This window comes from Ipomoea nil, unplaced genomic scaffold (genome assembly GCF_001879475.1).
Source record: "Ipomoea nil cultivar Tokyo-kokei standard unplaced genomic scaffold, Asagao_1.1 scaffold0642, whole genome shotgun sequence".
Lineage (NCBI taxonomy): Eukaryota > Viridiplantae > Streptophyta > Magnoliopsida > Solanales > Convolvulaceae > Ipomoea > Ipomoea nil.
Window position 1 is genome coordinate 6,146,986 of NW_017617070.1, and position 60,948 is coordinate 6,207,933.

Here is a 60,948-nt window from a genome sequence, read left to right on the forward strand (position 1 = left end):
GACAAAAGAGTTGTTTATATCCAGAGATGTGGTTTTTCATGAGAATGTCTTCCCATTCCAGAAAATTGATAGTCCAAATGATAAAACTCCACAAATTATACTTCCTACAATGGAGAATGTCCCCATGGAAATTCCAGACAGCAATAGCTATGAACATACATGCTCTCATTCCACAAGTGAGATTCCCCAGCAATAGCATATAATTCCATAGCCAGCAACAACAAATAACCAGAACAAGGATAGCAGATATGATGAGCAAACTGGTTTTTATTCTCATAATGGACAGGCCCCCAGAAAACCAAGTCACCAGAAGGTCAAATAGACAGAAGCACCTTCCAAATTACTTACAAGACTATGTTTGCCAAAATGCAGCTGTGAAGACATCTCCTCATGCCTTATGCAAAGTCATGAGCTATAACAAACTTGCACCCTCTTTTAAGTCCTTTGCTATGAATATCATTTGTCATTCTGAGCCAAGAAATTACCAAGAAGCTGTTCAGCATGACAATTGGAGGAAAGCCATGCAAGAAGAAATCAATGCCTTGGAAAAGAACAATACCTGGGAATTGGTAGAGTTGCCACCTTCTAAAAAGCCAATTCGCCATAAGTGGGTGTTCAAAATCAAACACAAAGCTGATGGAACCATAGAAAGGTACAAGGCAGGGCTTGTTGCAAAGGGATACAATTAGACTCTTGGCATCGATTATCTAGACACCTTCAGTCCAGTGGCCAAAATGACCACCATTAGAACCTGATGAACAATATTTTTAGTGTTAATTTAGTTTATTGTTTCTAATTAGTAAGTAATTTTTAATTAGTTATTATACATATTTTTATATTTCATTATGTTTTTTAGTTTTTCTTAAAATAATTAAATAATAGGTTGTTTTATTATTACTTTTAGTATTATGTTTTTCTAAACCCAATTAGTATGATTATTTAGTTGAGCCCAATATTTGTAGTCCATTTGATAAAGTCCTTTATCATTGTGCAAAGAATTGACGCAGCAAAACAAAAGGATATGACGCATCAGTTTGGCCGATTCAAGCGCGATCCAAAAGGATTTTCTCCCAGCGCTGCCTAGTCCTTTGGAAGATCCGATTGAGATGTTGAGCTATAGAATCTCCGGTTGATCAGCGGGATCTCAGTGAAGCGGTTGAACTAAGCACTATAAAAAGAGGCCAGTGTTCATCGATTTTTTTCATGACCAATCTCACAAATTCAGCCTTCAATTCTCATACCCAAAGTATTTGCCGGGAAAATCAGAGAAGGCAAATCATCAGTTAACTCCGGAGGCGGTGGACGTTCTTGGTGTTCGGCGTTAGCGGCAGAATTCCTTGGAACAATAATCTGATTGGGTCCAATTCCGGAAGAGATCGACGGCGTGCGAAGTCTGACTGGCGAGCAATTCCATTTTGGCACAAATTCTTTTCTTGGTGGCAGCAGCAACAATTAGTTTTGGCACTTTGCACTTTCCAGGTTTTAGAATTTAATTGCATGTTGGCAGTGGTTTTTATTAGTTATAAAATCAAAATGTTGAGTGGCTAATTCTTTAATCTGGGATCATGATACAATAACTATGAAAATTCTGCACTAATATGAGTTTTAATGCTTTCAATTAAATTATGTTTAATCTTACGCTTTCATGTGATGATTAATTGTGTTGAATCTGGCCAATTCTAACGTTAATTAGTCGTTTGATGGAATTAATTGAGTACATACCATACCTGTTAATTCTAAGCTCTGTAGGATAAAAGGATAAATAATTTGGCTGTCTTGTTGGCTTATTTATTTGGTTCATAACCCGGGTATTCCGTAGTTCTTTTAGGACTTAATGGGTTTTAACTGTTTGAATAAGTGTCTTAAGTACATGAATGGTTAAAACACATGATTACTTTGGACGTCATACGAAGTTATCATATTTTAGAAAAGAACGAACTCGTAATTGGTTGGCAACATTAGACTTAAAATGCAGAATTAGTAATAGTAATTGATTCATGTTCCCAGGTTTTTTTTTTTTTTTTTTCTAATCTGAAGTTTAAGTTGATAATCTGTTTTTTTTTTTGGTAATTTATTCGTTTACTTAATTTAAGCTAGTCTTAATTTTTGGTTCTTGTTTCTAGAACTTTAATTTGTTTATTTGATTGTTTTCAATCTGTAAGTTGCATTGTTTTAATTCCCTGTGGGATCGACCCTTGCTAAAGCACACTATTACTAATAATTGACTCGTGCACTTGCGAGGACATTGAAAAATTGTCCATCAATTTTGGCGCCGTTGCCGGGGAATTGTTTACTGTGCAATTTGCTTTAAATTGTTTTTGGTTTACTTTTTCCTATTTCCCTTTTATCTTATTTATTTTACTTTCAATTGCTTGTTTGTTTTTTTCCTTCTTTTCTTCCTTTTTTTTCTTTATTTATTTTTGTTATTTTATTTATTTATGTTATGCCGGGTCGTCGTTCTTTAAACCCTAAATTGTTACCTTTAGACGACCGTATTGACAGGAGAAAGAAAAAAATATTAGTTTTTGAAAATCCCATTTTTGAACCACAAGAAACGACCACCACCATGGCTGCACTTCCTCCACCCAATCCCAATCCTAACCCCAACCCCAGGCCTAATCCTAGGCTAATGAAAGACTTTGGTAGGCCCCAAGTAGGAACTTCACCATCTTGTATAGTGCTTACCAATGCAGGGCGAAATTATGAGTTAAAGACGGTTCATTACAATCAATTGCCGTCTTTTCATGGTTCAGGAACCGAGGATGCCCTCACCTTCATTAGGGATTTTTACGGGGTAGTCCAAAACTTTCCGTTGAATGACGATGAATTGAGAATGAGGTGTTTCCCTTACACCTTGAAAGATGCAGCAAAGACATGGTTCATGTCTCTCACACCAGGGTCCCTTCGGACATGGCCGGAGGTGTACAACAAATTCATAGGTAAATTCTATTCACATGCCAAGACTTCCGAATTAAGAAGAAAAATTGCGACTTTTTCGCAAGCTGAAGGCGAACCATTTCATGAGGCATGGGAAAGGTTTAAAATGTTGCTCATTAAATGCCCCCACCATGGCTACCCGTTGGAGCTGCAAAATCAAACATTCTATGATGGTTTGACCCAAACCAACCAATCAATAGTTGATAATGCGGCTGGAGGTGCCATGGCAGAAAAAACAGCGGAGGAGACCTTAGCGTTGTATGAAATGCTAGGAGCAAACTCCCAACAAAAGAGCATAAGGGGACGGACACCAGGAATGTATGAAGTTAGCTCAAATTCTAATTTGACGGCGTATATGTCTGAGTTAACAAAACAAATGACAAGCATGTGTTCTATGATGAGTATGAACCTAAAGAATGCATGTATGATTGAAGAAACTGACAATGTTGAGCAGGTCAATGCAATGAACAATTTTAATCAAAGGCCAAGAAATGACCCGTATTCCAATTCTTATAATCCGGGGTGGAAGAATCACCCTAATTTTTCATGGGGTAGTAATCAAAATTATCAATCAACTGATCCACCTCAACCAAAAAGACCATCTTTGGAGGATTCATTGAATACTTTGGTACAAGCTTGCAATAGACAGCAGGAAATAACGGAGCAGCAATTCAAGATGCAACAAGAAGCAAGTGAACGACGATTTCAACAAAATGAAGCTTCAATGAAAAAATTGGAAGCACAAATAGGGCAAATCGCCGAAGCTCTACAAGGCCATGTGCCAGGTAAGTTGCCCAGCCAACCTGAACAAGCTAAGGTTTTGACCGTTTTAAGAAGTGGTAAAGTTATTGAAAATAATGTGAAAGCAAGTACCACTTCTAAACAAACTGAAATAGTTGAAAACTTGAATGTTGATGATGATATTAATAATGATAAACCCAAGTTGCATAAATCTGATGATCCTTATGTGCCCCCTAAGCCTTATGTTCCCCCGGTTCCATTCCCCGGTAGATTAAGGAATTCAAAATTTGATAAATCATTTTCTGACATTTATGATTTGTTGTCAAAAGTGAATGTGAATTTACCATTGTTAGACATGATTAAAAATATGCCTGCTTATGCTAAGTTTTTAAAAGAATTGAACACTAGAAAGCGTAGATATGAACATAATGAAAAAGTTTTCATGTCTAAAACTGTAAGTGCTGTTTTGCAAATTAACTTGCCTCCAAAATTAGAAGACCCTGGTAGTTTCATAATAAATATTACAGTGGGGAATTCTAAGCAAGAAAAGGCTATGCTTGATTTAGGGGCAAGCATTAACTTGATGCCATATTTTGTCTACTTGCAGTTAGGTCTGGATAAATTGAAACCTACTACAATGTCCTTAGAGCTTGCTGATCGTTCTGTCAGATATCCTAGAGGCATTGTAGAAGATGTTTTAGTCCAAGTTGACAAATTAATAATTCCTGCTGACTTTGTCCTATTAGACATAAATAAAAAGTATAATTATGAGCAGGACATGCCTATCTTGCTTGGCCGACCTTTCATGGCCACAACAAAAACAATGATTGATGTTCAAAATGGAAAATTAACCATGACTGTGCTTGATGAAACTATTGAATTCTCCATTCTTAAATCAATGAAACTGCCTGAAAACAATAATAATCATTGTTTTGCTGTAGATGTTTTAGATTCAATAATTTCTGCTAAGTTTTTAGATCAATATCCGTTGAAGGTCGAGGTTGATGACGTGGAACACGACGAAAGCCCAATAAAAGAGGGGAGTGTTGAAGGAGGTTCAGTTACATGTCTGGAGCAAATCAAGGGAAAACACCATCCTTCAATCGAAGCTGAAATTCCACCCACGCTGGAGCTAAAACCTCTTCCTAGTTCTTTAAAATATGCTTTCTTAGGTCCAAATAATACTTATCCTGTAATAATTGCCTCTGACATTTCACTTGAACAAGAACAAAGTCTGCTAGACGTATTACAAAAGTATAAAAGTGCAATTGGTTGGACAGTAGGAGATATTAAAGGAATAAGTCCAACGGTTTGTATGCACCGTATCCTTCTTGAAGAAGGGTCAACTCCTGTCTGTCAACCTCAGCGCAGGTTAAATCCAAATATGAAGGAGGTTGTACGGGCAGAAGTCCTAAAGTTGCTGGACTCAGGTATTATTTACCCAATTTCAGACAGTAAATGGGTAAGTCCAGTTCATGTAGTGCCAAAAAAGTCTGGGATTACTGTGGTCAATAATGACAAAAATGAATTAATCCCAACTAGGACAGTAACTGGGTGGCGCATGTGCATAGATTACAGAAAATTAAATGCCGCCACAAAAAAAGATCATTTTCCTTTGCCCTTTATTGACCAAATGTTAGAAAGATTAGCTGGGCATGCTTATTATTGTTTTCTTGATGGCTTTCAAGGTTATTTTCAGATTCCTATTGCACCTGAGGATCAAGAAAAAACGACATTTACATGCCCTTTTGGCACTTTTGCTTACCGCAGGATGTCATTTGGGTTATGTAATGCACCTGCGACTTTTCAAAGGTGTATGATGTCGATCTTTTCTGATATGATTGAAAAATATGTTGAAGTGTTTATGGATGATTTTTCTCTATTTGGTGACTCTTTTGATGATTGCCTTGCTCATTTATCGTCTGTGCTTGAAAGGTGTGTTAAAATGAACTTAACCTTGAGTTGGGAAAAAAGTAATTTCATGGTTAAAGAGGGCATCGTTTTGGGGCATATAATTTCTGACAGGGGAATCGAGGTTGATAAGGCTAAAATTGATGTTATTTCGAAATTACCTCCCCCTACTTCTGTAAAAGAAGTGCGAAGTTTTCTTGGTCATGCAGGTTTTTACAGGCGCTTCATAAAAGATTTTTCAAAAATTTGTAAGCCTTTATGTAACCTGCTTGCAAAAGATGTTGTTTTCAAATTTGATGATGACTGCTTATCTGCTTTCAAGTTTTTGAAAGAAAAATTAACTTCGGCTCCCGTTCTTGCTGCACCTAATTGGGAGTTTCCTTTTGAAATAATGTGTGATGCATCTGATTATGCCATAGGCGCTGTTTTAGGACAAAGAATAAATAAAAATGCCTTATGTGATTCATTATGCGAGCAGAACTTTGGATAGTGCTCAGGCTAATTATACAACTACTAAAAAGGAGTTGTTGGCTATAGTCTTTGCATTAGAAAAATTCCGTTCTTACTTGATTGGTTCTAAGGTGATTGTTTATTCTGATCATTCTGCTCTAAAATTTTTGTTGGCTAAAAAAGATGCTAAACCTAGACTAATAAGATGGATTCTATTGCTGCAAGAGTTTGATTTGACTATCAGGGACAAGAAAGGTTGCGAGAATGTGGTAGCCGATCATTTGTCCCGTCTACCCGAAGCAGCTAATAACTGTCCTAATTATGATATTCCTATTAATGACAGGTTTCCAGGTGAACAATTGCTTTCTTTTCAGAACATAGAACCTTGGTATGCTGACATTGTGAATTATTTAGTCTCGGGTCAATTTCACCCAGACTTAAATTCACAAGGAAAAAAACATTTTCTTTCCAAAGTAAAACATTTTTTTTGGGATGAGCCTTATTTGTTTAAAATTTGTCCTGATCAAATAATTAGAAGGTGTACTCCTGAGCTTGAACAACAGAATATTTTGAATCACAGTCACACTTTAAATTGCGGAGGACATTTTAGTGGGAAGAGAACTGCATTGAAAGTTTTGCAGTCTGGTTTTTATTGGCCCACTTTGTTCAAGGATGCGTTTGAATTTTGTGCTAAGTGTGATAGATGCCAGAGAACTGGTAATATAAGTAAGCGTCATGAAATGCCCCTCTCAAATATTTTGGTCATTGATCTCTTTGATGTTTGGGGAATTGATTTTATGGGGCCTTTTCCTACTTCTTTTGGTTATAATTATATTCCTGTGGCTGTTGATTATGTATCAAAATGGGTTGAAGTTGTAGCTACTCGGACAAATGATAGTAAAGTTGTTATACAGTTTTTGAAAGATATTTTTACCAGGTTTGGGGTACCAAGAGCTATTATTAGCGATGAAGGTACCCACTTCTGTAATAAACTTTTTGCAGGTCTTCTGAAAAAATATGGCATTACTCATAGAGTGGCTACTCCATATCATCCACAAACCTCTGGCCAAGTAGAGGTGAGTAACATGCAGATCAAAGGGATATTGGAAAAGGCAGTGAATCCTTCTAGGAAGGATTGGGCCATCAAACTTAATGATGCACTGTGGGCTTACAGGACAGCCTACAAGACCCCGATTGGTATGAGCCCGTACAGGTTGGTATTTGGCAAGGCTTGTCATTTGCCAGTAGAGTTAGAACATAAAGCTTATTGACCTATTAAATTTCTAAATTTTGATTTGCAGAAGGCTGGTAGAATTAGAAAATTAAATTTGAATGAATTAGATGAAATAAGAAATGACTCCTATGAAAACTCAAAAATCTATAAAGAGAAGACTAAAGCTTATCATGATAAGTTTATTTTGAGGAAAAAATTTGAACCTGGGATGAAAGTTTTGTTATTTAACTCTCGTTTGAGATTGTTTCCAGGTAAGTTAAAATCTAGATGGACAGGACCTTTTGTGGTTCGTGAGGTATTTCCTCACGGTGCCTGTGAAATTGAAAATCCAAGAACAGGTGAAAAGTTTAAGGTAAATGGGCAAAGACTTAAGCAGTACCTCGAGGGTGAATCTTCAGCCCAGATTGTTGAACGGATAGAGTTGCAGCACGCTGAATGCCCATAGTTGTCTAGCTACAGATAATAATTGAAGCGCTATTGGGAGGCAACCCAATTCTCTTTCCCTTTTCCTTTATTTTTCATTTGACTTGCTTATTCTATTTTAATAATTTGATGAGCTCTGACTGTTTTTTGTGTGTCTCTTTTAATTGTTGTTCTCTACATTGAGGACAATGTTTGAAATAAGTGTGGGGAAGGTATTTATATTCTAAATAATTGTCATTCTCTTCCTCTTATGTGCTTTCATTGCAAAAATAAATAAATAAATAAATAAAAATAAAAAAAAATAATAATAATGTTTTACTTTTAAAAGCAATTAAGTACGAACTTGAGTTTTACCTAGTAAGTCTTTTGATTAGCCTATGATGAAAATAATGCAGGTTTTTGTCAGCTCTTAGTGTGTATATTGCTTTTGACTAGTTGTTAATTTCTTTAATTTTATATCTTTGTCAAATAAAAAAAAAAAAAACCAAAAAAGTCAAAAAAAAAAAAAAAAAAATAGAATATGAAAATCACAAATACCCTTATATGTTTTATGCGTTTTCTTTAATAGTTTATATGTTGATTTCAACTTATATTACCCTCATCAAATTCTTAAACAATTCTTGAGTGCTATAAATTGTGGTGTAGTATGTTGGTTTCAAGGATCATCTTTATGGCATAAGCGAGGTGAAAAAAAGGATTAAATAATATTTAAAAAAATGAGAGTGTTTTATTTATTTATTTATTTTATTTGCAATAAATTCAGAGATTCTACTCCGCTGAATCAGCCACCTATACACATGTACCATAAATAAATAAATAAGTGTCGTGGTCTGGTTTATGAGTACACACAAAATTGAAAACCCAAACAAGTCTGGCGTAAAATGGCGAGATTTTTGGGGAAGTTCTCTTTGGAAAAAGTCAAAGTAGAAAAATAATGAGTGAACTTTGGAAGAGACATGCAATTGCTTTTCAATTTTAATAAGTGCCTTGATCCTGATTTCCTTCATGTTTTGCACCTGCACTGTGATTGAATATTTCTGAATATGGTTTAGGTTGAATTTGGTGAAATTTTCATATTTTTCTATTGAGTTTTTGTATAATTCATATAAGGGGTGTCAGCACACGAGCACACGTTTTATAATTATTTTAGTTGTTAAAGTTTTTAATTTCTAGTCAAATGTTTTATACAATCTTTGAGTGTGGCACTAACTTTGCATTTATGAGGCAATAAATTTGAAAGGCTATTTGGGTAAAGCTCGATCTTATGCTTGATTTTATTTTAATTTCTTTTCTTTTTAATAATGTCTTTGCTTGAGGACAAGCAAATAAATAAGTGTGGGGAAATTTGATGAACAATATTTTTAGTGTTAATTTAGTTTATTGTTTCTAATTAATAAGTAATTTTTAATTAGTTATTATACATATTTTTATATTTCATTATGTTTTTTAGTTTTTCTTAAAATAATTAAATAATAGGTTGTTTTATTATTACTTTTAGTATTATGTTTTTCTAAACCCAATTAGTATGATTATTTAGTTGAGCCCAATATTTGTAGTCCATATGATAAAGTCCTTTATCATTGTGCAAAGAATTGACGCAGCAAAATAAAAGGATATGACGCATCAGTTTGGCCGATTCAAGCGCGATCCAAAAGGATTTTCTCCCAGCGCTGCCTAGTCCTTTGGAAGATCCGATTGAGACGTTGAGCTATAGAATCTCCGGTTGATCAGCGGGATCTCAGTGAAGCGGTTGAACTAAGCACTATAAAAAGAGGTCAGTGTTCATCGATTTTTTTCATGATCAATCTCACAAATTCAGCCTTCAATTCTCATACCCAAAGTATTTGCCGGGAAAATCAGAGAAGGCAAATCATCAGTTAACTCCAGAGGCGGCGGACGTTCTTGGTGTTCGGCGTTAGCGGCAGAATTCCTTGGAACAACAATCTGATTGGGTCCAATTCCGGAAGAGATCGACGGCGTGCGAAGTCTGACTGGCGAGCAATTCCATTTTGGCACAAATTCTTTTCTTGGTGGCAGCAGCAACAATTAGTTTTGGCACTTTGCACTTTCCAGGTTTTAGAATTTAATTGCATGTTGGCAGTGGTTTTTATTAGTTATAAAATCAAAATGTTGAGTGGCTAATTCTTTAATCTGGGATCATGATACAATAACTATGAAAATTCTGCACTAATATGAGTTTTAATGCTTTCAATTAAATTATGTTTAATCTTACGCTTTCATGTGATGATTAATTGTGTTGAATCTGGCCAATTCTAACGTTAATTAGTCGTTTGATGGAATTAATTGAGTACATACCATACCTGTTAATTCTAAGCTCTGTAGGATAAAAGGATAAATAATTTGGCTGTCTTGTTGGCTTATTTATTTGGTTCATAACCCGGGTATTCCGTAGTTCTTTTAGGACTTAATGGGTTTTAACTGTTTGAATAAGTGTCTTAAGTACATGAATGGTTAAAACACATGATTACTTTGGACGTCATACGAAGTTATCATATTTTAGAAAAGAACGAACTCGTAATTGGTTGGCAACATTAGACTTAAAATGCAGAATTAGTAATAGTAATTGATTCATGTTCCCAGGTTTTTTTTTTTTTTTCTAATCTGAAGTTTAAGTTGATAATCTGTTTTTTTTTGGTAATTTATTCGTTTACTTAATTTAAGCTAGTCTTAATTTTTGGTTCTTGTTTCTAGAACTTTAATTTGTTTATTTGATTGTTTTCAATCTGTAAGTTGCATTGTTTTAATTCCCTGTGGGATCGACCCTTGCTAAAGCACACTATTACTAATAATTGACTCGTGCACTTGCGAGGACATTGAAAAATTGTCCATCAGAACCTTATTGGCAATAACAGCAGCAAAGGACTGGCATCTTTCATCAAATGGATGTCAATAATGCATTCTTCCATGGAGACTTAGAGGAGGAAGTATATATGCAGCTACCACTTGGGTTTTCAGGAGCAAGTACAGGACAAGTCTATAAGTTAAACAAATCTTTATATGGCTTGAAACAAGCCAGTAGGCAATGGAATACTAAGTTGAGTATTGCCTTACAGAACATGGGATTCAAGCAGTCATTGTCGGATAATTCTTTGTTTTCCAGAGGTGAAGGCAGTACCTTTATTGCATTATTACTCTATGTGGATGATATAGTTTTTGCCAGCATCGACCTAAAAATCATACAAGAGGTAAAATAACAGCTTAATGCAAATTTTCATATTAAAGATTTAGGGGCTTTGAAATATTTCCTTGGTTTGGAAATAGCTAGACAACAGAAAGGAATAGTTGTTTGCCAAAGAAAATATGCTATTGAATTACTTAATGATACATGCTTTACAGATTCAAGGCCAGTTTACAGTCCCACAGTTCCATCTCACAAGTTAAGCAAAGATGAATGAGAACTTCTGGAGGACAACACTCATTACAGAAGAATAGTTGGGGAACTCCTATACCTAAGTATTACAAGACCAGATATCAGCTTTGCTACACAACAGTTGTCCCAATTTCTAGACAAGCCTACTCATTTACATCTACAAGCTGCTCATAGGGTACTGAGATACATAAAGGCTGCTCCTGGCCAAGGGTTATTCTTCCCAACTTCCTCCAATTTGTTTGAGAGCTTTTTCTGATTCAGATTGGGGAGCTTGCATTGACATAAGGAAATTTGTAACTGGCTTCTGTATCTTCTTAGGGAATGCTTTGGTATCATGGACATCCAAGAAACAAGCAACTGTCTCTAAATCCTCTTCAGAAGCAGAATATAGAGAATTGGGAACCACAACTTGTGAGGTGCAGTGGTTGTGTTTCCTTCTAGCAAATTTGAAAGTGAATATTTCTGATCCAGTGGATGTGTATTGTGATAGCAAATTTGCAATTGCTATTGCAGAAAATGCAGTGTTCTATGAAAGAACAAAGCATATAGAGCTTGATTGCCACTTAGTCAAAGAAAAGCTCAACAATGGCATCATCAAGTTATTTCATATCTCTTCTCAAACCAACTAGCAGACACATTTACTAAGACTCATTGTCCTAGTTCTTTTTTCAGTTACATCTCCAAGCTTGGATTACTATACTTGTATAATCAAGCTTGAGGGGGGCTTTTGGGAAAACAAGATGATGACACTTGTCATCATCTCATCATCCATGTATGTAATTTCTATTATTTCCCTTTCCCTTTCCCTTTCCTTTCTGATGTATAAAGCCTCTTCAGCTTCCAGTTGACTGGCAATAATGAAATTCCTTCCTTTTTCAATCTTGTTCATCTTTGTTTCCTTGCTACTCCGCAACGTTTTCCCTCCACCAATCAATTTCTTTTTTAATTTGTCAAAAGTATTCAAGCGACATAAAAAATTATGAATATACTGTTACGCAACTGTTAATATAGAGTTCTACAATTGTGAATATAGAGTTCAAGAATTATGAATATAGAGTTCAAAAATTATGAACATATAGTTCTATAATTATGAACATGGAATTTTGTAATTGTGAATATAAAGCTCAATAATTGTGAATATGGAGTTCAAAAATTATGAACATAGAGTTATATAATTATGAACATAGACTTCTAGAGTTCAAAAATTATGAACATAGACTTCTAGAGTTCAAAAATTATGAACATAGAGTTCTATAATTATGAACATAGAGTTCTATAATTGTGAATATAGGATTCAATAATTGTGAATATGAAGTTCAAAAATTATGAACATAGAGTTCTATAATTATGAACATACACTTCTATAATTGTGAACATAGAGTTTGGGAAGGAAACTGCCGAATCTGAAGACAAACGTCGTTAACAGCGAAAGAAATCAATTTTTTTTTTAATTGGCACGACTTCGTTTTCCTCCAAAACGACGTCGTTTTGGAATCAAGGTGGACACGGTTCCACAGCATAATTTGTCTTTAATTTCCTCTCCAACCCTTCTCTTCTTTTCTCCCTTTTTTGTGGGCTCTACTCTTTTTCACTCCTACAAATTATATATTATTTTATTCACTTTTCTATAATTAATAATTTTAATTTTATAAATTTAATTTCTAATTATGATATTAAATAAAAAAATTTAAATAAATGAATAAAATATATTTTAATTTATTTAATTTAATTCAAATAAAATAAAAATTGAAATTGAAATATATCATACCGTACGAAATTCTAGATTTGAATAAAAATGAAAGATTAAGGGGGGTGTATTCAATCATTACTTTCATAGAGTTTTAAAGACTTTTATGAACTATAGATTAGAATTTTCTCTCTAGATTCTCTCTAGGGTTTTTGCATACCTACTAGGGTTTTCTTAGGTTTTCAGACAAGTTTTGTTCGTATCCTTCCTGAAAGATGGCCGACGATGTTGTTATGGATGGTGTGGTCAACCGACGTGATGAGATGCTGGCCGAGACGGAAGAAACGTGCGTAAGAGGATTGTCGAAAGAGGTTAATTTGCATCGTCGAACAGCTGTTTGGGGGCAAGTGGGGAGGGAATTGGGGGCGGATGTTGGGTTTGTGCCGACAGGTTTGTTACGGGAAGGTGGGGGAAGGGGGGAACGTGGCGGTGGGTTGGGGAATGAGGGAGTTGCGTTGGCAGGTAGACTTGGCGGTGGTTATGGGGATGATATGGGCGGTTTGGATGGGGATGATGTGGAAGTAGGGGAGATGTGGTCAGTATGGGTAGAGGGGGGAATAGAGGCAGTACGGAGCAGCGTGGGAGGGGGGCTGGGAGGTCTACACGGCAGCAAGGGGTAGTGGGGGGTGTGGCGGAGTTGACGAATAGATGGGCGGAGATGGCTTTGATGGAGGAGGAAGGGGCGGTGTTTATGCCGAAAGGTGGGGATGGGGTAGTAGAGGGTGATGGGGAGGAGGAGGAAGAGACTTGGAGGATTGTTGGGCGGTTTTTGACACAGAAGATGGTGAAACTGGACTTTATGAGGCAGGTTTTGGCATCTGTGTGGCAGCCGGTACATGGAGTACAGGTAACGGAGATTCAAAGGGGTTTATTCTTGTTTGTGTTTTTCCATAAGACAGATGTGGAATACGTGCTGAATGGAGGACCCTGGGCCTTTGAGAATAATGCTCTGGTGTGTCGGGAGGTGTTAGATGGGGTGAATCCTGTGGATGTAGAGCTGGATATGATTGACATGTGGGTACAGTTGCATGACATGCCAAAGGGATACATGTCGCATGCAATTCTGGAGCAGGCAGGAAATTTTTTGGGCTCTTTTGTTAAACATGATGACCGGTTTGAGGGGGCGCCATGGCTAACGTTTCACAGTATACGGGTGTCAATTTCGGTTGAAAGGCCGCTTAGAAGGAGGACGAGGTTGATGAAGAGAGATGGGACTACAGCATGGGTGAATTTTAGATATGAACGGCTGCATAAGTTTTGCTATTTTTGTGGCTGTATGGGTCACTTGCATACTTTCTGCATACACGCTAGGGAGGCTGGAATTCCGATCGAAAGGTACCTGTACGGTCCGGAGTTGCGAGCTGGTGGATCCCGGAGCGCTCCTAGAGCGGTTGGGGATAGCTGGCTTGTTCCGATAGGCGGGAAACCACGACCACTGGGAGTCAAGCCACGTGTGGTGGATGGGGAACAGGGAAGTGGGGGTGTCACACCCACGAGTATGTCTGAGGATGAGGTGGTGGTGGCTACGGCAAAGCGTCGTAGGCATAGAACGGAAGGGGGAGAGGATAGTGGAAATGATGAGGTAACAGTCGCAGCTGTTTCAAAAAACATGTCCATGGCGGGAGCTGGTGTCCAGCCCCACCCATCATCATGAGTACTCTAAGCTGGAACTGTCGTGGCTTGGGCAATCCACGCACAGTTCGACAGATTGTGGGCCTTGCGTCCAGTAAGAAGCCTGATTTTGTGTTCTTGATGGAGACCAAGGTACCACGGATACATGCAGAACGAATCCGGGTTACGCCTGGTTATGAAGGTTTGTTTTATGTTGATAACGATGGTTTGAGTGGAGGAATGGCGCTTTTATGGAAAAAGAATAATACGGTGAGGCTATTAAGCTACTCGCAGAGTCATATTGATGTGGAGGTAAGCTTGTTGAATAAGTTATGGCGCATGACATGCATTTATGGTATCCCCGAACGAGGCAGACGGGAGGAGACATGGGATTTACTTGGTACTTTCAAGACTAGATCCTTGTTGCCCTGGTTGGTGATAGGGGATTTTAATAATCTACTATACCAGCATGAGAAGAAGGGGGGAAATCCGTATCCTAATAGTCTGTTACGGGGTTTCGGAGATGCTGTGGATGAATGTGGTTTGATGCAAATGCCAATGAGGGGCCATCAGTACACGTGGCAGAAGGGAAAGGGGACGCCGAATTGGATAGAGGAAAGATTGGACAAGGCTTTAATAACGAATGATTGGGGTCTGCTCAATGAGAATGGATGGCTGGAGAATATTCGAACCCGGGCCTCGGATCATTCTATCCTTTTCCTCAACATTAATGCGATTTGCATGCCAAGGAGAAGAGGGCCGCGGAAGTTCAGATTTGAAATGGCTTGGCTATTAGATGAGGGGTGCAAGGAAGTAGTAGAAACGGCCTGGCAAGAGGGGAGAACAGAGGGATTGCTGCATTGCCAGCAGTTGTGTGGAGAAAAGTTGATGCGGTGGGGTGGAGATCAGTTTCATAAATTCGGAAAACGAATTAACCACCTGCAGCGGAGGCAAGATGCCATACGGAATAGACGAGATTTGGTAGCGCTAGCTGAGTACCAACAGATTGAGAGCACCATGAAACGAGTAGAGGCCCAGGAGGATGTGTTTCGGAGGCAGCGGGCCAAGCTAGGGCTGTGCAATACCCGAACTACCCGAAGAACCCGCCCGACCCGAACCAGCGCTTACCGAACGGAGATGAAATCCGACGGGTTCGGGTCATATCCGAATCGACCCCACGCAACGTGGCTATTAAAGACGGACGGGTAGTGTTAGGAAATATCCCATCCGAACCCGTCCGAGATCCGAAATATGGCCTAAGTATAAAACGTTGCGTAGACCTAGGGTTTGCCATTCTCTCATTCTCCACTCGGCCACTCCCCACTCCCCAGAGCTTCTTCTCGAAATCTCCTTAGTCTCCTACTCTCCTCTAGCCATCCCCATCCGATCTTCTGTCCTTCTCATCTAATCTTCTTCCTTAATCTCCTTCTCCAGTGAATCTCTGATTCTCTGAAGTCTGAACTCTGAGTCTCAACTGAGAGTCTGAGAGTATCTGTGGTTCTGAACTCCCCTTCGACTCCTTCGAGGCTTCGAGTCTTCGACAGTTCGACGGGAATCTTGTGGAAGTGTCTGTGGCTCTATGCAAACTGGAAAGACGGTAAGAAGGAAGAAGCCGGACGGCAGTGGAAGTGGAAGTTTGACGCCTTGAAGCCCTAGATCTCAGAGGGAACCTTTGAGAAAACAAGTAAAATGTAACTCTGTCATTTTTTCTTATTTTCCTGTTGCATGTTTGTGAGTTTGTCTGTTCTGTTCTAGTTTTATGATGTTGCATGCACCCTAATTTGTAATTGAGCCCTAATTTTAAGGGGTTTCCACATACGTGATGAATTTGTGCTTATTCTGATATGTGTTTGTAAGTTTATGGTTATAGGACCCTTAAATTTGTTATTTCAAAATGTATGATGGTGGTGGAAGTGTTGAACTATGGAAGCCTACTGAATTTGTAATTGATATTATGAATTTGTGCTTATGAATTTATGATGTCCATGTTGGAAGCATACTGAATTTGTAAATTGTAATACTGTTGAATGTTGTTGAATACTTGAACTGTGGAAGTGTTAAGCCCTAATTTGTGGCCATTTCCATAAAATGATGAGTTCATGATTCATGAATCATGACTCCTGATTATGGAATGAATTTGTTAATGTGTTATATACTTATATGTAATTAATTCCTAAAATCAGGACTCCATAAAATGAGGAGTTCATGAATCATGAATCCTGATTATGGAATACATATCACTGTGACAGTGTATGGCCTTATGTGTGCTTGTGTGAAATTTGAATCCTATTTGCTCATCCATAAATCTTTATAGATGGAGAGCAATCAAAATATAAGTGGAAGTGGAACTGGACCTCTTCCATCTTCAACAGTGGATGAACAAGGAGTACAAACCCCAGGCATTGAGACAAGTGCTCAACAGCCTATGGCCACTCCTAAAGTTCCTGCTGTTAAGAAGAGGAAGGAAATAGAGTCTAGATCCATAGTGTGGGAGCACTTTGAACAGATCAAAGATCCTGAAACTCAGAAAGTGCTTAAAGGCAAATGTCTTTACATTGCAAAAGAGTATTTTTGTGAAACTAAAAAACATGGCACATCATCATTAAGAAATCATATGGGAAATTGTCTTAAAAATACCCATTCAAAGGATATAAGGCAGTCTCTACTCACATTCAACACTTTGTCCACTTCTGAGGGTGGAACAGAGGCTCCTGTGGGTGTTTTGGGGACATGGGTATTTAATCAAGATGCCATTAGGAGAGCCCTTTGTGAGATGATAATCATAGATGAGCTCCCTTTTGGGTTTGTAGAGGGCCAGGGGTTCAAGAGGTTTATTCTGGTTGCTTGTCCTAGGTTTCTTATCCCTTCTAGGTGGACCATTTCTAGGGACATCTACCAAATATTTCTTGATGAGAGGCTAAACCTTAAGAAGTTGTTTAGAGTGGGAACTCAAAGGGTTAGTCTAACAACAGATACATGGACTTCTGTCCAGAGAATCAACTATATGTGCATTACTGCACATTTTTTAGATGACCAGTGGAAGCTTCAAAAAAAAAATTATATCCTTTGTCCCAGTTTCTTCTCATAAGGGGGAGTACATTGCAAAAGCCCTGGAGAGTTGTTTATTAGAGTGGGGAATTAAGAATGTGTTTACTGTAACAGTGGATAATGCCTCCTCTAATGACACAGCTATGGGGTTTTTTAAGAGTAAACTGTTATCTTGGGGTTCTTCTTCTGTTAAGGTTCAGTACATGCACATGAGGTGCATAGCCCATATCCTCAATTTAGTGGTCCAAGATGGGTTGAAGTTTACAGATGAGTCAGTTAAGAGGGTGAGGGATGCAGTAAGATGGGTTAGGAACTCACCAGCTAGGCTGACAAAGTTCAGAGAGTTTGCTGAACTGTTTGGTGTGGAAGCTAAATCAGCTTTGCATCTTAATGTCCCTACAAGGTGGAACAGCACCTACATTATGCTCAACACTGCAATTCAATATCAAGTAGTGTTTGATGCATATGAGAGAAATGACCCCTCTTATTCTGCTGACTTGGGGAGTGCTCCTACCTTCTTGGATTGGTGTTCTGTGGAAAGCTTAGTGAAGCTGTTAAAAGCATTTTATGATATGACAGTGAGGATCTCTGGTTCACTTTATGTCACATCTAACACATTCTTCTCTGAGATCTCTGATCTTAGTTGCATGCTTGAAGCTATGGTGAACTCTGAGCAGGGGACTGAAAAGGTAATCTCATTTATCTTTCAATTTGTTTGCTTATTGTTTTTTGTATTTCCTGTAATTCTGTTAACTAATAAATTGTTTTTTTTTTCTGTTTTAGGCAATGGGGACACAAATGAGGAACAAGTTTGACAAATATTGGGGGGATCCAGAAAAAATGAACTCTATCATTTTTTTTGCCAATATTCTGGATCCCAGAGATAAGTTGGAGTACATGCCTCATCAATTTGTCCAGTTGTATAGAGAAGAGAAAGGTAAAGCTTGTTTTACCAAGGTCCAATCTGCAATGACTGCTTTATATGATGACTATGCAGCTACATACTCTCTCAATTCTACCCAGACAGCATCCTCTACTCAAGCAGTCCAGTCTGAGGCTAACCAGGCTACTACTTGTATAGTTGGTAGGCCTCAGTCATCTTTGAAGAGCCAACTTAAAAAAAAAAAAAAAAAGAGATTGGAAAGTAGTGGAAGCAGTAAGCAAACTGAGCTGCAAGTATACTTAAGTGAAAGTCTTGTGGAAGATGATGAATCTGTCCCATTTGATGTGTTAAAGTGGTGGAAGAGCCATAGTGAGAGATTTCCTATTCTCTCCAAAATGGCTAGAGATGTCCTTGCAGTTCCTATCTCCACAGTTGCTTCTGAGTTGTTTTAGTACATCTGGAAGGGTACTTGATCCATTTAGGAGTTCCTTGACTCCTAAAATAGTGGAAGCACTAATATGTACTCAAGATTGGTTGAGGGCACCTAATCAGCCAATCCAAGTTGAGGAGAACCTGGAGGAGGTTGAAAGATTAGAGAAAGGTAACACTTATCACTTTCTTAGTTACTTTTTTTTATTCTACTAAGTTTATTTCCTTTTCACTTTCTTTCTTACTTATTATGTTTTTCACTTTTGCAGAATTGCCCACTGGAGCTTCATCTACTATACCATCAATGTTGCCTACAATCACTGTAATGTTTTTAATATCAGTTTACAATGTGTTCATTTCTTTACTGAGTTTGATATTCTGTTATGTACTCATGTTGTTGCAAGTGGTGTTTAGCCTCTAAGTGGCTTGGCAACTTTCTGTTATTGATTTGTTGCTGCCATTAGATGAGTTGAGCCCAATTTTGCCCATTTCTCTGCACTCTGGAATTATGGTATAACTCTTCCTTGCTCTGTTTTCAGTTTGAATGTATTTGTTTTATTTGGTGGCTATGATGAAAGCTTCCACTATTGTTTGAATAAATGGAATGGAGTTGGTATGTTGTCAATGTGTTAATATAACACATTCAGAGCAATTTGCCCACATTCTTACTTGATATGGAAAAATGCACTCTGAGCCACTTAGCGTAGTGAATAATTGCTTAGTATTGTTACTCTAAATGTCTGATTGTCTGTTTTTTAAACTCTAAACACTAATATCATTTTAAGTTTGAATACTAGCAGGAAGAAGAGTAGATTATCTAGATGACTAGATTAGTGTTGATTTTGCTGAATTGCTGAAAGAAGAACTGAAGAGTACCGGTGCTGACAGCTCAAGTCTATGATTTTTTGTATAATCATTGAAATTCGAAAATACGTAATTATTAACTTAGTTTGAAACTGTTATAGTTGTATTTTTGCTAGTTGCTACGCTATGGTAATGAAACTCAGTATTACTTTTATCTATTTTAGAATTTTTAGAATTTAGAATTTGTTTTATTTTAATTTATTATATCCGATTTCAATCCGACAACGGATATCCGAAATCCGAACCTATGCAATCCGATAGGATCTGTCCAAAAAAATAAACGGATAGGGGGGTACAAAAGAAATCCGAAATCCGATCGGATGGACGGATTGGACATCCGATCCGTCCGAATCCGACCGATGCTCAGGCCTAGGCCAAGCAGCACTGGCTACGCGGGGCTGACGCAAATACAAAATTTTATCACAGGTATGCCTCTGCACGTAGGAAAAAGAATTTTATCTCAAGTATTAAATGTGATGCTGGTAACTGGGTAGAGGGGGATGATATGCATGCTGCTATACTGAATTACTTTGAAAATATTTTTGCCTCTAATGGATTGAGTTGTGATGATCCACTTTTTGGGGTCCTAACCCCACGAGTAACGTTGGAACAAAATATGATGCTTGACCGCCCTTTTGAAACTAACGAGGTTAAAGAGGCTCTTTTTTCAATGTATCCGGATAAGGCTCCGTGACCGGATGGTTTAAACCCGGGTTTCTACCAGCAGTTTTGGGAGATAGTGGGAGGTGATGTATCTGGCTTTATATTGAATACTTTGAATTCCTGTGTATTCCCTGAGGGATTGAATGATACTAACATTGTATTGATACCGAAAAAGGAGATGCCTGAGACAGTTGCAGATTTAAGGTCGATCGCATTGAGTAATGTCATTTACAGAATTATGGCTAAAATGATAGCAAATAGGATGAAAACACTAATGGGAGGATTGATATCAGAATCCCAGAGTGCTTTTATCCCGGGAAGGCTAATCACTTATAACATCCTGGTGGCAGCAGAGGTGGGGCATTATCTGAATAGAAAGCAATGTGGTACAGTGGGATGGAGTGAATTGAAGTTAGATATGTCAAAGGCCTATGATAGAATGAAGTGGAACTTCCTAGAAAGGATGCTGACTGTTATGGGTTTTAGTGAGAAGTGGATAAAGCTCATTATGATGTGTGTAACGACTATTAATTATACTGTAATGGTTAATGGTATAGCAGGGGGCACGTAAAACCAACCAGGGGACTCAGGTAGGGAGACCCGCTCTCTCCGTATTTATTTATTATTTATGCAGAAGCTCTCTCGATGATATTACAATATGAACAGTTGGCAGGCTCAATACATGGGTGCAGAGTTGCAAGGGGGGCGCCGCCTGTATCACACCTATTTTTTGCGGATGATAGTCTCCTATTTTTTAAAGCAAATATCCAAGAGGCAGGAGTTATAAGGCAGTGCCTTGCAAGGTATGAGAAATTGTCAGGTCAGGTAGTGAATTATAATAAATCTAATATATGTTTTAGCAGAAATACCCAGGAGGCTGACAGGGCACAGGTAGCGAATTGTCTGGGGGTGGTGCAAGCACCCAATTTTGGGAAATATTTGGGCCTACCATCTTTTGTAGGGAGAAATAAGAGAGCTGTTTTTTCGTATGTGGAGGAAAAAATCAGGCAACGAATTGGTTCGTGGAGTAAAAAGTTACTCTCTCAGGCTGGTAAGGAAGTATTATTGAAAAGTGTAGCGCAATCTATGCCTACCTTTTCGATGAGTGTTTTTTTGTTACCTGAGACAGTTTGTCAGTCAATTGAGCGAACTATGAATAAGTATTGGTGGGGCAGTGGAAGAGAAAGGGGAATACATTGGAAGGCATGGGACAGGTTGTGCATACCAAAAAAGTATGGTGGTATGGGTTTTAAAGAGCTGAGGGCCTTTAATCTAGCAATGCTGGGTAAACAGGCATGGCGATTTTTAACAGACGCGGAAACACTCGCAGCAAAAATCTATAAGGCAAGGTATTATCCCACAACCAGTTTTACAGATGCAACTATTGGTAATTGCCCAAGTTACTGTTGGAGAAGTATAATGGCAGCCCATGCAATGGTAGTCTCAGAGGTGTGAAGGAGGATTGGGAATGGACAGACAACTTTAATATGGGGACACCCGTGGTTACGAGATAATCCTAGCCCATTGGTTCAAACAGAAATGCCACAGCAATTGAGAGAGGCACGAGTTGCAGGACTAATTGATTTACAGACTCATACCTGGGATCCGCATATTTTGTCTGATTTATTTATTCCTGAAGATGTGGAGCGAATAAATATGATCCCTGTTAGTCCTGAGTATGAGGACTCATGGTATTGGATGAGTGACCCAAATGGGACATATACAGTAAAGAATGCCTATAGGCACATTGTGGGTGATTATGAGAATAATCCAGCGAATTTTGATAAGTGGGTTGCAATGTGGAAAATAAAAGTCCCCCCTAAATGGAAAACTTTCTTGTGGAGAGCCATTTGTGACATCTTGCCAACAACCCTTAACTTGATATTAAAAAGGGTGGAGGTGGACCCAACTTGCCCTATGTGTGGTTTAGATCATGAAGATGTGTTGCATGCTTTAGTGCTCTGTGAATATTCTAGACTTGTTTGGAATATAACACAATTGCCTATTATTAATATTGTTGCAGACTCGTTTACAACATGGCTAAAAGGGGCTATGGCGGCCTTGACGGAGGAGCAGACCCGGTTAATGATAGCAGTATTATATTATATTTGGAGAACCCGGAATTCAGCTGTCTGGAAGGGATCAATGATGCGACCTACCCAATTGGTCAGAGCAGCCACCGTAGCGCTGCAGGCGTGCGGCGCTGCCCATGTCCGCCGAACCGAGCCGGCACCAGCGACGGACCACTTGAACGGTTCAGGGGAGGGTGGTCTACGATGTTATGTGGACGCGGGTTTCCAGCACGACACGGGCGAGGCTACTTACGGCATGATAATTATAGCGCCAGATGGCTCGTTTGTGGCAGCAAGGAATGGCAAGTTACCAATTTGTTTTTCACCACTTGTGGCGGAGGCCCAAGCATACAAGGAGGCTTTGTCCTGGCTACTTGAACGGGACAACACATCAGTAAGTTTACTCACGGATTGCATGGAATTGGCTACGATTATCAGGCACCATCACACGCCGATCCATTCGTACGTTGGGGTCACAGTTGACCAGTGCAGAACGTTTATGTCTTTTTTTAATCGTATTACTTTGGATTACATCTCTAGGCAGGTTAATTTACATGCGCATAATTAGCTACGTTAGCTTTTACTCAGGATCAAGCTATGTACTGGGATGCTATCCCACCTGACGCTATTTCGGCTTTGATTCATTAATACAATCGCAAGATTGACCTTTAAAAAAAAAAAGACTTTTATGAACTTTAAAAGTTTGGAGGTATTCAATTCAAACTTTTAGAGAGTCTTTAAAAGTCATGCGGTATTCAATCACGATTTTTAAAGAGTCTTTAAAAATCATGTGGTTTTCAGTTAAGACTTTTAGAGAGTCTTTAAAAGTCATGTGGTATTCAAAAAGTTATGAACTTTTGTAGACTTTTTAATTTTAGGACTTTTGTAGACTTTTCCTTTTCAAATATAAATAGTTGAAATCCAACCATCAACCCCAAGATTTCAAAATTTTCTTTCAAACAACTTTGAATGTTTTCTCTATCTATTTAAACTCTATTTTTTTTCTCCCTATTGTAACTTTATAACCTATCTAAATTTAATAAAATTATTTTTTTCTTCATTATCCTATATTTTCCTCATACCTAAACTCTACCAATTTTTCTCTCTCCTAAACTTTACAATCTTCTTCTAAAAATTTGAAATAATATTATTTTTACTTCATTATTGCTTGTTTATATTGATTTTTATTTTTTTCTATGAATTTTTTATCACTAACTTTCTCTAGTTCTCCCTAAATACATGAACAAAGCAAATTTTGTCATTGTGAAATTTTAGTATATGTTTCATAATATTCATATAAATACTTATATATTTTGATTTTTATGTTTATATTCGTAATATATATTTTTCCTTTTTTTTTTTAACAACAAGTTACTACGAATAGCGAACTACTGTTCGCAACAACAATTTGGAGTTGCAAACAGTAGCACCTTGTTGATGTTCACAGTCTCAAATTGCTATTGCAAATAATAGTTCTTTGCGTGATGCCTAGCAATATATCAAGTATAATTATATATATATATATATATATATATATATATATATATATATATATATATATATATATATATATATATATATATATATATTAGATTTTTATTTTTTTTATATTTTATGAAACTTGTAATTATATTTTTTAATATTTTATTTGATCAATTCTTTTATTATAAATTTTATTGTTCAATATTGTTATGAATTTCTAATGAATAGTTTTTTTTGTTGATATTTATTAATAATATATATAAGTAACTAGCATATAAGTCTCATCATACTATGGATAAAAATAATAATGTTGAGAATGTTGATGTGGGTGAAAAACTATATAATAAGAAGAATTTTATGATATATTATAAATGTTTTGTGAAAAAATTATAAATGATAAGAATCAAAATCATTGAAAGTTTGTAAGGATGTATTCAATTTAGAATTTCAATGACTATTGTAGACTTTTTAAAATAAGAAGTTGATAAAAGTCTATGAATGTTTTTTATATAGACTTTTATAAAGTTTTAAAAAGTTTTGAACGTCTCTATACAAGTCGATCAAAGTTTATTAAAATATATCATTTTAAAAGTTTTTAAAACTCTACAAAAGTCATGATTGAATACACCCCCTAAGATTGTAGATTTAGAATTGATGAATCTCAGCATTATATATAAAATATAATGATAAAATTATTAAAAAATATATTAATACACCCTCAACGGCTAAATAGCCATTGAGGTGTATTTAAGACTGTGTTTGGTTGACATGTTTAGCTCTTAGGAATGAGTATCAAAGTGATTGATATTATTTGGTTAATAAGTTTTTAGAACACTGTTATGAGTTTGAAATACACCTTCACTATTTATTTATTTATTTAATAATAAATGGTAAGTGAAGTGGGCAGCATCATAAATGCTCAGATCATATTCTCCTTAGAGAAAGTTTTTTTTTTTTTTTTTTTTTTTTTTAGAATATGATTTGCTCCCCTCCAATTATTTTATCTTTCTTTCTCCCTATTTATCTCCTTCATTAGAGATGCCTTAAAAACTTAAGTTATTCTTATTCCTTCAAATATTTTTTACTTTTTAAAATGGGTCTCACTTTCACATTATTAAATTTGTAAATTCTCCACTATTTATTCTATATTCCTGCAAATCTCTCTCACTTTCAAAAATGGATCACACTTTCATATTATATTATAAATATAATAATAAGATAATATTAAAAGAAATAACAATAAAAAAAACAAACAAAAGGTGAAATGGTTGGCAGCAAAAGCTGTCGCATTGCTTCTCTCTCCACTTGCTAAGTTAGTTAATTCTTTCTCCTTTCACTATTCACGTAGATTGAAAATCAATATATATATATATATATATATATATATATATATATATATATATATATATATCTTGCCACATCATTTAGCAATCCACTCAATTTATGAGATGAGGTTAGTCTTAGAAACTTTTAGATAGAATGCATAAAAGTTACAATAGTTTGTAGGATCGAGTTAAACAAAAGATGTATGTAAATGGATGGGTAAGTTGTTAGTTTGATCTTGAAATATGCTCCAACTAAGGGTATTTAATTGGGGAATTCTATTTGCACCACCCTAATTGCTATTTACACCACCCTTTGATAGGTGTGCTAGCTGTATAGGTGGTATAAATAAAATTACTTGTTATTTGCACCACCTTAATTAAAGTTAGTCAAACATTATGTTTTTATTTAAAAAATATTTATTTTTATTTTTATTTTTATTTGTAATTAAAAATTAAAACATAAAATAAAAAAAATCATCGCCTTCTCCGGTGAGAAATGCGAGTTTTTTTTAATTAATTAATTAAAAATATATCTAATGGAATCTCGTAAATTATATTTGACCAAATTGATATAAATAGTCATATTTACACACTTATTGCTATTTACATCACTTATGTAATTGTTGAAATTTTTCACCTTTTTACCGTTCTAAAGTTATTCAATATTTATACCACTTTTCACTTGAGGGTGGTACAAATAACAACACCTATTTAATTATAGAATTCAAAATGAGATGAGAGAGAATAGAAATGGAGGCAATGTGAGCATTGAAAAACATTTAATTTAATGAAGTAGTTTTTTTTTTCTTTCTTTTTTTAATGAAGTAGTTGGGAGCTAAGACAACTGATGAATTGAAGAGAATGGCATGTTTTGTGTCAACGGGTATTGTGCTAGACCCCAACCCTGGCCAGTACTAAGCCAAGAAGAGTTGACAAAATCACTAGCTTCATTATCTGTTTCCAATGTCAGTGTTTTCACTGGACAAGAATAAATGTCAACCAGACTTCCGTTCATGAAATTGAAACGAGGTGACTAGAAACTTGACACGTATCGGATTTCTGCTGGAATTGCCCAAGCATTCAACCTATGACTTTGGTGTTCTTCTCCTTATACGTTGAATCACAAACTACAAGCGCCTCTCAAGCTCTAGTCCAATAAAATATGTAAAATGATATAAATCACGGTAACTCAGTGATTCAGAGTATTAGAGCAATAAGTTAATTTTACAAAAAAATAATATATGTAAAGGAATTGAAAATTTAATAACAATAATCCCACAAACCAAAGAAAGGAGGGATCTAAATCATGTAAAACACACTTTTCTTAAAATCGATAGACTATTTTCCGTGGTACTAAGAGTATTGTAGCGTCAGTCTCCCAAGATAAAATGGATCAACAGACAACAATACTATATTTCAAACACTCAAACTATAGACCTTGGGCGAACTAGAACATGAAGGTTGAACATAAAGCGTTTTTCAAGAATGAATTGGCAGATTTTATTTTTTTTAGGAAGAAAACAACGTAGGAGTAGAAAAATGATTTTTTCCGTCTCTAAACTCTGCCCAAACACATAGGTTTATATAGGGATGATTAAAATCACACCATTCATTGCCACACAATAAATTTGAATTAATAATTGGATTATAACGTTTGAAACGATCATATAATACTTATTATCAAAATAGTATTAATGATTACGGAATTAATATACAATTAATTCGCATCGACCATTAACAACCTGTTTTAAAACACCTGAGTGTCCGAGAAGTTCATACGTCCGAAAAGTAAACAATCTTTCGGAATCGCTCAGATGGAACATAGGAGGAACGGAGGTTTCGTGTTATGAAAAAGTTGTTGCGAACATAGTGAAATACCGGAAGTTTGATGTTATGAAAAAGTTACACCACACGCACATGATCCGAGCGGGCAGTGGCACACACGTGATCTCCCTTGATTTCTTCTCCATATCCTTTCTTGACCCTTAAAAGAGTTGTATCTCATATAAAGTGAAAATATGTGACTCTCAAAAGCAATGTGAGACAACACTTTTAAGAGAAAAAACCTTTTTCTTTTAAATGTTTTCCGACAATATAATATCCTATTTGACTACCCTTTGATTTACTAATTGAGAACAATATCTATCTGGTGTGAGAATACCTTCTCAAAAAACCTTACAACTAAACACTACTTTCCACATAACCCACATAACATATCACATTCACACCAAACCCATAACAAGAATAATAGCATAAGCAATAACGTAACACCACAATGTAATGCCGCATCTCAGTTGATCACAGGGATGAAGTTTAAAAAAAAAAAAAAACTAGAAAATTACCATGATTTTCATCACCCAGATCCTTGGAGTTGAGGATTCAATCGCAAACACCCAAACACAATTAAAACCCAAACAATATTATCAAAACATTCTTTTAAACCCCCCGGCCCAACCATTCAAGAGAATGAAACTTAACAAACTAAGCACATTGTGTAAGTGGTGTTGAAAGGAATCAAATTAAAGGATACACTCACGCCATAGAGATAATAAAGGGAATATCGTCATATCATCACATTAGGACATAAGAAGTGATGAATACATTAGATATATGCGTACTGCATTCACTACTACATCATATAATTTAACAGGTAGCAGATGTGACAGAGAGCGGGTATGCAAAGGAGTCAGCATACACGAAGGAGACAACTTCGTTGGGGTTGAGATTTCCGCCGTTCTTGAGGAGGCAATCATCGTACGCTATCCTGCGAAACACATCGGGGTTGACGAGGATGAATGAGCTGAACCAACCGCAGCTCAGGTGGATGTCGGAAAAGGTGCATTTCCCGGTGCCGTCGCTGCCGGCGAAGCAGGTGTTGGTGATGATAACTGTGTAGGTCGGAATCCCATTCGACAGCGTGCCCGATGCGGCTTGGTCAACTAATATGTCCAACGTTGAACACCCTGGTCCCCTTGGCCCGATTCTAAAGGTCGACCCTGCACCCGTACCTGTACCCAATCCCGGGTTGGCATCCGGAACCAAATCTGTACTCGAACCCGAACCCATGTTTGGGCCCGACCCAAAGTTGAATCTCGGATCTGGGTTTGCGTCCGGAACCAAATCCGTGTTTGAGCCCATACTTGAACCCGAACCTATGTTCGAGCCCGATCCAAAACCGAAACCTGGGTCCGTGCCTGGTACCAAATCCGATCCTGTACTGTTATTATAACCTGAATAATGAATAAAAAATGTTACTTATTCATTAAACATTATATATATGATTTGTTTAGTTTTGTGTAAATTTTGGTGGGAAAGAAAGTAAGAAAATAAATAATGGTGAGGTGGATAATTAGTTACCAGGAAAGGCTAGCAACTTCCGAGAGAGGGTGGAAATATGGTAATTTGCTTTGGGAGTGGTGACTTGTTCTTCAACATCTTCATTAACTCCTCCCCATGCATGCAGATAAATGCCCTCCTCAATAACTGCATCCCAATTACAATTGGTCAAAGCTCACTTATAATTAATACTCACCAATTTACACATTTTGAATTCTACTACTCCATACTTTTGCATTAATTTTATAGCTTTTTTACTTTTATTATTATTTTTTATTCATCAAAAAAAAAAAAAAAAAACAAGAGTTAATTATTACAATATATAGAGTTGTAAATAATTTCCCAATATAGAGTTGTAAATTGTTGCCCGCATAAATGAAAAAACTAACATAAAATGAGTTGGAAGAAATGGGTAATATTTATTTGGTAAAGGTCTACAACATAATACATAATATTATTGTGATTATAATTTGTACTTGATAAAGTCATTTTGATCCCCTCCTTTACATATACAGTACCATAGGAGTTTAATGTTTACCTATAAAGATATTTTTTAATTTTATATTATTATTTTTGTTAAAGGATATAAACTAGTGATTTACCACTGGGCAAAAGTATTTAAAATATTGGCATGGTTTAAGTACGTGCATGCCTACTAGCTAGCAAGATATAGTGTAGAAGGTAATTAAAGCAAAGGTTTACCCTCAAGAAAAAATTACAATATATGTAATGCACATTAGTGGAGACAGAGAAAAAAAAAAGTAAAATAAAATAATAAAGAATACCAAAGAGGGCAAAAACCAAAACTAGGTAGGTACACTTCTTCATGCCATTCATTGTGAACAAGCTAAGCTGACTTCTCTGAACTATTTCCTGCATGCTAACACAAAGTTAGAAATTAATTTAATATAGATTGAGTTGGGTAGGTAGAAATAAAATGAAATTTTAAAAATATTACTTATGAACCAAAATGGGTTAGAATAAGGTTATGTTGGAATGGCACAAACTAACTAAGAATCAATATGGGCATTATGCATGGTGGAATAGTGAAAACTTAGCCAAGCTAACTTACAGTTTTGGAAGAAGCAATATGAAGCAGATGAGAAGATTGAATGCGAGAAGGTGAGGGAGGAGAGGGGAGAATTTATAGCATGGCCGGGAAGAAGGTTGCCACTTGGAGTGCCCATGCAAATTAAACACGTATATGAAACCTAGCTAGCTTCCTTTAAGGTCTTGTAAAAAGTGACAACCGCATTGACTGAGTTTGATAAAAGCATTCACATCACTGGATATTATGGAGTTATTGTCATATGAATTATTTTGGGTGGGGTTAATAACAAATGTGGGGTGGGATTATTGTCAGATGAATTATACTACCCGCTCTGTGCAAAAGTGACAGACTGACAGTAGAAAGTAAAGACGAACTGTGTGAGACAGTTGCTTCTACGTCTGGTGTTCTACTCGCTGCCTTGAGTTTAGCCATTAATTAATGCATGTTCTAGGTTGAATTGTTACAAACTAGATATAGCCATATATATGGTACAGCGTAGGTGTTGGTTGCCTTCATTTTTTTTTTTTTTTCCTTTTTTCTATAAAATTTTCTAGGAATTTTGGAATTATTCAGTATTTAGTTACTAAAGGAAAATGAAGTAACGGGGCGTTTGAGGGGAAGAAAGGAATTAGGAGAGGCGGGAAAGGAATTGTAATTCGGTGTAATAAAAAGAATAAGGTTAGAATAAAGTAGGAATTCATATTACGTTGTTTGGTAGGGAGAAATAGAATTATTGAAATTGAGAAGGAAATAAGTGGTACGGTATAAAGATTAAAATACCCTTGTGTAATAATAATAGTAATAACAACCAAGGGTAGTAATGTCATTTCATATGTTTTTCCTTTGTCAAATTCATTGAATTGCAATTCAACAAAAGGAGGGAATTGTAATTCTGTGGAATTGCAAAATTCCCTCCAACCAAACAATGTAATTGAGGCATCCACTGAATTGCAATTCAACTATAGCTAAATTATAGTGAACCAAACGCTCTGTAAGTGTGTTTGGAAATTAGAAAATGATGTCTGAAAATCATTTTTTTATTTAATTTCTAACATTGTGGCTTCTTTTCTTCTTCTTTTTTTTTTTTTCATTTTTTTTTAATATTAACAATGAGATGAATGAAATTTTGTTTTTAGCATTTTTTAAATATTAATAGTGAGAATTCTAATTGGACTTTTTATTTGTGACTGCTTCTCTTTTTTATTTTTATTTTTTAATATTAATAGTGAGGTGAGTGATTTATAATGTGTTTTCCATTTAAATTATTTTATCTAATTAATTATGTTTTATATTTTGTTTTAAATATTTTTTTTATCTTGATATATTTTGATTTTTTTCATCTCTAGTCAACAATATTTATTACTCGGTCTCTCTAAGTGTTTTATTTTCTTTTCAAAATATATCCTTAGCTTTAATCTTTCGTCCCCACTGAAAAAGGATTTATGGATCCACACGGACACACGGTACACCAGTGCTCTAATATAGTATTTAAGCGAAAACCTTATGCTTTTTAGAGGAGTTCGAACTCTAGCCACACCTAGCTTATTTCCCATTCATTTCTTATTGAAACTTTAGCCTAGCATATACCCATATTTCATATTTACAACCTATTTCAAGCTCGTAAGCACATATTTCACCATTGGATTTGGATTCATACTCTACTCTTAATAGCTAAGTTCAATTTCTTTTTCTGCATTAGCATTGCAATGTTTATATTTCCTTACATTGATTTTGCTCATTGTTCAATAGATATGTGTGGGTAGTTGTCTTAGGGGCATGGGTTAGGGTAGTTTGATCTTCCTAGATGCTAATTTCATGACATGATTATTGCATAACGGGGTAAAATTTTCTAATTAGTACTATATGATGTTAGTTTGTGAAGATATTGCTTGATTTGCATTGTTGATATTTGTTGGTTACATTCCTTAGCATGATTAGGAGGAAATATAATTATAATACGAATCGATCAAATTGGATTTCGAAGTCACTTCTTACACAAAGTCTCACGGTTAGAAATTATGGAATTTTCGGCCACATAAAAGTGATCTTAAATCAAGGAGGACACGGGTCCAATACGACGCCGTTCTGAAATTCGAGAATAACGGTGTCGTTAGTGGCACCGTTTTCCCTCCAATCAGATTTAATTTTAAAAAAAATTGTCAAAAGAATTCAAGTGACATAAAAAAAATTATGAATATACTATTACGTAACTGTTAATATAGAGTTCTACAATAGTGAATATAGAGTTAAAGAATTATGAATATAGAGTTCAAAACTTATGAACATAGAGTTCTATAATTATGAACATGGAGTTCTGTAATTATGAATATAAAGCTCAATAATTGTGAATATGGAGTTCAAAAATTATGAATATAGAGTTATATAATTATGAACATAGAATTCAGAAATTATGAATATAGACTTCTAGAGTTCAAAAATTATGAACATAGAGTTCTGTAATTGTGAATATAAGGTTCAATAAATGTGAATATGAAGTTCAAAAATTTTATGAACATAGAGTTCTATAATTATGAACATAGAGTTCAGTAATTATGAACATACACTTCTATAATTGTAAACATAGAGATTGGGAAGGAAACTGCCGAATCTGAAGACAAACACAGTTAACAGCGAAAGAAAGCAATTTTTTTTTTTTAAATTGGCACGACGTCGTTTTCCTCCAAAACGACGCCGTTTTGGAACCAAGGTGGACACGGTTCCACATCATAATTTGTCTTTAATTTTCTCTCCAACCCTTCTCTTCTTTTCTCCCTTTTTTGTGGGTTGTACTCTTTTTCACTCCTACAAATTATATCTTATTTTATTCACTTTTCTATTATTAATAATTTCAATTTTATAAATATAATTTCTAATTATGATATTAAATAAAAATAAATTTAAATAAATAAATAAAATATATTTTAATTTATTTAATTTAATTGAAATAAAATAAAATTTTAAATTGAAATATATCATACCGTACGAAATTGTAGATTTGAATAAAAATGAAAGGTTAAGATTGTAGATTTTGAATTGATGAATCTCAGCATTTTAATGTGATATATATAATGATAAAATTATTTTAAAAAAATATTAATACACCCTCAACGGCTAATAAATAGTCATTAAGGTGTATTTAAAGGTGTGTTTGGTTGACATGTTTACCTCTAAGAGCATCTACATCAGAGGAGAAATAGGGAAGAATTCACTACTTTTGAGGCCAAAATGTCATGGTGGCAGAGAGAGAATCAAGAGAGAGAAGGGGTGGGGAGCATCTGCAAATGTTGGGATATTACTCTGCCCAAGAAAAATAATTAATGATGAAGGATAAAGAACCAATAGAGAAATGACATGCTTATTTTTTATATATATTTTTTTAATAAAATCAGTTTTGATTTTTTTTTTCCCTCCCCTCCCACATTATTCTCTTTCCTACTCACTCTTACATTCTCCCCTAATAACCCCAACTGATAAGGATGCTCTAAGGAATGAGTATCAAAGTGATTGATATTATTTGATTGATAAGTTTTTAAAACACTGTTATGGGTTTTAAATACCCCTTCACTATTTATTTAATAATAAATGGTAAGTGAAGTGGGGGACATGTGACTCAGCATCATAAATGCTCAAATCATATTCTCCTTAGAGAATTTTTTTTTTTTTTTGGAGAATATAATTTGCTCCCCTTCAATTATTTTATCTCTTCTCTCTATTTAATCTCCTTCATTGGATATGCCTTAAAAACTTAAGCTATTTTTATTTCTGTAAATATTTTTCACTTTTTAAAATGAGTCTCACTTTTACATAATCAAATTTATAAATTCTCTACTATTTATTCTATATTCCTACAAATCTCTCTCACTCTAAAAAATGGATCACACTTTTATATTATATTATAAATATAATAATAAGATAATATTAAAATAAATAATAATAAAAAAAAGTTGAAATGGTTGACAGCAAAAGCTGCCGCATTGCTTCTCTCTCCACTTGCTAAGTTAGTCAATTCTTTCTCTCTTTGCTATTCACGTAGATTGAAAATAAAAAAAAAAAATGAAGTAGTTGGGAGCTACGACAACTGAATTGAAGAGAATGGCATGTTTTGTGTCAACGGGTACTATGCTAGACCCCGACCCCGGCCAGTACTAAGAGCATCCACACTTGTGGATAATATGGGAAGGAACAAATTACACTTTGGGTCCTGTGAGTATTAGGGTACTGGCAATTTGAGTACAGGACTTTCAAAACTCTCAATTTAAACCTTTATCTATTCATTTTTTGGCAGTTTTGGTCCTCCGGACCAAATTGCCGGCCAAAATTGGCCGGAAAATTATTTAATCGTTCGAATTGTTTTTGGGTGAGGGTAAAAACGTCATTTGTTATTGTATTTGGGGGGAAAACACCTTCCGGTCTTTTAGTCAACAACACCACTTGCAATTTGGGGGGAAAGCAACGAATTTGGGGGGAAAATCCAAAGAACTTCATCTTCCACTACTGGAGCAGCGATTGTGTGAAGTGGTCTGGAGCTTCGATTGTGGACATCATCTTCTGGGTTTGGAGAGGGCGAGCTTCATCATCTGCGACTGGAATGGGTCTACAACTACGTAAGAAATTTTTTTTTCGGAGTTTAAATGTGAAGAAATTGAAAGTGTCTGAGCGTATTTGTTGTTTGGGTTGCCTATTTTTTGTGTGTGTGGAGTTGAATGCAAGTTTCTGCATATCTAGGGTTTTGTCCTGGGCTTTATATATGCATAGAATAGGGTTATGTAGTGTTGTTTTGTTCTGCGGGGACCACCACTAAGTTTCTGCAAGTATTATTGTGTTGTGTTGTGTTGTGTTGTGTTGTGTGGGCACCACCACTATACTAATACTTTTGTCAAGATTCCATGTGCATAAACTGGGAGTTGGAGCAATTTCTGTATACCTTTATTGCTTTGTGGTCTGTGGGGTCCAGTATGTTGACTATTGTATGTGTAAATGGTTTCTTTACAGGGGATGGAGTTGGTCCTTTTTCTGTTTGCCTTTTCCATAATGGAGTAATAAATAGGGTAGGTGAGGTTAAATATATGGGTGGTGATGTAGAGGTTTATGACAGAATGGAAGCTAGGGAAATTTGTTTACAAATGTTGAAGGATATGATTAAAAATTTAGGGTATAGTGAAGTAGGAGCACTAATATACTGCCTTTCCAATGATGGTTTGAAGTTGCTGCAATCTGACATGGATGTAATAACAATATTGAATGAGGACAACCCAGGCAATATGTTGGAGTTTTAGGTTGAAACAATGGATGAGGTGGACTTGGTTGATGCTGATATGGAAGTACTGGAGACAGAAAGTGATTGGGAAAATGCAATTGAGGTAGAGTGTTTGAAGGTAGAAGAGCAGGTTGCAGAACAGCAGAAGGTGGCAGAAAAGCAGAAGGCTGCAAATGCAGAAGCTAGAGCTGTGGATGATGCTTTTGTGGAAAATAGGAAAACAAAAAAAGTTAAGACCAATGATGAGGTGGAAATTAAGTTTTCAGATGAGGAGTCAATTGTTGATTCTGATAGTGATGTTGAGGGTAAGTGGCCTATATTTAGAGCTGCAACAGACATGAAGGACCCACAGTTTAGGTTAGGAATGACTTTTGCATCTAAACAACAGTTTAGAGAGGCTGTGCAAAATTATGCTTTCAATAATGGCAAAGAGATTAAAACTCTGAAAAATGACAAGGAGAGGGTAATTGTTAAATGTACACAGGAGGGGTGTCCTTGGAGAATAGGGTTGAGGAAAGTACTTGGTTCAATGACATGGAGGATTTTGAATATGACAGATGAACATGAAGGCTGTAGTTGGGTATGGGAAAATGGTATGGTTAAGTCTTCTGTGGTGGCTAAAAGGTGGTTAACTGAATTGCAAGACCATCCTGATTGGATGATGAGGAAGTTCAAGGATAAGGTGTGCAGTCAGGAGGGTTTTTATGTTAGCAATTCACAGGCCTATAGGGCTATTTGGAAGGCAAAGAAGCTAAGGCAAGGTAAAGTGGAAGATACCTTTAAGAAGATATGGAGTTATAAGGCAGAAATAGAAAGAACAAACCCCAAGACAACCTGTCCTGTAAAACTCAGTGACCTAACTGATGAAAGTGGCAATTCCAGGTTTTTGAGAATGTATGTGTGTTGGGAAGCTAGCAAGCAAGGATTCAAGCACTGTAGAAGAATAATAGGTTTAGATGGGTGTCACCTTAGAACTGAAACTGGTGGGATGCTACTAACAGCTGTTAGTATTGATGGCAATGATAGTATATTTCCACTAGCATATGCTATTGTGGAAGGGGAGAAAAAGGAATCTTGGACATGGTTTCTACAACTTCTGAAAACTGATTTGGAAATAACTAGAGGTGTTGAGGATGAATATTGCTTCATTAGTGATAAACAGAAAGGGTTGATTCCTGCATTTGAGAGTGAGCTACCTGGTGTGGAGAATAGATTCTGTGTGAGGCACCTTCATGCAAATATGAAGGTGGCAGGTTTCCAAGGAAAGGCCCTTAAGGACTGCCTGTGGGCTTGTGCTAGGGCAACCACTTTGAATGCATTCAATGTTGAATTAAGTAAACTTAGGGGCTTAGATGAAGATGCATACCAATGGCTTGGTGATAAGAGTCCAACAGAGTGGTCTAGATCTCACTTTTCTACACAGTCTCATTGTGACATGTTGGTTAATAACATCTGTGAGTCATGGAATGGATCTATAAGGGATGCAAGGGACAAACCCATTATTGAATGTCTTGAAATACTAAGGAAAATGTTGATGGGCAAGTTCTTTGAGAAAAGACAAAAAGCTGCAGAGTGGAAAGCCTTGCTATGTCCTGCAATTGTGAGAAAGCTTAAGAAAATTGAGAAGGATGCATCAACATACCATGCAACACAATGTGATTTCCATAAGTTTGAAGTAAGCCATTTATATGGGGATCAACAAGAGGTTGATCTGGAAGCAAAAAAGTGTTCCTGTAGGGTTTGGGACCTAACTGGCATTCCATGCAAACATGCCATTTGTGCTATATGGAAAAAGCATGGAAAGGGTTCAGTTACTGACTATGTCCATCCCTGCTACTCCAAAGAGACCTACTTGAAGGTATATGGTGGTTGTATCAACCCTATGACAGGTCCAGATGATTGGCCACAATGTGACAGAACCCCACCATTGCCTCCTTTGTATACTGCCAAGGTATATATGCTTTGCCTAGTCATTAATGTGTTCTTATTCTATTCACTTTATCTTGACTAAATTGATTTGCAGGTTGGGAGGCCCAAAAAGCAAAGGGCAAGGTCAGCTGCTGAATTGACAATAGATGGAAAGTATGTGTCCAGACAACACATTCAGTTACATTGTGGACTGTGCAGGAAACCTGGCCACAATGCAAGGAAATGTCCTACAAATCCAAATAAAAAGGTTTACTTTGTGGCCTCTCATTAGATATTCAACTACATTTCCTAGTTTTGGTGTATTATGCCTGAGTTTACTTATCATGTTTCTTTGTTTTTTCCCAGTTGAAGCCAAAAAAAAGATTCATCTATAGTGCAAGACAAATCCCCATCCACCTTCCTTCAGGGCACAACCAGCCTCATGAGGGTGTAGCTGAGACAGAAGACCACTTTCCCTCTGGTGACCAGCAGCAGCAGGAGCTAGATGACCTACCAGCAGCACAGCAGCTAGATGAGCAGGACCAAAGCCAATCCAAGGACAGTAAGGGCAAAAGGAAATTGAGGCCCTCCAATAGGAAAAAACCCTATTATACCAGGAGCAAGACCACCTTCAAATCCAAGTTCTTTGGAAATAAGGGTGAACCAATTGACCTTGAGTGATTGCCAACTAGGTGCTTGTTAGGTTGCCTTATGATTGTGTTTTGAAACATGATGGATAAGTTAAGGTCTTAATGGTTTTTGTTGTTTTGTTTAAACTGTGTTTTTGTTGTGTTAGCTGTTTTGTATCAAACTAATCAATGTACACTGCTTTTTTGTGAATGGTAATGCAGCATGTGATTTCCATAAGTTTGTCCAACATACATATCCAACCACAATTCATACATGAATGGTAATGCAGGACCAAAAGCCTGGAATTCATTCAGTAACATATATATCCAAAAACCAAGACTAATTCCTTAATGACCAAAACCAACCACAATTCATACATGAACAAAACCAACCACAATTCATACATTTCCAAAACCAACCAAACTACATACATTACCAAACCCTACTACCAACTACTGCTACAAATAACACAATCAAGACTACTAACACCTTGTTCATGGACTTCAAACCTTGTTCACTTCTAAGTTTCGAATTCAATTTTCGTATCTCTTCATCTTGTCGGTTGATGCGTTTTAGCAATCCTGGAATTATTCGCTTTGAATGATAGCACATTGGAGTATCATACCAATCAATAAAACCACATCCCACCTTCCTCTGCAATAATAAACAAAATGCAAAACAAAACTGTGATTAAAGTAATTCCTAAAACAGAAAATATCTAGAAATTTGATGTTCATAAATTAGGGTTTGAAACTAATTTAAACAACACAAAAAAAAAAAAAAACCCAAATTGAGCATTTCGTAGGTATACACAAAAATTAGACTTTCAAAAGTAATTAACTTACATTACCACCCACGCATTGCCAAAATCTACGACCTGGGTTCTCAGCTGTCCATGAAGTGCGTATCTTCAGTTGCTCACCACACCTACAATGGACAATTGGAAACCTTTCCCCAAATTCATAAAACTCGTTGCCATGATTAGAAGAAGAAGATGATGAATACGAATTAGCCATTGATTGCAAGCGGAGGAGGTCGAGCAGGAGTGCAGACGCCGTCGAGGAAACCGGTCGGAAGGTGGAGTAATAAATACGCCGTCGAGGAAACCGTCGAGCAGCCGTCGAAGACAATCTCCCTCTGGTGACCGTTTTTTAGCCCAACACGAGGTGGTCCCCAAATAAATACAATAACAAATGACGTTTTTACCCTCACCCAAAAACAATTCGAACGATTAAATAATTTTCCAGCCAATTTTGGCCGGCAATTTGGTCCGGAGGACCAAAACTGCCAAAAAATGAATAGATAAAGGTTTAAATTGAGAGTTTTGAAAGTCCTGTACTCAAATTGCCAGTACCCTAATACTCACAGGACCCAAAGTGTAATTTGTTCTATGGGAAGATTTCAGAATTCATTCTTCTTAGTGGGGAGCAAAGCTAATGTAGGGGAGAATTAATTCAAGGAGAATTCATCTGCAATGGTAGAAATATTGCGAAAACCAAGAAAAAAAAGAGAGAAAGCAGATCTGACTTGCTGTGCGCGTTTGGCGCACAGCAAGTCCACAGCCGGGCGCGTGCAGTGCACGCGCCCGGCTGCGCGTCAGTCGCGCCGTTCGCCCTTCTTCTTTTTTAATTTTTTTTTTTATTTTTTCTTTTTGTTTTTTGTTTTTTGTTTTTTATTTTTTTTTTCCTCCCTTCTCACATTCTCTCTCCTAATCACTCTTACATTATCCCCTAATTCTCCCTAACCATTGTGGATGCTCTAAGGGAAGAGGAGTTGACAAAATCACTAGCTTCGTTATCTGTTTCCAATGTCAGTGTTTTCACTGGACAAGAATAAATGTCAAATCAGTCTTCTGTTCATGAAATTGAAACGAGGTGAATAGAAACTTGACACGTATCGTATTTCTGCTGAAATTGCCCGAGCATTCAACCTATAACATTGGTGTTCTTTTTCCCTTAAATGTTGAATCACCCATCACAAGAGCCTTTCGGAAAAGTAAACAATCTTTCGGAATTAATCGAAGTGATTAACTCTTCGGAGCATAGGTGGCCTATTCAAAGGAATCAAATTAAAGGATACACTCACACCATAAAGATAATAAAGGGAGTATCGTCATATTATCACTTTAGGACATAAGAAGTAATGAATACATTAGATATATGCGTAATGCATTCACTACTACATCATATCCGTGGTTGAATATATAATTTAACAGGTAGCAGATGTGACAGAGAGCGGGTATGGAAAGCTGTCAGCATACACGAAGGAGACGGCTTCTTTGGGGTTGAGATTGCCGCCGTTCTTGAGGAGGCAATCGTTGTACGCTATCCTGTGAAACACATCGGGGTTGACGAGGATGTAAGAGCTGAACCAACCGCAGCTGAGGTGGATGTCGGAAAAGGTGCAGCTCCCGGTGCCGTTGCTGCCGGCGAAGCAGGTATTGGTGATGATAACTGTGTAGGTGGGAATCCCATTCCACAGCGTGCCCGATGCGAATTGGTCAACTAATATGTCCAACGTTGAGCACCCTGGTCCCCCTGGCCCGATTGTAAAACTCGACCCCGTACCCGTACCTGATATCGGGTTTGCGTCCAGAACCAAATCTGTACTCGAACCTGAACCCATGTTCGGGCCCGACCCAAAATTGAATCTCGGATCTGGGTTTGCATCCGGGACCAAATCCGTGTTTGAGCCCATACTTGAACCCGAACCCATGTTCGAGCCCGATCCAAAACCGAAACCTGGGTCCGTGCCTGGTACCAAATCGGATCCTGTATTGTTATTATAACCTGAATAATGAATAAAAAATATGTTACTTATATTCATTAAACATTATATTCGACTTATTAAATGTGGGCATATATATGGTTTGTTTGGTTTTGTGTAAATTTTGATGGGAAAGAAAGAAAGAAAATAAATAATGGTGAGGTGATAAGTTACCAGGAAAGGCTAGCAACTTCCGAGAGAGGGTGGAAATATGGTAATTTTCTTTGGGAGTGGTGACTTGTTCTTCACCTCCTTCAACATCTTCATTAACCCCTCCCCATGCATGCAGACAAATGCCCTCCTCAATAACTGCATCCCAATTACAATTCGTCAAAGCTCACTTATAATACTCACCAATTTACACATGCATTTTGAATTCTACTACTCCATAGTTTTGCATTAATTTCATAGCTTTTTTTTTTTTTTTTTTTTTACTTTTATTATTATTTTTTATTCATCAAAAAAAAAAAAGAGTTATTAAAATATAGAGCTGTAAATTGTTGCCCGAACGGGTTTATTAGTTCAATTCAATAGGCAGTATTTGAGATAAAAGATTAACGTTTGAACCTCCGCGACAACAAAAATTAAATAGTAAATAATTAATTTATATATATACCCATCAACATAAACATAAAGAAGAAACTAACATAAAATGAGTTGGAAGAAGTGTGTAATATTTATTTGGTAAAGTTCTAGACCATAATACATAATATTAGTGTGATTATAATTTGTACTTGATAAAGTCATTTTGTTCTCGCCTCTTAGTATCGTAGGAGTTTAATGTTTACCTATACAGATATTTTTTTATATTATTGTTTTTGTTAAAGGATATAAACTAGTGATTTACCACTGAGCAAAAGTATTTAAAATGTTGGCATGGTTTAAGTGCCTACTAGCTAGCAATTGATATAGTGTAGAAGGTAATTAGAGCAAATTAAAGGTTTACCCTCAAGAAAGAATTACAATATATATATTATATATATATAATGCACATTGGTGGAGACAAAAAAAAAAAAAAAAAAAAAAAAAGTGAAATAAACTAATAAAGAATATATACCAAAGAGGGCAAAAACCAAAACTAGGTAGGTAGTCTTCTTCATGCCATTCATTGTGAACAAGCTAACCTGACTTCTCCGAACTATTTCCTGCTAACACAAGGCTAAAAATTAATTAAACATAGATCGATCGAGTTGGCTAGTAGAAATAAAATGGAATTTTAAAAATATTACTTATGAACCAAAATGCATGGGTTGCAATAAGGTTATGTTGGAATGGCACAAACTAAGAATGAATATGGGCATTATGCATATATGGTTGAATAGTGAGAACTTAGCTAAGCTAGCTTACAGTTTTGGAAGAAGCAATATGAAGCAGATGAGATGCAGATTGGATGGTGAGTTGAATGCGAGAAGGTGAGGGAGGCGATGGGAGAATTTATAGCATGGCTGGGAAGAAGGTTGCCACTTGGAGTGTCCATGCAAATTAAACATGTATATGAAACCTAGCGAGCTTCCTTTACCGGGCGTTTGGTTGGAGAGGAGAAATTACTTGGGAAAGGAATTGAAAGTTCATGTTAGATGAATTACTGATAATAAAGTGGAAATTTAAATTCCAATGTTTGGTTTACAGGGATAGAATTACTGAAAATTTCAATTCCAATATTTAGTATACATGGGAATTGAAAGGGAATAACAGGGCGTTTGGTTGGAGGGATTTGAAATTCACTTCCCACATAATTCCAAAGGCCATTAAATTCCGCAGTTTGGTTGGAGGGAATTGCAATTCCCCTATTTTCATGGAATTAAAATCCCATGTCTACCCCCCCCCCCCCCCCCCCCCCCCCCCCCCCCGGATTTTAATTCCTGGGAAAAAAAAGATAGTGATGAGTCAAAATTACCCCTTCCTGTTTTAACCTAAAATTAATGTCTAACAACAATAATGGACATTTTTGACTTTATACTACTTATTCTCTTTCAATTCCCATGTATACCAAACATTGGAATTGAAATTCCCAGTAATTCTATTCATATCAACCAAACACTGGAATTTAAATTTCCACTTTATTCCCAGTAATTCAACTCCCATGGAATTACAATTTCTTTCCCACATAATTCCCCTTTCCAACCAAACGCCCTGTAAGTAGTACAAAGTTCAAAATGCCCATTGTTGTTGTGATATTAATTTTAGGTTTAAAAAAGAGAGGGATAATTTTGTCTCATCACTATTTTTTTTTTCTTTCTAAAATTCAAAGAATTAAAAGCCCAAGGGGATCGGACATGAGATTATAGAATTTTAATTCTATGAAAATAGAGGAATTGCAATTCTTTCCAACCAAGCCAAGAAATTTTATAGTCTTTGGAATTAGGTAGGAAATAGATTTAAGCGCCCCTAAGGTCTTGTAAAAACTGACCTTTTGCGCCGCATTGACTTAGTTGGAGGGAACCAAGGAATTAATTTCCTTGTTATTCATTCTTCCTGAAAAAGTTAAATTTCTGAACCATTACTGATGAAACTCGATTCTTATTCATTCTTTTCAAATTTCACCCCTATAACTAGTTGAGCTGCCTGGACTATTAATTTCCTTGTTTCATAATTATAGTACGCGCTGTAGTTGTGCAAAAGTGACGGTAGAAAGTAAAGATGTAAACGTCTGGTGTTCTATTCGCTGCCTTGCATATAGCCATTAATTAATGCATGTTCTAGGTTGCTAACATACCGGAGCAGGTTTTTAGAATTTTGTGGCCCTGTTCGGGTAAATAAATAAGGCCCAACTAAAATTAAAATCTTTAAAATTAATATCCTAATTTTTTCTAATCTATACTATTCTAATCGGATATCAATCTAGGAAAAGCATATTCGGGGAGACCGTTTATCTCTAATGTAGAAACAGTCCCCCATGTCCGTTTTTGTTCATACGAAAAATTTCAGTAGTGTTCTGCATTGATACGTATTCACGTATTTGAATAAATATTTAACAAATTTTGAAAGGATTAAAGAAATACTAACAATTTTATTATCTAAATATATAATAAAAAAATTTATCCGTGCATTGCACGGATAATTGGGCAATTATTTGCTCGAATTCAAGCAAAGATAACATTAAAAAATATAATCGATACAACCAATTTCATCAATTGCACTATATAATATACAATTTTTTTTATTTTTTTTTTTGAAATACTTGTGATTCTTATACTTTCCCACCATCGAGGATCGAACCTTTGCCCATCCACTTGGATGGATAACCAGGATGTCATCACAATACATGGTAGATGACACGCACAAGTTAAAATACTAGTAATAATAATAAGGTGATAAAATGTTACAATTATAATAATGTGCACAAGTTTTGAACCTTAGACCTCAAAGTTAAAATACAATAAACACATGGTCCCACCATTTTTTCATAAAACCTTTTAAATTTAATTGCAAATTATTAATTTTTATTTCTAAACTAAGTAAAAATAAAATATTGAGCTTCTAAAATTTAGGACATATGCTGTAACCTAGCTTGCACAGCCCAAAATCCGAGCATGCTAACATACTTAGATATGGATAGTTATGCTGTGCATCCGTATGCACCATGCATGGTGCATACGGATGCCAAAACGACGTCGTTTTATTAAAAAACGCGCGTCTCCCCTTTAAAAAAATTCAGGTTCGATTCCCAGCAACAACATTATATTGTTCATTCATTCTGGAATTTTAGTTCATAGATTATGGAATTATAGTTCATTGATTCTGAAATTTTAGTTTTTTTTTTTTTTTTGAATGTTACTGGCCCTATTACATTGTAGTATCTGTTCATATACTTTCTCAACCTACTGAAACACAAAGAACCAATAACGCCTCCACCGAGGCTCGAACTCATAACCTTTCAAATAGAAGTCCAACCCGGGTACCATTAGTTCATAGATTAGATTATGGAATTATAGTTCATCGATTATGGAATTTTAGTTCATCGATTATGAAATTTTAGTTCATATGTTGTTGCTGGGAATCGAACCTGATTTTTTTTTTTAAAGAGGAGACGCGCATTTTGTTAAAACGACGTCGTTTTTGCATCCGTATGCACCATGCATGGTGCATACGGATGCACAGCATAATTTGCCCTTAGATATAGGCATAATATATATGGTCCAACATAGGTGTTGGTTGCCTTCATTCTTTCCTTTTTTTCTATAAAGTTTCTAGGAATTATTCAGTGTTGGGAAGAAGGTTGCCACTTAGAGTGTCCATGCAAATTAAACACGTATATGAAACCTAGCTAGCTTGTCTTGTAAAAAGTGACTGCCGCATTGACTGAGTTGGAAGGGAACCAAGGAATTAATTTCCTGGTTTATTCTTCCCAAAAGGTTGAATCCCCAATCAAAACATTTGAAAAGATAAAAATTATGATAATTTAATTGAACCAATCAGTTAAGATCCCCTCACTTTAAAAGGGATTCCAATACTACCGTTAATAAGACTCCGATCCCTAATCATTCTAACTTCTCAAACTTCACTTGCCTATGCGGGCTATTAATTTCCTTGTTTGATAATTATACTACGCGCTGTAGTTGTGCAAAAGTGACTGTAGAAAGTAAAGACGTCTGGTGTTCTATTCGCTGCCTTGCGTATAGCCATTAATTAATGCATGTTCTAGGTTGCTACATAATAGATATAGGCATAATATATATGGTCCAGCGTAGGTGTTGGTTGCCTTCATTCTTTCCTTTTTCTTCTATAAAGTTTCTAGGAATTTTGGAATTATTCAGTATTTTGTTATCAAAGGAAAATGAAGTAAAGAGAAAAATAATATTCGAATTCATTATATTCAAAGGAAAAATGATTTATTTTGGTGTATAATATCTTCGGACTATTTTTGGATTCTTATCCAACTTAGTTCTCTCTCTTTCTCTCCATTTGAGTGGTGTCAAATGCTAAATTCATCTGTTATCTATCTGGTTATTATTTAAACTAGTACTAGTATTGTACCCGTTTAATGCACAGATATAACTTATGTTAAGTAATGTTACTTAAATATTAACCTATATAATAAATTATAAATAATAATATACTTAATAATAAAATAAAAATAATATACTGATGTTTTCAATGACTTCACATTGGAATAAATGTACACACTTTTATTTGTAAACTGTATTTGTTTAATTATTGTAAACTAATTGAAGAGTTATTTTATTTACATTAGAAGGTTTGAGTATCTCTAACATATTGAAATTAAACCATCACAATGCAACAAATCAAATCAATCAATTTAACTAAAAAAACACTCTCCAATGTTACTTAAATATTAACATATATAATAAATCGTAAATATTAACATACTTACTAATAAAATAAAAACAATGTAGTGATGTTTTTATTCCTTATTTATTTATTCATTTATTTATTTATATTCAGTATTTAATTACATATATTAAAAAAATAAGATGGCTCTTTCTAATGTAAAAAGATGTTGCGGCTCGTAGTTGGTGTAAATTATGATTTAGTTGCATCCTTCAGATTGCAAAGCTTCGAAAAGAAATTTTTCTAGAACTTTGTTATAGAGAGACACAGAGAGGATATAGTGGTTTCAGTGTGAGGACTATGAGACAATCTGAAGAAGCCAAAGCAGCCCAGAGACTTCATGGTGTGCTTTGCATTCAATGTCCCTCTCATTTTTCATTTGCAGGTTTTGTTATTCACTTGTAAACATAATTGTTCATCATCATCTACACAATTCTGAACCAATTGCTCATCATAATCCAAAATTATCCTATCATTTTTAATTTATCACAGAATACATATTACTACATCATTAAAAACTCACTGTCATCATTACCTTGAACATCAACACATACGCCGTCGTTACCTTATTCGACTACACCGTTGGTCAACACCGCCACCGTCTGCGCAACAGCACCGGCGGACTTACCATATCCAACTACACCGTTGGTTGCCTTCTCCACTAGAGATGCGACCAGTCCGATCGCCTTCTCAACTGGAGAGGCGACCTTTCTGGTCGTCTTCCCCGAAGAAGGCGACCAGACTGGTCGCCTTCTTCAGGGGAAGGCAACCAGCTGGTCGCCTTCCTCCGTAGATGGCGACTGGCGGAAGTCGCTGGTCGCCGGATTTTTTAGTCGAAATTAAAATGACCTGTTATAACAGGTCATTTACCGGTTCATGGGTTTTATTGACTCATTTTGACAAGTTAGTTTAAGTGTTTAATTGCTCTTTTTTAAAGTTCAAAGGCTTAATTGTCCTTTTAGCTAAATTTTAGGGGTTTTGTTTTGTTTTGTTTTATTTTATTTTATTTTATTTTATTAATGTTGTAGTAGTTGTAAAGTTGTTTTAACGAATATTCTAATTCTTCATTTTTTATTGTCTAAATGACAATTCATTGACAATTATAAATTTACTAAAATCTTCCCGCATTCTTTCTTTCGACTAAGTAATACTACTTCCATTGGGGCTTGTAGGGCTATGTTTGGCAAACATAGTTGAAAAGGTAATTGAAAATTGAAAAGGAGTTAAAAGTTGAAAAGTTATAAGCTAGGAGCTGAAAACGGAAGAGTTGTTAATCTAGCTGTTATGCTTGAAAATGTTTGGTAAAATTTATTTTTTGATAAGTTGATAAATGTAAAAGGACAAAAATAGACATCATACAATTTAAATTAGTTTGTTTACATATTAAAATTTGACATTTTGTCTTTAAAAAAATTAACATCTTAAAATAAAATTATTAGCATAATCATGATCTAGCATCTCATAATGAAGTAGCAATATTGTTTCGAATCTTCTTCATATAATAATAATAAAAATAATAATAATAATAATTATTATAATAATAATAATAATAATAATATTTTACGGTGAAAGTTGCGGATAAAGGAGAAGAGAAAAATGTTTTAATTGGAAAGAGTAAAAGATGTCATTTATTTAAAATAATACATGAAAAAAAAAAAAAGTTAAGAAGCTACTAGCTTATTTTTAAATGCTATCTAAGGTAACGTTTCAAAATAAACTCTTATTTTAAGCAACAAATCTATTTTGAGAACATTATTAAACAGAACTTATAGCTTATTATTACTAACTTAAAATGTGATAAGAACCCACCAGACTCTATATATACTTGACAATTTGAGTTTGTTATAGGTCAATTAATTTTCCTTATCCCATGACAATTTGAGTTTGTTATAGGTCAATTAATTTTCCTTATCCCATGTTATGATTAATGCACGAGTATTGTAAGCATTCTCATACCACTATGACTTTCGGATTGTCACGAAAATGCATAGATCACAGTATACTAAATATTAGAACAGAAAATTGAGGGGAATTGGCGTCATTGCTTGATTGTTGATCGAGTTGCTAAAAATGGATATTTGCTAATTTTGTTCTTCTTTCATTTGGATTTTGGGAAGAAAAACCACTTCATCTCTTACTAAATTACTACTAAAAGTCACTTTTAATTATTTTTTTAAAGGTAATGATGGAATTTAATCCTTTATATAATAAAGCTATATGGTTTGGAAAATAATTAATGTTACAATTAATGCCGCAACATCCTTTATTATATAAAAAAAAAAACACACAGACAACATTTAAAAAATAAAATAGCTATATATTATATAATCATATAAAAAATATACTTTTGAAAAATAAAATAGCTATATATTATATAATCATATAAAAAATGTGTTCAATTAGAGTTTAAATTTACACATACAAAATTTGAAATTTGCTTTTCAAATTTAATTATCTTAGTTATTATTCGTATTGTGAAAATTATAATATAGATGAAATACAATTAAGAATAAATTAATGTAATTATGTAAATTCTCTCTATAAGTTTATTTGAATATGCACATAATTAGAGATTATATTAACCATACAAAATTATAATTTTAATATTAATTTTAATTTTAATTGTAATTTGTATTCTATAAAAATAATAAATACTTGACCAATGGAAGCTCAAAAATATTATTATATTAAATAATTTAAAATATTTTAGTTTTTCTATTTTTTATTTATATTTATAATAACATAATTTATTTCCGTGCATCGCGCGGGTGAATTACTAGTTGAAATAATAATTAGAGTAATGTACTTTAATGAAATATAAACCAAAAAGAGGCGGCCCACCAACAACAACTTGGCAAATTATAGTATTATATCAGTTGTTAATTATACATTGGATCATGGTCCACAGTGCTAGGTAGATTATGGTCATCAAATGAAACAGTAGTAAAATTATTTTGCTATGATGAAACTAGTATGTGTGAAAAATGAAACTAAAAAATAGAGCTCATTTAACAGCATATATTGTCAAATGAAAGTGTAGTATAATTAAAATGATACTTTAATGTTGTTATAATGAAACTAGTGTGTATGAAAAATGAAACTAGTGTGTATGAAAACTGAAACTAAAATTTAGAGTCATACAATAACATATAAGGTCAAATGAACCTAGACTGTAATTAAATAGTACTTTAATATTACTATAATTTAACTAGTGTGTGTGGAAAATGAAACTACAAAATAGAACTCATTTAATAATGTATATTGTCAAATGAAACTGTAGTAAAATTAAAATGATACTTTGGTATTGCTATAATGAAACTAGTGTGTGTGGAACTGAAACTGAAAAACAAAGCAATATTGACAAATAAAACTGAAGTATAATTAAAATGATACTTACTTCATGAACCACAATGCTACATGCACCATGGTCCACAGTAAAATTTGCCAGTATTGTATACGTGGACTAGGGTTCATTTTGCATGGTAGATCTTGATTTAAAATTACATCGTTTTATATTAAGTGTTAATCAGTGAATCTTATTTAATAACACATCATGTATTATATTAGTAATATTTATTCTATATGTTCATAAACCTAAACCTTGATGTATATAAACACTAAACTACATATACATCATATCTATTTATATTCATTCTGTAATAGGTCCATAGTGTTCTTCTATATGTTTATAAAAACAAAGCTTAATGTATATAAAATTACATTACATGCCCCTAACCAACAATATAACTATTGCAACGTACAACTTAATGTTGAATGAAATTTTGGAGACTACAATGGATGATCAACAACAAGAATTCAAAGTCTCTCTATTTTTTTTATTTGTATTTTATTTTTTTGATAGAAAGGTCAAATAAGCACTTGAAATTTATATAAAAAATTAATTAGGCTCCTGAAATTTTAAAAGTTATAATAAAATATATCAACTTATTATTTTTGTCTTCTGGCTCAATATCCAATTATTCGTCGGTAATTAAAGTTTTGGGGACCGAAACTAGCGACCGACGACCATTGAATGGTCAACAATTTTGATTGCCGAAGCTCTAATTACTGATTACTACCGGTGTATAACCAGTTATTGGGCCCAAATGACAAAAACGACAAGTTGTTGTGTTTAAGTGGCAAATTTTTAAAGTTCATGGCCTAATTACTTTTTCGTATAAAGTTCAATGGCCTATTTGACTATTTTCTCAATTTTTAACTTCAATTTATTTTTTTACAAATAAATTAATGTATAAGAAATATTTAATCTGTCTCATTTTATCTGTCATACTTACTATTCATGGGTCAAACTAACTCTTTCTTCTTCGTTTATTTTCTTTAGTATTTTTTTTTTTACTTATTTTTAAATTTGATTTTTTTTTTGTGTGTTTAATAGTACTTTTAGTGTAGTTTCTAAATATATAAATTTTGTATACTAATACTAAGCTTAATATTATGAAAAATTAGATTAAAAATAACTTCAATCAAATTTCATTAACTGAACCAGACACATAAAATAAGACGGAGGGAACATATCATTGAAAAGTTCTAATTGAGCTATTTTAAATAACAACTGTATTATTGATGTTTTTTTTTTTTTTAAAATTTTTTAATGTACCTACATGTTCATTAAATCACTACTATAAGTCCTTATTGTAGGTCCATTAATCACTATTGCAGTTCCAATGATTTATTACTAGAAATTCATAAATTCATTATCGTATGTTCATTAATCATTATTGCATGTTCATCTACTTACTACTACAAGTTTATTAAATCAGTAATATAGGTAGGTCTATCAATTTACGATTATAGGTATATTAAGTTGTTAGCCTTGTGTCTAGTCTTGTTTTTTATGATAACAAATTAGTTAATATAATTAATCCTTTAAGTGTTCTGTAGTTATAGGAATTAAATTGAATAACTCCATTCTCTATGATCAATCATTTAATTAAGAGTTTTATATTTGAAGATTATAAAGCAAGTTCTCAAGATTTCAAGTAGGAAGGAAGAACTCAAGAGTTATGATTTATTTTGTAAAAAGTAAAAAATTAAAAAATATTTTTATTCCTTTTGTGAGCTCAAAAGTTTGATATCCTTCTAAACTTCTAATCTTCTACCCAAAAAATGTTTTAATTTACTTGTCCATGAGTTTTGAGCCAAATGTTTTAAAATAATATTTGAATCAAGTGTTTCAAAATGATTTTTGAGTAAAGTGTTTCAATTTTTTTAAATTTTTTTTTTTGGGTTAATGTTGAGCGTCGGCTGGATTGGCCGAGATCAGCCCCTGCTCGATTTGATGTGGTGCTCTGACTTATAATGGAGGGATGAGCTAAATGATTAATATCCACATACTTATCACCAATTAGTTTTAAGTAGAATATATCAACTAGCCAAAAGAACTCTGTGGTTAAGCAACTTACACGGGTTTGAATCGATGGCGAGGCGAAAGTCGAGTCCTTCAGATGAGATGGGGGCGTAGTTCGGGCCAAGTCCAGTTCCAGGAGGGGGATGATGGGCCGTGGGCGCATAGGCTAAAGATTGAGTCAGGCATGTTGCGCAACTAGGCTTGGTGTTCAAAGGTTGCGGCAAGTGCTAGGATGGGATTGTTGGGTGTCGGCCGGGTTGGCCGAGTTCAACCCCTGCTTGATTCGAGACGTGTTGCAGTGGCTTACCATGGATGAATGTTAAATGGTTAATGTCCACCTACTTATCATCAATTGGTTTTAAGTAGGATATGACAACTAGATAGCCAAAGAACTATGTGGTTAAGCATGCTTTCCACCTACTTATCATCAATTAGTTTTAAGTAGGATATGACAACTAGATAGCCAAAGAACTATGTGGTTAAGCATGCTTACAACAATCACAGGATGGGGAACTATGTGTTTAAGCATGCTTACAACAATCACATGATGTGTGACCCCTTGGGAAATAAGTAAGTAAGCATAGTGCAGCACTGAGATCAACACTAGAAACTATTTCAAATTATCCCAAGTATTTTGTCTAAACCGGATGTTAGTGGAAAGTAGACTTTTGTTCTTAAAATTGCACTTTTTTAGATTTTGAAGTAAACTTATGTATTGGTAACAATTTTTGCTCCATTATGCTATGAATGAATTATAAATTATTTATGCTATGAATGAATTATACATTATTTATGCTATGAATGAATTATAAATTATGTATGCTATCAATGAATGTATAATCAATGTATTATGATTTTTTGGAAATGTTCGAACCTTTGTAATGCTCTATTACCCAAAAGAAAAGGGGCAGACTTTGAGTAGTTAATGATGTCATTTAAACATATTTGTTGACATAGGACAAAAATGACCGCCAGAATAATTAGGCATGTGCATTGGACGGGTTCGGACGGATCAGATTTTTCATCCGCCAATTCGTTCGGATTTCAGTTTTGAATTGTTATATTCAATTCGTTCAATGTAAGCATAAACTGTCTGATTTTTTTAAAACTTCGGATTCGGTTGAATTAAATCGGATTTCTGATTAACTTCGGGTTGAAAAAAATAATTAAAAATAAAAATAAACTAAAAAAATAATGAAAATATACATCTTGCAAATACCAAATGAGCTAATTAACTAATTAAGTTACAAAATATACACAAAAATGTCAGTCTCATAGATTCACAAATCACAATTTCAAAGTTCCGTAGTTCACAACTTCACAATCTCCAAAATCAAAATTACTTCATTAATCAATCTCAACTACACTTTCACAAATCAAGACTCAAATTCCTCCTCTTCATGTTAAGAAGTAAGAAATGCAAATTACTGAAATTGAAATTGTTGAGTGCTATTTACCAAACTCTTCACAATATCTTATATGGATGGGCTCGATTTAGGTATTGGTGGTTGAATATGAAGTTGGGGCTTAGCTTGAATTGGTTGTGTTGATCCTTGAGGATAATCCTTGTAGACAAGATTTGGACTGTCCCTCCAACCTGCATTATGAGAATTAGAATAGGAGTCATACCTCCTTTTTGGTTGTCCTAAAATTCATCTCATAGCATTCACTTATTCACTTGACCCTCATTGGAGAGTAGGCCTGTGCACAACCCGACCCACCCGAGCAAACCGACCGACCGAGAGAGACCAAACCGGCACTACCTGAACCCGACTCTCCATACCCGATCCGTTATTCAAAACGTCGTCGGTTAAGAGGGTTCGGGTGGGGTATGCTATTTTTCCAACCGACCCGTCCGAATATCTGAACTATCCTAGGGTTCACAAAGGCTATGTACTAAACAACGTCGTTCCATCAAGGTATATATACATGCCTTCCACCAACCTGGTCTTCATTCTCCCATCTGCGCAGCTAACCTAGGGTTTGAGATCTCATCTCTCGACTCTCACTCTCAACTCTCTCAGACTCTCACTCTCTCAGAGTCTTAGTTATCTCAAGACTCATCTCCGATTCTATAAATCTGTAAGCTACTAAGCTCTAATATCTTACTCTCTATTTCTCTAATCTATAATCTCTTACTCTCTAATCTGTAATCTGTAATCTCTTAATCTCTATTGTCTTAATCTTAGGCTTCTCAGAATCGAAGCTTTGCAATCTCTAATCTCTAATCTCTAATCTATTACTCTCTGTCTCTGAGAGTCTAAGTGGTGGAAGCCATGGTGAACTGGTGATTAGAAGCCCTTGTTCTCCGGGGATTATTTGGGAGAAATCAAGTAAATCGTAAATCCTAGTTTATATTAAGAAAATGTTTGTGACTTTGTGTTATATTATATTATATTATTATGATGATATGTGGTGAATATTTTGAGAAAGCATTGTGAAATCGAAAACCCTAGTTTTATATATCTTGATTTATGTGAGATACTGAGATGTATTGTGTTCTGTCTCATCTACTGTGATGAATATTTGGTGATATATTCATATATTATGCCATTATTTCATTTATTGGTGGAAGCCTTTTAGAAACTGATTTCTAAGTGTTGATTTTGTGAAATCTGGATTTTCTGCCTTGTAAATTTGTAATCTACCAATCCGAGTTAAAGGCTTAAATGTGAAATCTCCAGTGTGGGAATTTCCATTTATTGGTGGAAGCCCTTAACAATTAACTCAAATCCAGATAATGATGATCTGGAGTGAGTTCCTGAATCTGGATTTGTTTGTATAATTGTATATGTTATTATGTTTATCAGTTTATGGATGTATGACCTTTAATTGCTAATTGTTAAATCTGGAAAATGATGACACAAACTACTGTGTCTGATTTTGGATATCTTTGTATGTTTAATTTTTTATTATGTGGTTGTTCTAGTGTTATATCACTCACACAAACTGAAAAGTGAAAAATGGTACCCATCTTTGTAGATGGAAAGTGCCACTCAAATGACTCAATCTGGACTTCCACCCTCAACTGAGGAGGGGCCTGGAGGAGTAACCCAAGGCACTGAGACAAATGCTCCTCAGCAGCCTGAGGTTAATCCTGTTGTTCCTACAAAGAAGAGGAAGAATGTGGAGTCTAGATGTAAGGTCTGGGAACATTTTGAAAAGATCTATGATTCTGAAAACAAAGTAGTAAAGGGGAAATGTATATACTATGCTAAAGTCTATCAATCTGAGAGTAAAAAGCATGGCACTACCTCTTTAAGAAATCATATGTTTGCCTGTCTAAAAAATCCACATTCTAAGAAGATTAGGCAGTCACTGCTTACTTTCACTGCTGTGACAACATTTGATACTCAAGGGGGTTCTGAAGGGGTTGTTGGGGAGTTAGGGACTTGGGTTTTCAATCAGGAAGCCATTAGGAGGGCATTATGTGAGATGATAATTATTGATGAGCTTCCATTTAGGTTTGTGGAGGGGCAAGGGTTTAAAAGGTTTATTTTGGTTGCTTGCCCTAGATTTTGTATACCTTCTAGGTGGACAATTTCAAGGGTCATTTACCAAATTTACCTTGATGAAAGATTAAACCTTAAGAAGCTGTTTAGACTTAACACTCAAAGGGTCAGTTTGACTACTGATACCTGGACCTCTGTGCAGAAGATCAATTATATGTGCATTACAGCCCATTTCATAGATGATCAGTGGAAGCTGAATAAGAAAATCATATCCTTTGTCCCTATTTCTTCTCACAAGGGTGAGCATATAGCTAAGGCATTAGAGAGTTGTTTGATTGACTGGGGAATTAGGGATGTTTTTTCTGTCACTGTAGATAATGCTTCTTCCAATGATACTGCTATGGGTTTTTTTAACTCCAAATTGTTGTCATGGGGTGTAACCACTGTTAGGAGTAAGTACATTCACATGAGGTGCATAGCCCACATTTTAAACTTGGTGGTCCAGGATGGGTTAAGGTTTGCAGATAGTTCTGTTAAGAAGGTGAATGATTCTGTTAGATGGATGAGGAACTCACCTGCAAGACTAAAAAAATTCAGAGATCTTGCAGAACTGCTTGGGGTGGAAACCAAAAGTTCTTTACAACTAGATGTTCCAACAAGATGGAACATCACCTACATGATGCTTAGCACTGCCATACAATACAAGGCTGTGTTTGATGCATATTCATTGAATGAGCCCTCATTTGCTGCTGATCTGGGTGATTCTGTCCCTTCTTTTCTTGACTGGACATCTGTTGAATGCTTGGTAGTTCTGTTGAAAGGGTTTTATGAGATGACAATTAGAATCTCTGGTTCTCTATATGTCACCTCTAACAGTTTCTTCAGTGAGATATCTGATTTGAGTTGCATGTTGAGTAGCATGATTGTTGCTGGTAGTGCTACAGATGTAATGATTTTATCATTTTCAGTGGTTAATCTGATTATTTATGAATTTGTGTTTGGCTATTTGTATTTAATTCATTGTTTTCTTAGGTTATGGGATCCCAAATGAAAACTAAATTTGAAAAGTATTGGGGAGATCCTGAAAAAATGAATTCATTGATATTCTTTGCCAATATCTTGGACCCAAGAGATAAGTTGGAATATATGTCATACCAGTTTGAGGAACTATATGGTAAAGATAATGGGAAGAAGTGTTTAGAGAATGTCCAAGCTGCCATGGTAAAATTGTTTGGTGACTATGCAGCAACCTACTTTGTCAATGTGCAACAATCATCTTCTGGTAACCAACCAGATGTGCCTCCTGTCCAGTCTCATACCACAATTGGTAGACCTCAAAATATGTTAAAGAACAAACTAAAAAGGCAAAAAATGGAGGCTAGTGGAAGCTATAAAGAAACAGAACTTCAAGTCTATTTAAGTGAAAAAATTGTGGAGGACACTCTTGACTTTGATATCCTTAGGTGGTGGAAGCTAAATAGTGAGAGGTTTCCTACTCTCTCCAAAATGGCAAGGGATATCCTAGCAGTTCCTATTTTCACTGTTGCCTCAGAAAGTACATTTAGTACTAGTGGGAGGGTATTAGATGCATTTAGGAGTTCTTTAACTCCTAAAATTGTGGAGGCCTTAGTATGTGCACAAGACTGGATGAGGTTACCAAATCAACCAGTTAAGGTTGAGGAAAATATTGATGATGCTGAAAAGCTTGAACAAGGTAATTTATTTAAATTTTTCATTTTGTTTTTACCTTTTTAACTTTGCATTCAAATTCTAATTTATTTGTTTCTATTTGCACTTTGCACTTTGCAGACTTGGCTACTGGAGTAAGTCGATTTGGAACCACAGGATCTGGTGCTGCTGGTTTTCCCCTTCCAACCATTCCTGTAATGTTTTATTTACACTTAATTCTGATTATATTTTCAATTGTTGGATTTGTTGCTGCCTATGGATTAATGGCTTGGTAACTAACAATTCAATTGTTGGATTTGTTGCTGCCTATGATAAGTATGACCCCATCAGGTATGAGTGAATATAACTGTATCAGCCTACCTTAGTCCCTTATTCTCAAGTGCTCAGTATGTTATTTCTCTTTAGTCTTTACTGATTTGGCTATAATGATGCTTCCACCATTGTCTGAAATGGTTTTGGGTTGGTATGTTGCTCATTAGTTTTGGTTTGCATAATTGCATTCCAATACTAAAAGTAGCAATTTGCCCCCAATCTTACTTTGACATGAAAACATAGCAATCTGAGCCTTCCATAGTTAAATTTTTATGCCCAACAGCCACAATCCCCAAACTATTTAATTGGTTATATTTAACTTGTGTTTTGTCTTTACACACACTTGTACAGGAAGATCATGAAAGCTGAACTGCTGAAGGCTGAATAGACAATTAGACATTATGATTATGGTATTTTTGTTCACTGGAAGATGTTTTTTTTTGGAAAATGAGGAGGGTATAAAACCCGGGTAAAAACTAAGTAGAAGCACCACGCTGGATGCGTGCGCCATTCTTATCTTCCCACAACAAAGCTTGAACAGAATCTGGAGGAGACTCCATGCTCCGGTTACCAAGGGTATGCTCAAGAGCGGAAGCCGCAAGCCAGTCCGCCACTCTGTTCTGCTCGCGTAACACGTGGCTGTATTCAACCTCCTCAAATTTGCCGCATTCACGCCTGCAAGCCCTCACCACATTGTGAGCTCTTCCCACTTCTCGGCCAGTCATCCGAAGAGCTTGAATTACCCCGCTCGAATCGCTCTCAATGATTAGCCAACGAGTCCCATGCGCAGCTGCCATTCGAAGTCCCTCCAAGACAGCCCACGCTTCGGCCTCTTCTGCCGAGCACGAACCGATGTTTCGCGAGAATCCTCTTTGCCAATGCCCATGGCTGTCGCGGAGGACACCTCCACAGCCCGCTCTCTGGGCATTGCCTTTGCTGCACCCATCTACATTGAGCTTAAGCCATCCCAAGCGCGGTTTCTCCCACACCAATGTTGTTTCGTCTAGGCCCACTCGCACTGCCCCTGGTGACCACCGTTTCTTGAAGGCCGCCCTCACCTCATCGCGTTGCTCTCGTACCCAATGCCGCCGGAACTCCAAGTTCACCAGTTTGCCCTCGAAGACTCTCGTGTTGCGCCATCTCCAGCTCCACCAGAGAACGATACCGAAGGTTGCCTGCCACCCTTCCGGGAAGCCTAGTTGGCTGTTAGCCTTCAGGTTTGTAGCTATCCAATCTTCCCAAGCTTTGGCTCTTAGCATATGAATTGTCGCCGCGGGAAGGAGCGATTCCCACAACCCCTCCATCTGGGAGCAATCTCGAAAAATGTGGAGCAAGCTTTCCGTAGTACCTGCACAAACAGAACATGTTTTATCATCAGTAAAGTGTCTCTTAAAACGCTCCTCATTGGTCATCACTTTGCCATGCTTTACAAGCCACAAAAAATGAAGCATTTTGTTTGGGATTTTGATTTTCCAAATGGTCTTCCAATCCGAACTAGCCCCCCAAGGTAGGCCGTCCTGGATGGCTTCATATGCTGATCTGATTGAGAAAGATCCACTAAGCTCTCTGCTCCATCCCCACGTGTCCTTTTCCTCTTCATCCTCTAACACAACAAAGGCGTTAATTTTGGCTTTCCACTCAGCTGGGAGGGCCTCGTCCAGTAACTCCCAGTTCCAGCCACTTCCTTTTACCCAGTAATCCGCCACGCATGCATAAAGCTCTACTAAGGGAATGTGTTTGCAAGAGTAATTATAAAGCCGCTGCTCTGTCGCCCAAACATCTAACCAAAATTTCGTGCTTCGGCCATTTCGAATGACTCGCCTGACACCACTGTCTAGGATGTGGGATGCACACTGGATGCCTTTCCACGCATTCGATACGCACCTTCCCGTATGTCCACGTCTGACCCCTTCTAGCGGTTCATACTTATTTTTCAACACTCTATCCCACACACTATCCGGTTCCATTAGCATGCGCCATCGAAGTTTCGTCATGAAAGCCAAATTTACATCGTGAATTTTCCTTATCCCCAGTCCCCCAACCTGCTTATCCTGCGTGACTTGCTCCCACCTGACGAGGCTCACGGCCTTGGTAGCATCCACACCGCCCCACAAGAACCGTCGCATAATCCGTTCGAGCTCTTCACAGACTCCTTTCGGCAGCCACATACTTTGCATAGTATAAGTGGGCATGGCACTAATAACAGCTTTGGTCAGCGTGACCCTTCCGGCGAGAGAAAGGGTTCTTGATTTCCAACCGTCCAATCTGTTCTTCACTCTGTCTAGAAGATCGGTGAAAGTCCCGCGTGTAACACGGCCATGAATCGAAGGTACCCCGAGATAGCGGCCCAGGTCCTCTGTTCGTGTGACGCTAAGTGCATTACATATTTGCATGGCCAGCTCCTCGTCCGTGTTGTTAGAAAAAAGGACCTGCGATTTCTCAAAACTCACTTTCTGACCAGAGGCTCCACAAAAAAGATCCAGACATCCTTTAATAACAGCTACTTGGTCCATGGTTGCCTTTGAAAAAAGGACCATGTCATCAGCAAAGCATAGATGGGACAAAACCGGGCCCGCCGGGGCTAGCCGGATTCCTTTCCACGAGCCGCTGGCAACCTCAGTCAAGATTAGCTGGCACAACCTTTCTAAACAGAGCACAAACAAAGCTGGTGACATCGCATCTCCTTGTCTGACACCCCTACCCGGTTTGAAGCTCTCCAGGCGAGTTCCATTCCAAGCAATCGACATAGATGATGTGGTGACACATTCCATAATGACCCGAGTCCACTGTACCGAGAACCCTGCATCAATAAGAGTATCATGAATAAAGTTCCAAGAAAGTCTATCGTATGCTTTTTCCAAATCAATTTTGACTGCCATCATGCCCGTTTTTCCTTTCTTTAACCGCATGGTGTGCATGACTTCCTGGTACACAATCACGTTGTCTGTGATTTGCCTGCCTGGCACAAAAGAGCTCTGGCATGGTCCAACAAGCCCTGGAAGGACAAATTTAAGTCGATTAGTAATAGTTTTTATAATCAATTTATAAGAAACGTTGCAAAGGCTTATAGGCCTGAATTGTTTTATAGACTCCGGCATCTGGACTTTCGGGATGAGAACAATCAGGGTCTCGTTTACTGTGTCGGGAAGCTTTCCTGTTTCCACAGCTGTTTTAACCATTTTGAATGCATCTTCCCCCACCGTATCCCACATCCGTTGGTAAAACGCCGCATGAAGCCCATCCGGCCCCGGCGCCTTAAGCGGGTTCATGTCAAAAATGGCGGCCTTGACCTCGTCTTTTGTTACCATTCTATTGACACGTTGCCAACATTCTGGCTCAAGGGCGGGAAAAAGGCCTCGTGGAGCACACTCTAGATTTGCAGAAGCGTCGCTTCTGAAGAGGGCCGTATAGAAGTCCTGGACATGTCTTTGTAATTGTTCTTCATCGAAAATCCAATCCCCTGCAGCTGTTTTAAGGCCTCGAATTTTGTTACGGGCCCTCCGGACCATTGTCGCTGCGTGGTAAAATTTTGTGTTCCTATCACCCGAGACGATCCATTCCTCCCGAGATCGTTGGAACCAAGTTAACTCCTCCTGATAGAGGACTTCTTCCAATTCAGCTTTTAACTTTTTCTCCAGCCTATACAAGCCTCTATGCACAGATTCCGTCATAAGCCTCTGAATTCCACCAATTCTGGCAAGCAAGATCCTCTTTCGTGCAGCTATGCTACCAAGGACGTCCTTACTCCACGTCGTAAGCTTTGTTTGGACCGCTTTTATGTTTTCAGGCAAGCTCTGCGCTGGGTCCCAGGCTTGGCTTACCACGTCCCGGAAACCACTATCGGTGAACCAAGCAGCTTGTAACTTAAATTGTGCATTTGATCCCCTTCTATGCCCTGTTTCAAGACGGATTAAGAGGGGTGCGTGATCTGAACCAATTCTCGGCAGATGCTGTACTGAGGCCTCGGGAAAGCGCTGCCTCCAATCCACAGTACAAAGCGCCCTATCGAGCCGGGCTCCTTTCGCAGAAGATTCCTCGATCCCACGAAACCAAGTGAGGCGAGGTCCGCTAAACCCTAGGTCGATCAAGCCTTCATTGTTAATCCATTTAACAAAATCTGTACTTCTTTGCATCGAGTAAGCAGTGTAGTTGAGTGTTTCCGCCTGGCAAGTTACCGCGTTAAAATCCCCGGCTACCATCCAGGCATCGGACATCCCTCTTTTGGTGGCTCGGAGCTCCTCCCAAAGGCGTTTCCTTAAGTGATGCACCGGGCTTCCATATACTACAGCGAAGTTCCAGGGTGCCTCGGTTCCAACACGGACCTGCAACAAGACAAATTGTGGGTGAGTATAAATCACTTCAATAGTTAGGGGCTTATTCCAGAAAATCCATATGCCCCCGCTAAACCCCACGGCTTCAACTCGAACCCATTCGTCAAAGCCGAGTTTGGTACAGATGTTATTTGCATGCGATCCCGACACTTTCGGCTCCACCAACCCAACAAGGTTCAGCTTATGTATTTTAACGAGGTGTTTTAAGACGCGGTGGAAGTCCCGTCCTCCTGCGCCTTGGCAATTCCAGATGAGACTAATCATAAAATCCTGCAAAAAAGGAAATACAACCAAGCCAACTAAAACTAGCCAACGAAACAAGAAGCCAAACGGCTAACCCAAGGA

The 60,948-nt window shown here is 36.3% G+C and overlaps 7 protein-coding genes across 7 annotated transcripts; 4 read left to right on the forward strand and 3 right to left on the reverse strand.

The window, feature by feature from the left end:
* Positions 1-2,566: 2,566 nt before the first annotated feature.
* LOC109174479 lies at positions 2,567-5,228 on the forward strand. Its single transcript, XM_019323713.1, has 2 exons — positions 2,567-5,108; positions 5,221-5,228. Exons 1-2 carry the CDS (start codon positions 2,567-2,569, stop codon positions 5,226-5,228), a joined length of 2,550 nt encoding a protein of 849 aa, XP_019179258.1.
* An 8,264-nt stretch (positions 5,229-13,492) lies between these two features.
* On the forward strand, positions 13,493-14,488 carry LOC109174481. The gene has a single exon (XM_019323714.1). It carries the CDS (start codon positions 13,493-13,495, stop codon positions 14,486-14,488), a length of 996 nt encoding a protein of 331 aa, XP_019179259.1.
* Positions 14,489-21,871: 7,383 nt separating this feature from the next.
* LOC109174482 lies at positions 21,872-22,953 on the forward strand. The gene is made up of 3 exons (XM_019323715.1): positions 21,872-22,256; positions 22,356-22,798; positions 22,945-22,953. Exons 1-3 carry the CDS (start codon positions 21,872-21,874, stop codon positions 22,951-22,953), a joined length of 837 nt encoding a protein of 278 aa, XP_019179260.1.
* A 4,804-nt stretch (positions 22,954-27,757) lies between these two features.
* Positions 27,758-29,655, reverse strand: LOC109174532 (putative per-hexamer repeat protein 5). The gene is made up of 4 exons (XM_019323754.1): positions 29,620-29,655; positions 29,333-29,420; positions 28,569-28,694; positions 27,758-28,441 (listed from the first exon to the last, which is right to left on the reverse strand). The coding sequence occupies exons 2-4, from the start codon at positions 29,382-29,384 to the stop codon at positions 27,855-27,857; spliced, it is 765 nt and encodes a 254-aa protein (XP_019179299.1). The 5' UTR covers positions 29,385-29,420; positions 29,620-29,655; the 3' UTR covers positions 27,758-27,854.
* Positions 29,656-34,664: 5,009 nt separating this feature from the next.
* On the forward strand, positions 34,665-37,444 carry LOC109174483. Its single transcript, XM_019323717.1, has 4 exons — positions 34,665-34,823; positions 34,875-36,806; positions 36,879-37,031; positions 37,130-37,444. Exons 1-4 carry the CDS (start codon positions 34,665-34,667, stop codon positions 37,442-37,444), a joined length of 2,559 nt encoding a protein of 852 aa, XP_019179262.1.
* Positions 37,445-37,578: 134 nt separating this feature from the next.
* Positions 37,579-38,409, reverse strand: LOC109174484. The gene is made up of 3 exons (XM_019323718.1): positions 38,239-38,409; positions 37,883-38,047; positions 37,579-37,692 (listed from the first exon to the last, which is right to left on the reverse strand). Exons 1-3 carry the CDS (start codon positions 38,407-38,409, stop codon positions 37,579-37,581), a joined length of 450 nt encoding a protein of 149 aa, XP_019179263.1.
* Positions 38,410-39,482: 1,073 nt separating this feature from the next.
* Positions 39,483-41,584, reverse strand: LOC109174524 (putative per-hexamer repeat protein 5). Its single transcript, XM_019323751.1, has 4 exons — positions 41,507-41,584; positions 41,217-41,304; positions 40,334-40,468; positions 39,483-40,182 (listed from the first exon to the last, which is right to left on the reverse strand). The coding sequence occupies exons 2-4, from the start codon at positions 41,266-41,268 to the stop codon at positions 39,602-39,604; spliced, it is 768 nt and encodes a 255-aa protein (XP_019179296.1). The 5' UTR covers positions 41,269-41,304; positions 41,507-41,584; the 3' UTR covers positions 39,483-39,601.
* Between the last annotated feature and the right edge of the window lie 19,364 nt (positions 41,585-60,948).

Excerpts from the sequence above, each read along its gene's own strand:
- LOC109174479 (XM_019323713.1), top strand. The coding sequence starts at position 2,567 with ATGGCTGCACTTCCTCCACCCAATCCCAATCCTAACCCCAACCCCAGG.
- LOC109174481 (XM_019323714.1), top strand. The coding sequence starts at position 13,493 with ATGGCTTTGATGGAGGAGGAAGGGGCGGTGTTTATGCCGAAAGGTGGG.
- LOC109174482 (XM_019323715.1), top strand. The coding sequence starts at position 21,872 with ATGCCACAGCAATTGAGAGAGGCACGAGTTGCAGGACTAATTGATTTA. Across the intron at positions 22,257-22,355 it reads CCCAACTTGCCCTATGTGTG|ACTCGTTTACAACATGGCTA; the intron begins GTTTAGATCATG and ends ATATTGTTGCAG.
- LOC109174532 (XM_019323754.1), bottom strand. The coding sequence starts at position 29,384 with ATGAATGGCATGAAGAAGTGTACCTACCTAGTTTTGGTTTTTGCCCTC. Across the intron at positions 28,695-29,332 it reads TTTGGTTTTTGCCCTCTTTG|TTATTGAGGAGGGCATTTAT; the intron begins GTATTCTTTATT and ends ATTGGGATGCAG. Across the intron at positions 28,442-28,568 it reads GAAGTTGCTAGCCTTTCCTG|GTTATAATAACAGTACAGGA; the intron begins GTAACTAATTAT and ends TTCATTATTCAG.
- LOC109174483 (XM_019323717.1), top strand. The coding sequence starts at position 34,665 with ATGGGTGGTGATGTAGAGGTTTATGACAGAATGGAAGCTAGGGAAATT. Across the intron at positions 36,807-36,878 it reads CTCCTTTGTATACTGCCAAG|GTTGGGAGGCCCAAAAAGCA; the intron begins GTATATATGCTT and ends ATTGATTTGCAG. Across the intron at positions 37,032-37,129 it reads CTACAAATCCAAATAAAAAG|TTGAAGCCAAAAAAAAGATT; the intron begins GTTTACTTTGTG and ends GTTTTTTCCCAG.
- LOC109174484 (XM_019323718.1), bottom strand. The coding sequence starts at position 38,409 with ATGGCTAATTCGTATTCATCATCTTCTTCTTCTAATCATGGCAACGAG. Across the intron at positions 38,048-38,238 it reads GGCAATGCGTGGGTGGTAAT|AGGAAGGTGGGATGTGGTTT; the intron begins GTAAGTTAATTA and ends TTATTATTGCAG. Across the intron at positions 37,693-37,882 it reads GTTTGAAGTCCATGAACAAG|GCTTTTGGTCCTGCATTACC; the intron begins GTGTTAGTAGTC and ends AATGAATTCCAG.
- LOC109174524 (XM_019323751.1), bottom strand. The coding sequence starts at position 41,268 with ATGAATGGCATGAAGAAGACTACCTACCTAGTTTTGGTTTTTGCCCTC. Across the intron at positions 40,469-41,216 it reads TTTGGTTTTTGCCCTCTTTG|TTATTGAGGAGGGCATTTGT; the intron begins GTATATATTCTT and ends ATTGGGATGCAG. Across the intron at positions 40,183-40,333 it reads GAAGTTGCTAGCCTTTCCTG|GTTATAATAACAATACAGGA; the intron begins GTAACTTATCAC and ends TTCATTATTCAG.